Source organism: Hirundo rustica, chromosome 5 (assembly GCF_015227805.2).
Source record: "Hirundo rustica isolate bHirRus1 chromosome 5, bHirRus1.pri.v3, whole genome shotgun sequence".
Classification (NCBI taxonomy): domain Eukaryota; kingdom Metazoa; phylum Chordata; class Aves; order Passeriformes; family Hirundinidae; genus Hirundo; species Hirundo rustica.
The window spans coordinates 36,032,485-36,085,223 of NC_053454.1; the positions used below are offsets into that span (position 1 = coordinate 36,032,485).

Below are 52,739 nucleotides of genomic sequence, written 5' to 3' on the forward strand. Positions count from 1 at the left end.
CAGCCTTTTTATTCAGCATTGTAATCGATATCATAATTTAAGATGCAGTTTGTTAAGCTAAGCAATAATTAATGATTCCATCCTGCACCTGCTGGTGGATCAGTTTCTGCATTAAGCTCTCCGAAAGAGAAATCCAAAAGCCACACAGTTCATCCTTCACAAAGCAAACCCTACTGTAACAGAATTGTGTTGACATGAGGAACCACAATGACTTTGAAGTACTGTGGTGTGGAGTCTGGTCATTCCTAAGTTACCCAACACAGGTAAAGTGTTGGAAAGGTTTTCACTTTCTTACTCTGATTCCCAAGCAAAGGCCACCTGTGACAAAATGCATCTTAAAACAATACATACACTTCCTCCAGACATTTTGACTGGATTAATGCCACCAGTGGCTGGCCGGCACAGCTTTTTCTCTGGCTGGCAGGGAGTTCAGGTAAAAGCCCAATTCTTGCCTTGCACCACCATTAGGACTTCCATATCCTGAAGCACTAAGTCTTTGTTTTACCCTCTTTCATACAAAGCATTTTAAAAATTGAGTAAACTCACTGCTTTTTGTGAAAATTCTCCTATCCAGCAGCCCCTACCTAACTAGTTAATCAACATTCACATGATTTCTAAGAGAAGCAAGGAAAGCATGTTTTGACTTCATAACCAATGACAGATTATGATTTACAATTTCATCTGCTCCATGGCAGATGCAGTTTGGAAATTACACCAAAATTCCACATGATCCTCAGAGAGCATTGTGATGGACACACTATAAATCCCAGTTTTACAGATCCCACATATGTCTAATAACCTTACCTAGCCAGGCTTCAGTTTTCTTCATCAGAAGGGGAGGTTTGCTTCAGAGACATGAACAATTAATGTGAAAGACATGTCAGACAGATAATTATTTTTTATTCCTAAATAATTTATATATATATGTATGTATGTATGTATGTATGTATAAATAGCACGTTCTCATTAGTGGATTATCTGAGCCTCATCATTCAACATTCTCTGCTCAGGTACCTGATGCCTGGTTTTAAAATCTCACTTCCTAAGTACAGCTGACTGCTGGCATGTTCACTGTATCCACTCTCAAATGGCTGGCTCACTGTTTGGAATTCATAGGGAGCAGCCCTGTCTGTCTTTGTAGGAATTTTGGCTGAGTACGACTGAGTACATGAAAATCAGGGAAGCCAGAAGAAAAGAATGATCTGTTACCTGAGTTTCTTTCACCATTTGAAATCCATTGAAAGAGAGGCATCTTTGTAGCACAAGCTGCTGGCAACTCCTCTCTCCAGAGTGTATCATCAGTCCCAAGCTTGCAGTCTTTTATTCTTTTAATTTTAATTGGTAGCTCCTGCCTAGAAACCAGTTGGGAATTGAATTGCTTGTGTGTTCCCCATGCTCCAGAGCAATTGCCTGTATATTCCATGTGCCTCCAAGCAGTTGCTAGCCTGCTCCTCATTCTTCCTAGTAAATGCCAGTAATCTGTGCACTGGCGTGTAAAACTTACAGTACTTGATTACGTCACGAAGGAGCACAGCACAAACTGTGGTATATGTTTCTATTTCCACTTTACCTTGGGGATATGCACTCTGTCCCAGCCTTCAACCTCAGCATCATGAGAACAGCTCATCTGGGGGTCAGGGAAGAGAAGCATCTTTAGAGGATGAGGGTTTGCACAGTCTTATGGATGGCCCCAAGGAATCTCCCAAAATTCTTCCCTCAGCTATTTCTACATCTCACCTGTCCATTCTGCTAATGCTGACATTAAGACAGCTTTGCACCCCTATCATCCTTACAGCAGGATTAACATCTCACAGAGGGTTTGCTGCTGCAGGGTCACTATTTCCCCATGAAGCTGAACAGGGCTCACGCTCTGCCTGGAAGGGAATACTGTAGCACTACTGCCCTATCACCTGTTCCCCTTGTGCCAGGTAAAGGCAGGAGTAGGCTAGGCTGGGTGGCAGGGATGAACAGAAGCCATTAATTAAATAGCTCTCCTGTCCCTATTAGAGACACTTGTTTATGGACCCCATTTCAAGATGAGTGGTTTCTTCTGCATAAAGTGGGATAAGCTAGCACAAGAGCATGTATAGGAAGGAAGAATAGCAAATTTGACTCTTTCATAATGTGTTCTTGCTACCAGCACAATTCCCAAGCAAATGAAAAAAAGATACCAGTGACTCACTTCCTCCAAGATTAGACCATGAGTGAAGAAAATGATACTCTCCAAATCACCAATCTGTGCAGCACTCCTGTCAAAGCTCCCATTACCCATCACTCTGGGTCTAGCCTCCAGGCCAGGCAAACCATGCAGAATCAAAAGCGTTCTAGTGTTTGATTACCAGGAGCTGCAGTTTTTCACAAAATTGAAGCTAAAATAAGACTGCATTAAGTGCCTGTTCAGAGACTGACCACAACATAGGAGTCTCTGTGCATCAGACACTTTTGCAGCCCAAATCAGAAAAGTTATCCAGAGATCTTCAGTCTTTTATCTGGGTTGAGGGGGTACTTTTGTCTTCTCCTCACTTCTTTACATCTTCTCTTCATGCTACATTTTCCTGTGACTACTCCAACAGCTCATGCATTCAGTGGATAAGGCAAAAGCTACAGCTGTCATCCATCTGGAACTCTGCAAGGCCTTTGACAGTCCCTCACAATATCCTCCTCTCTAAATTGGAGAGATACAGATTTGATGGATGGACTATTCCATGGATAAGGAATTAGCTGAAGGGTCACACTCAAAGAGTTGCAGTAAACAACTTGGTGTCCAGATGGAGAATGGTGAAAAGCTGTGTCCCTCAGGGGTTCTGTACTGGGACCAGTACTGTTTAATATCCTCACCAATGACACAGAAAAAGGGACTGAGTGCAACTTCAGCAAATTTGCATGGGACACCAAGCTATGTGGTGCAGCTGAAACACCCAAGGGATGAGATAGCATCCAGAGGGACCTGGACAAGCTTGAGAAAAGGGCCCATAGGAATCTCATACAATTTAACAAAGCCTAGCGTAAGATCCTGCATGTGGCTTTGAGTGATGCCAAAAACAAATATAGACTGGGCAGGGAATGGATTGAGCGCAACTGTGAGGAGAAAGACTTGAGAGTGCTGGCTGATGATAATCTCGACATGGGAATGAGTGCTGGCAGCCCAGGAAGGCAACCATATCCTGGGCTGCACGAAAAGGAGAATGGCTACCAGGTCAAGAGGGCTGATTCTCCCCATTTACTCTCTCTCGTGAGACCCCAGATGAAGTGTTGCATCCAGCTGAGTACAGGAAAGATACATCCCTGATGTTGTGAGTCTGGAGTAGGGTCATCAAAATGATCAGAGGGCTGGAGCACCTCCCCTATGAATACATGCTGAGAGATTTGGGGTTGTTCAGCTTGGAAAAGAAAAGGCTCTGGTAAGACCTTATATCTCACAGTGCATGAAAGGGTCTTACAAGAAAGATGGGGACAGACTTTTTAATAGAGCCTGTAGTGATAGGACCAAGGAGAATGGGTTTAAAACAAAAAAAAAGATAGATTCAGACTAGATATATTGGAAGTTTTTTTTACTGTCAGGGTGGTGAAACACTGGAACAGGTTGCTCAGAGAAGCTGTAGATCGCCCATCTATGGAAACATTCAAGATCAAGTTATACAGGGCTCTGAGCAACTTGATATAGTTGAAGATGCACCTGCTTATTATGGGAAGGTTGATCTATATGGCCTTCAAACATCCCTTCCAACCCAGACCATTCTACGATTCACTTTTCTCATCTCTGATTCAGTTGCCTCCTGACCTATCCTAGGTTCCATGACATTAGCCTCCCCATAATGCAACCATTTTTTTTTTTTTTTTTTCTGAAGATAAGCCAGCCACACGCTGCCTTGCCTTATTCATTTTAGGAACTGCCTATTACAAATCTTCTTCCATCCTCCTGACACTCAGAGCTTTCCTACATTAGTGCACTCAGCTCTCTGCAGAGTTATTCTCCCTCAAAAGTGAGCTCCATAACATTGTTGGTCATATTTTCCTTTATCAAGCAGCTCCAAAGAGGAATCTGTTTTTAAACAAAAGTACTATCACAAGAATATCCTACTCAGACAGTAAATCTCAACTCTTAATGCAATCTGAAGCTTCTAGAGCCATTCATTAACTGTTATTTCCAGTACAAGTGCAAATGCTTTCCCTTTAAACGGTTTGGCTGTGGACTTGGTTAGGTTCAATACTGAATAAAGATGGTAATTCTTCACTCTATATTGAATTACACAGTAGTCTCTTGAATAGGCTGGCACGGGTTGTGTGAATTACCACTACTTCAACTCCCAGAATCCTTCCTTTTAGAGAGTGGGGAGCTATTTCACCCTGCTTTGCAGAGCTTGCTACCTCTCTGCCTTCACCAAGATGAGGCTCCTTTCATTTCCTGCTGCTTCATCCTCTTTTGCTCACAGAATAGCATCTGGCATTTCTCTAGGTCTGCTGCTGTAATGTTCCTGCTGCTCCTCCCCATGACATAAGTACAAGGCTTGCTGAGAAGAAGAGATGGTACAAAAACAGACTTACTTTTTTTCACCCATCTGCCTACCCAAGGAAAGACTAAGACTGAATTTTCTGTTAGGCCTAATTTCAGAGTGACTAGGACAGCTCCTGCAATAAATTACAGGCTTCCTCTTCATTTTTTTGTGGTGTACTGCACACTAATTTGAATTTAGTATCCTTTTTTTAGCCATCCTTTTTAAAGGAAAACAACTTATTTATCAGCTTCTTACTCCCATTTCTTCCTTCCTGATCCCCAAATTCCCGTTCAAGTACACCACAGGAGACTTAAAATGTAAAGCAAGGCACCTTCACAAGAGGTCTTGAGGAGGACCATTATGGTTCAAAATATCATTCTGGCAGTAATGTTCTTCAGTAGCCATCCAACTGCTTTCCATCACTGGGAGTGCTTAGATGTATCTCAAGGAGAATCTGACCTCTGAAAGAGGCATACTGCTCATTTCTGTGTGAAACATACACTACACTCTATAAGCAAAGAAGGCAGACTAAACTTTGAACCACCAGCATTTCATACCTGGAGATTCCAAACAGTGAGGGAGTTAACTTGGCATTGCCAGCCAAGCTGCCCTTAAATGAGGGAACACTGAACTCTGAAACCTTTCTCCTAAGAGCCACAGCTGAATCTCCCAGTTTCTAACATACTGACAGAATTGTCTACTCTTTTCTCTTTCAGACATTTAAAAGGAAGTGTGTTTTCTCTTCCATGAAATTTGGGAAAGGAGGGATATGTCTCTTCTTGCTAGCAGAAAAAGCAAGGGCTGTCAAGACACTTAAATCTGATCATCTTCAGTGCACTAGCAGGGCAAGGTTTTGTTGGGTGGCTGCAGTATAAAAACCACATCAAAAGGAGCCATTTAAACCCATGTAAATCATGTTCACTGACGTATAACCGCATCCATCACTCCTAAACGATATGCCAATTCAAAAAGTGGGGCACCAGATCCTTCCACTGTGCTCAAAATGAAAACTAACTCACCGTCCTCGCATCTTCAGGGAGTTCTATGCCTCTCAGTTTAGCACAGGTCACGGAACGTGACTCTTCAGTATTAAGCAGAGCCCAGCACAGGACGGAGGCAGCAGTGTTTGCAGTGTTGTTCAGACACTCCTCACTTGACAGTGCCCTTCATTTATAGTTAACGAGGATGTGACAGCCTATTCTCCTGGCGTACCATCCAAGCACACGCAAAATTCCGCATGTGCCTCACACTGCAATCCTATTTTTATCAGAATAGACATGTGCACTGAGGCTTTAACCAACAGCTGAGACAGGGTTTTAGTGTGAGATTTTCAAACCTGTCTCAGGTATTTAGAAGCACAAATTGCACTGAAAGACTAATTGAACTGTGCCTCTAAATCCCTCAGGTGCTACTGAAAATCTCTCCCTTAATAACTTGGAATCTCCTAAAGAGTAAACCTCATTGAACTTAGATGGGTATGCAGATCCCAGGGTTAAGATTTTGAAAAACGCTCTGTACTGGCTTAACTCCCATTGACTTCAGTGGGAACAGAATTAAGTTGACATTGAGCCTTTTTGAAAATTCCCCTCCAGGTGTGTTTTCTCCCTTTGAATTTGAATAATCTGTTAACTGCTGAGATTGCTTTTTGATGTATCAGTAGGAAAAGTTTTACAGGAGTTTTTTACCTTAATTTTTGGTGAAATAAGACTCGAAAAACTGAACTGTCACAAAAACTTTATCTGCTAAACCTACAGAATGTTTATTTTCTGTATGTGTTCGGCTATTATTATTATTATTATTATTTTGTCCTTCAGCAGCAACACAGGAGCTGAAACCACAGACTTTATTGTGGAAGGTGCTGTGCATGGTCTGTTGAAATATTTCTACGATACACAGGCAAGCTGTCTTACTTACTACTAATAGCCAGACTCCAGAGAAACCAAAGAATCATAATGAATATCCCCAGCAGGGGTAATTATACAGCGGCATTTCAGTTACTATTTCACCTCCTTGCAGATATTATCAGGAAATGGGGATTTCCTTCAACTCCCCTGAATGTTTTAGTTTAGCTTTTAAATTAGCCCTGCTTACAAGAATGTTTAAAGGTTTTTTTTCTGTTAATGTTGATGTGTCCCTCACTACAGTCTCACAGGCTGCACAAAACACAAACTTTCAGGGGTACAAACTGTGTTTGCTTTCAATTTGAACAATACATTATGGCACAAACTTTGCTTCTGCAATGGAGTTTTCAAAAATACAAATACATTAAATAGACAGTAAGGAGCCCTCTATTTTGCAATACCATCACTGGGAATAAACTCTCTATGGCCCAGATACCTTATAAGAAAAAATAGCTGTGCTGATGCTGCTTGCAAACAGCCACTCCTTTGTTCCCACCAAAGATACAACAGCAAAATCCCGTACGAGAAGTCATCTGATATGTCAGCTCATTAAATTAGTCAGAATGGGTGAATGAGGAAGCGGAATATACCATTGTAAATGTATGTTAATTAACAAATGCTATAAGAGAGTCATTTAAATGTATGAAAATGAATATTAATGAGATGAAAACACCTAATCACTGTGCATCTAATGGTATTATCCAGAGCATCCAACAGAAAATGCCTACTTGTCATGCATCTAAGGCAACAGTGCAAACCTTCAGACACAAAGATTCAGTGTACGTAGAGATCATATTATGACTTTAATTAAAGACCTTGCAAAATGTCTGCACTGAAACTTGAATTTGGAAGGATTTTTAAAGTTTTGTTGTTTTTTTTTTTTTAAGTCAAATTTCACCAATTTCTTAAATCATTGTTGCACTTCAGAACCACATGTTTCTTTGTAGTGCTTCTGAAACATTTTTCTGAAGTGCTTCAAGCCTTTGCCTGCACATCTCCATTTTGCAAGAATATAATTAGTAATGGGGGGCTGTACACAGGCCTGCAAGGAAGTTCTGAGGAATTTTACATGAAATTGCATGAAGCCAAAAGCTGTCTGGATGAAATTCTTCCCTTTGCAGACAGCTACCAAAGGTGAATCTTGAGTTAAAAATAGTGTGAAATCCCAGAATTAAAGATGCTTCATAATAAATATGCATTAGGAAGCTGAAATAAAATTATACAGGCCACTTGAATTCTATTGTTTCCTAATTACTCAGTGGTTTGCTTTATAAACTCAATGCCCTTTTAATGTAAGTTTTTCAGTGTGAGGGTTTTTTGGGCTGGGGTTTTTTAGAGTAATTGCAGATAGAAAGTCAATTTCTTTATCCCAGGTAGGACAGAAGGAGTTTTTCTTTATAGACAAAATTCTAAAGTGGCACAGCTACGCACATATTCCCTGTCCAAGATTCTAATGCATATGCCTGGAACACATACAGAAAAGGGGATATTTTAATGACTATTCTCTGCATGGCATTTCCAGTCCCAAGAAGACTAATATCATTCACACATACAGTCAATGAAGTCTTAATCCTACCATCAAAGCAATTAATGAAAATACAGCACATCAACTTAGTATTTGAGCCAGAATTGATTCTTAGGAGATAGCACTCTCTTCTCTCAAAATGGAGTTATTAATACATATATAAGTAGCAATGTGACAAGCACTTCAGATATACCTTGACATGCATATTTACTGTCACTCAAAATGACCCACAATCCATCATATTTTACAAAATATTATATCTTATCCATGCTTCTAATTTTCTTATGAGACTATTGTACGGAACTGTAAGGAAAATGTCCATGAAACGGAGATACAAAAATCTGGTGGATTTAAGCTTTTTATTCTATCAGAGAAAGAAATTAGTTTGTATGACTTACTTATAATAAATCCATGCTGCCATCTATTTACCACCCAAATTGCTGTGGTTGCTTCTGAACTGATTGCTGTACTAATAACTCTAGCAATGTGCTTGATACTGAATTCAAATTAAATGCACCGATTTCAAATCATCAGATTGTCTCCTGTTCCCATTGGCAGGTAACTGCTGTTCACCTCAAGAAACTGAAAAATTCAGGGAACAGCATCAGTGTATTTTACATTACTGCATGTGCTAAGTTTCTCAGAGAGATTTCCCAGCCTCATACACAGAAATCATCAAAGCACTTTTGCTACTACAATTAGCAGTGGGCAGAACAAAACTGCCAGCGGTATTTTGTACTGCCTGGAATACAGTTGAATTTCTAACAGAAAAAAAAGTTTCCCAGCAGTTAAAGTTCACCAGGGGGTTGAGTTAACAACCCTTGATTTACAGTTTCTACAGGGAGGAGAGTCACCTTATAGTGTCATGGTTAAACGGAGGAGGTGTTTCAGCATCTGGTATGTGATACTAACTAACAGTCCACACTCTCTGTCTATGCAGATGACTTCAGTAAAAGGCACCAGTGCTTCAGGTAGGCTAGCTAAAGTTAAAAATATTAACAGTAATGTACTTGCTTTCAAGTAGCTACACTTTTTTTGTTATTTTTTCTCTCATGTCTGCTTGAATCTATAGCAATAAATTGTATCAATATAAGCTGGTGCATTTCTTACTTGTGACCTTTTTGCAAGCAACTAGGGTAACTGTACAGTGAGGGCAAGGCCTTTTAAAAACTAAGAGCAAAATCCTTGCATTTACTGGAAAGTAAAACTGTACGCTGTATGGAACAGAGACAGATGCCCTCAAAGTGAAAAGCAACAATACCAGCACTGTCAAAACTAAAATTTTGGGTCCAGAGAAATTACTCACTTCAGGCACAGGAAGCAGTCCTACACAGTGGTTAGCATCTTGACCTGAATGGAAGCCAGTCACAAGCTGTGGTAGCACACATTTTACAGAAGACACTTGGTCCCTCATTCCCCCGCAGACAGCAAAAAACATAAATCATATCCTCTGTAGAAAAATACAATGTAAATTCAATCTGAACAAAGCCAGAAATATATTTGTAAATGTCCACTTCACGTGAAAAAATAAAATTATCCCTTTTCAGAGGGTTTACACAGTCAATATTAAACTACTGAGCAGAAGATATTGATAGCCAGTAATGCAGATGAGATTGCTGTTAATTGTTGACATCTCCTGAGCTACACTTCCTATATCCCTGCACAGATGATGAATAAAATTATTTACCTATTCCAGTAATGAGAGCTAGGCATTTTGATATCCACATACACAGTAACTCAGACCTCCTCTGAGACCCCTACCTGTAATTAGGAACAGATGTCGGATCTTGTTTCTGAATTGATAAAAACAAATTTCAGCCCTCCGATGATATATGGCCTAGCGGCACAGTAACGGGAAGAATACCTCTGCAGAAGAATTCCCCTTCAGGCACTGGATCTAATCAGCTCCCCTCTGGCTCGAGAACCCTACTACTTTAGATCCAGTGCTTTTCCATCACTGTTTTGGGACACCCACTGAAACACAGGTGACACAGCAAGTGCATAACAGGAAAGTGACAAGCAGTGTTCATATTGCTTCACTTCTGACAAAGAAAACCACAAATCTGTAGCCTTCAAAACCACAGCAATTCTCTAACACTTATCCATGATGGATCAGTTAAAATTAAGAATACACCACATTATGTGCTTTCAGCAACAATTCTCACATCTCAGCATGTGCAGCTGGGCTACATTCGTCAAATTATTTCATGGGGGAAACTCAAGATGACATTCAGCACAACGTACTGTACACTCCAAATGTCACACTACTGCAGGAGAACATGCCCACCACCAAGGCTTCATGGACTGAAAGTAGCTGCCATTTCTTACTTTGCATCAGCTGGCTGAAATAACCCAATGGGAATAGGTACCTGCCCATTCTCCTGCTTCCACACACAAGTACCAAGAGCTCTGTATTGGCCCAGCAGAGGAGTGAATGCTCTAAAGGCAATTTGCTGTCTCTACATGTTGCAGGCTGACCCTTCCCCAGTCAGATGCATCACCTGGGCTACTCCAGGTCTGCTTGTGCTAGCCCCACTGGATAGTCTGACAAAAACAAGACACTGAGGGCCTGTGGCAGGCCCAACCATTCACAGCACTAGGCCTGAAGAAGTTCAAATAAGCTGCTGCGCTCATTTTCATTGAGTGACAAGTAAAGCTGCCTTTCTTCATGTTCCTTTCCTGACCACTATATGTCCCTCACTTCATTTACCCTCAACCAGCTTATAATTCCCAATGGCTACTGGCATAGGTGACTAAAATTATGCCTTGAAAAAACCCAGAAGAGCTGCAGCTCCTTTGGTCTGTAGAACAGAGACAGAAATCTGTATTTACTGAGGTCACCTCAGTACAAGAAAGCTTCACCAGTTTCATTTAAATCTGACTGAAACAATTCAAGTTAAACTGATGTGAATGCCTTCATACATCTTTATTTAAAGATGTTAAATGGGAGTTTACTTGATTTCAAACCTAATCCAAATCTAAAAGAAGTGACCAGATGAAATAAGACTGTCCATGCCACATTTTCCATTGGTTTAACTAGGCAGGCTTACCAGTAATCTTTGTACAACTCCCTCTTGTATACATGGTCTGAAAATACATTCACCCTCCAGCATTACCCTGCTTCATGCCAGGAGAATTTACAGCTGGAAGAGGCTCAGGGGAACCTCAGTGCCTAGAAATAAACAAATTGTGGGGGAGAATCAGAGCTGCTGCGCTCACCAGCCCTCCATGGACATTGCCTAAATTACCATAATTAATATAGGGGAATATTTCTGCGCTCTTCAGTAGTTTATAAATGTTACAAAAAAAGTAATGTTTTATATGTCCCCTGATGGGTTTTAAATGTTCATAAATTATGTGCAAGGAGGTATTTTACATCTCTCTATTTAACAGTGAGCTGACAGCTGCAATTATAGGGCAGTCTCTGACCCCAACAATTAGGAACCTGAGGAGTAAATGGAGTAACTTTCTTCCAGAATAGTGCATTGGGATGCTGACTCAGCATTTCAACAATCAGACACAGAACCAAGGTGAGATATTTCTGACACCCTGGAATATTCCTTTTGCTGCAGTATGCACTTGCCAGTCACTGGAACCTGCTTACTCTGTCACCAGAGACCCAGTGACACTCTTCCAGTGGTAGCAACAGCTCATCATCTTACAGCCACAGGAGAAAGAATGGAGCAAGCAGTCAATTTGCTATATTGCTCCTCTGCTGTGGCCTAGAAAAAGAGCAGGAAGATTTGGCACATCCAGGACAGCAGAAGAAGATGGGGGTATTGCATGTGACACTGTACGCTCTTTTACTCTCTTTTTGGCCAAAACGCTATTACTACTGAAACTGCAGCATTCTTTCTGGTATGAGGTTTCTGTGCTTGCATAGCTACCTACACCAGCATGAAGAACTGAGGAACACCCCTACCCTTTTTAAAAGGTAGCAAAGTGACTGCTCAGGAATGTGTGCTCCAGCAGAAAGCCCCACTAATTCTCAGTAAGCCCTAGTTACTACCCTTCCCTTCTGCTCTGCCCAGCCCTCAGCCACCGAAATGTAAGGCAGCTTGAAGCAATATTTCAGCTACCTATGTTTCAGGTTAAAACTTTTGTTGCAAAGTAACAGCAGAGGAAGAAGAGTCTTTGTTTTTTGCCAAGGCCCTAAATCTGCTTACAATGTTGTATTCCTGCACACCTGTGTATTTTCACCTTCTTCTCTCTTTTACCCAAAAATAACCTTTGGTCTTGATCCCTAAGCTGGCTCTGTTCACTGTTGTTAGTGTGCACATTCATTATCCCTGTTAACCACTGAGGTACTGCCTAAGGCAGCACACAGCTGTTTTGAGGCACTTTAGTCCATGCTGTATGCGCTGTTTCACTCCACAGGAACTGCACCCCACTGACAACAAAAGGCAACTCTGACACTGAATGAAACCAAGCAGAACTGTGAGTAGCATCTTGCATTTCCACTACATCCTCAAAAAGGCTGAAGAATGGGGTTTACAATTCTATTAAAATTCAACGGTGAAGTATTTTGCCATTGACAACCTCTTGCTTTCTTTTATTTTAAAAGGGCAGAAGCTGAAAGCATAATATACTTGATTTATTAGGAAAACTGATTTTTTAAATTATTATTCACCTTTTTTTTTTTCCTTACATGAGGGGTTTTATCTAATTTCTTTCCTCCTCCACTTTCTAGTGTTAGATTGGAACAGAGTTTGCTCAGCTATTAGAATTATAGGGGTTTTTTTTTTTCAATTAGGGGTCCACAAGTGCACCTCTGCAAAATTAGAAGAAATTTTGGGCAGAAAGAACAAACTTTATTTTCAGATTTGGACGGAATTAGATTAACATTTTCAGAGCATCTATGCTGTATCCAATTACAGACAAACACAGTTTAACATCATTAATTCATATATTCCTTCTGTCTTGCATATAGGTTTCTTAGCTGTGTCTTAGGCATTACGATCTCGTTAAAGTCAGGGTCTTTACCACAGAATTTCATGGACTAAGTTTTAGCTGTTCTTCAGTTCCTTTCTGTGTTTGGTTATGCATTTCTTCTGGTTTGCATTAACTCATATATAAATGGCTATGACCACCCTTTCATTCTTTAGAACTTTACTGTTATTGATTATGGATGGGTTTCCAGAGCTTTTGAACAACAGGGACCACGTGTTACTACAGAGCTTGTCTTAGGCATCATGTTCATCTCACTCTGGATGGCATATGTCAAGCACATTCATATTAAGTCAAACAACATTGCTTTGGCTACTACGGACATTATTTATGATGAAGCATGACAGTATATTATTATATTTGTCTGTCTAGATATTATAATTGCCTGTTAATTAAATTTAGGTAATAAAATGGGTAAAAGGAGCACTACCATATGGCTAGTGACATCTCCACGGAACAATGGCTATAGGCACTGAAACTTAGCTTGAGAATGAACAGCCACAAGTGTGTGATAAAATCTTCTAGAGTCAGAGACACCAGAACCCAGGCAGAGCCAGGTACTGAAAGCTGTGGCACCAGGAGAGACACCTGCCTGACCCTAGTGCCCCTCAAAACCAAATCCTACAGGTGCTGGAGGTTACCTCCTCAAAGGACCCCTCACTCAGCCCAATCTCTGAGAAGCAGCACATACAGTACCTGCTACTTCTATACCTCTAACTCAAGGTGGGGGAAAACAATACTGTGCATGCCTCCTTGAAGGACTGCCAATCCCTTCAGCCAGGAGATGAGGTAATACAGTAAGGAAGGCCAACAGCAGTTCAAAAGAGAGAGCTGGATCTTCTTAGCCCTAATTATTGTGCAACCCCATCTAACCAGCTGCTATTCTGCTGTCAGCTACAGCCAATAGTCAAGACCAAAGAACAGAGACTACACATCCTATCTCAGTTGCAATGTATTTTTTATGTTACAGCACTTCAGCGACATTCACAGGGTATGTCCTAAAAGTGTCTCACTCCTGAGCAATCAAATTAAAATAATTCAGCAATGGATCGTTTGCTGAACTATAAACATTGCACATGTCTTGTATTTGAAAGAGTGGGATTTTTCTATAGGGAATATTTACTTGCCATGGACTTGACTGATTTTGCAAGTTCTCTGTTTATTAATAAAACACAATTCCTTCACATTTACAAAATATAGTAACAATGCTTACCCTCTTATGAGCTCCTGTGAGGCGTAATCCACTAATTCTTCTTAAGTGCCCAGAGTTCCGCCAAAGAATGCGATCTGAAAATAAAATTGTCATTAGTAGATGGGGGGGAATTATTATATTCATCTCCACTGTCCATTACACAAATGACTGATTCTGTGTACGAGAGCAAATCTCACCATATTTTAGTATACCTCAGTGGTACCACGAACCACATTATTCTTACTGGTATTTCTGCTTTTATACTCTTCTCTCTAAAAAAACACCTAAGAATTTCATTCAAAAATAGAAGCCTCACTAGGCAAAGTAAATTTGTGCACTTGTCAAATGCACAAAAATGAAATAAATCCATAATATTAAAGATGTAGCAAGTGAATTTACACATTCACAAAGCAGTATCAGGCACTGCTAGACACATGCTGAAGGTGATATGAATTGTTGCTTGGACACAACTTATTTCTTCTCACTGGCTTGCAGGAGAATCCACAGCAACTAAGATCACTAGACACATCACTTACATGCCTAACATTAGAAGGAACATTTATAGTCCTCAGATGCAACAGAAATTACAGATTTTAAACCTACTTCAAACTAGACAGAGTACCTTCAGACAAGTTGAGTACCTCCATGGAAATATTTTCCCAAAATTTTGCTCACCCTTGAAGGTGAGTACATTATAAATCAGGAGAGCTAAGCTGGATTTCCAGGTCTGTCACGAGACTTCAGTATGACCCTGAGCCAATATCAGATAAAGGATTTTCTTGGCATCCCAACCATAGGTAGGGAGCTTGCACCACCTGGAAGCACCCAACCTGCAGCTTTGAAAAACTTCTTTCAGTCCCTCTCTGTCCTTGTAAAATAGAGGTCATGTTTCTGTCTCTCATATCATGTATAATCAGGGTGCTTAGTACACTGGGACACTAATCTCAGCCCTTATGAACTAAGGGAGAACAAGCACAGTGATGACACCTCAACAGTCACAACTATGTATCCACACGCTGCTCACAGAGACGGAGAAAAGCCTCCCCAAAATACACAATTTGAAGTGCCAGTCCATTGAACAGGCTTGCACGCTTAAAAAATGTCCCTCTGGGCCTCCATGCTTCTTGTGCCTCAGTAATTTCAACACACATATTCACTACAAGGAAATCAGGAGTGGAAAGAGGGGACACCTGCTCAACAGTTTTTGTGAGAAACTCGGCTCAGAACAGGTTTCTAATCCAAGAAGTGCATTCTATTTTTTATTACATGCTTTATGCATTCCTAGACCTCACCTAGATTAGAATTGGATGAGCCAAAGCAAACACACATGTGCACATACACACAGAGTGCTAGGTGCATTTTTCTGTTAGAGAGTTTTCTTTCCCAGTCTTTCTGCATCTGTAAGCAGGAAGGCTTAAAAACCTTGCAAAGAAAGTCGGTTCCCATGAGAATACCTGCCTCACTGTCCGCAGATTAAAAAAAGCAATCTCTACCTACTGTGCATGGGAATCCCAGTATTTTGGCATGGTTTTAACATCAGCATCATTAGAAACATTGATTTCTTTTAATTGTCACCTTGTATCCTACACTGCCAAATGCAGTCAGAATGTCAATTCTTTATCAATGTGAGCTGTTGACATGGAAACAGATCTGCTGAAATGGAAGCAATAAGAAAAGATGTGTTACTCCTCCAAGTTATACTTAGAAGTGGTAAACCTGTGTGTGCCAAAACATATTTAAATACTCAATAAACTACACAGAAGAAACAAACTATTTGGGGTGACAGTCATTTTAGCTGTTTACATCACAGACTGCATTTAGAAAATCTCCAGTGTTACTATGGTAACAGCTTTTGCTTAAACGTAGTTGTGGACGCACTTAAGGTATGATCTAAATTAACTGAAGATGGAGGAACAAAACTGGGCAGCAACTGCTGAGGGAGTGACTGCCTGCTTCCCGTCAGCCTGTCCTATCTGCTGCAGGCATTGGCAAGGGTATAGCTAGAGTATGATGCAGCATAGACACCTTGGCTCATCCTCGTCCGTGCTCTCAGAGAGCACCTGAAGCAGCTGACAGACTGCACCAGGTAGGTTTTAGAGATAACAAAGGAAAACAGAGCTGCTTATCATCTCCACGCAGTTTGCAGCGCATCCCAGAACTGCTCGTTCCCTCCCTCTGGTCACCAGATAGGTAATGGGAAGAGGAGGCAGGCAAATAAAGGAACCTCTAAGAAGGGCTGGAGGGCTCTTTGTGTGTCTGGCATAGTTTGTGGCTTTTCTCTTTGAGATCTCTCCCAGGGAAGGGAGTGGAGCTGCAGAAAGGCAAGTGCGAAGCACAAGCCTTCTGCCAAAATCTGTGACTTGGAACGGACACTGCCTCACAATTAACTTCACACAGCTGAGAAACTGTCCTAAAAGATGCAGTGCAGACCTTTGACCAGCACTACATTTCCACTAGAAAGATTAAATCTCTCTGCTGCTAAAGCTAGTTTCATAGTCATAGGGAACAAGGCCAGAGGGGCAACTGTGATCTGCTGTTCTTAATAGGGATTAAAGGAACCTATGGTCTCCTGCACACCTGCCTCCAACCTGAAAGCGAACAACTGTGAGACGGAGATCACTCGGGAGAAAATTGAAGGAGAGGCTCCTCTGCCCTCTTGCCAGATGCCAGGGCAAGGGGCAACAGAAGGAAAAGACACATTCGAAACAACTTCTCTGAACAGGATCATGGAGGCATTGGAGCCAGACAATGTTCAAAGCTCATGGATCCCAGCAATGCTGCGAGGCAGTGCAGCTATGAACTTGTCTAGAGCAACCCACCCCAGCTCCCACTTCAACTGTGGTATCAAGGCATGCATATTTTTTTTTTTTTTCTTCCCTTTTCCACTTTTCACATTTCTGCGTGATTTTGAACCTCCCAAAAGCTTGTGTATCAATTAATGAGAGAAGGAAGGACACACATCATTAATTACACACCAGCCTGTGAAACATGGACACAGGATACGGCATAACATTCTAAAAATAGCAGGAAGGCCTGCTTTGTTTAGCTCAAATTTTATTTGAATTCCCATAATAAAGCAGATGATATTAAACAATGAAGCACCACTGTTTAGCCTCGATGGGTGCTCCAGACAGATCTGCTAAAACTTAACTCACACAACAAAATGCAAGGGAATGTAAGTTCATGTGAGCGTGAGGCAAAATAGTGCTTTAGACTTCTGCAGCATTTATCAACCTAAATTACTCTACATACATATACTAACTTAAATGTTTCCATCTGTATTGTTACCTTACTCCATCTGTATTGTTATCTTGTATTTTGGTGAGATTCATGAGGTGTTAGGTTAGATGCTGGGCCAAATTGCTGATATAGCTCCATGCAGTCAGATGAGGAGACAGGTTGCTGGCTGTCATAGTTGTTCACAGAATTCTGCTTTTCTTAAACAGGGAAGAGGGAACAGAACTGGGAAAGAAAAGGACCTGTACTGCATGTCTCCAGGTACAACTGCTCTAAATCGCTTTGGCTTCTGAGTGGGTTAGCATAATATTTCTAGATCACTGAGGCATGGATATTGTTGGCATATAAACTCCTTGGAATGAGGGGCATCCTCTGTCTGAATCTGTTTGCAGGGGAACAGGAACAGAGTGATGAAGGACGCATAAAAGCATCTTGCTTATACACAGTTTTCAAACAGGAAGCAGAAATTTGCAGATGAGAAGAATGTTACAGGAAAGAAAAAAAAAAAAAAGCCCACAAAAACAAAACAAACCCAAACCGCTTCTCCCAAACAGCTTCTCCCAGAAAAAATACATTTTCTCACATTCATCCACAAAGCCTCCTACCTTCTTCTTCATCCTCTGGAGTGGATTGTGGCTGCCAGAAATACATATTGCAGAAGGACAGAGAAAAAGTTACAGTGGAACTATTAGCACACACTCCTACACTCCTGAAACCTGCCCCAAGGGGCAACTTGGCTTTTAACTAGAACACATAAGACCATCGTACTCAAAGCCTCATCTGAAAACATAAATTATGGTCTTATCCCATACTAGCAGCAATAGAAACAGCAACCTTCTATCTATATCTCCATCTTCAACATTAGAAACCAAAGATACTGTTTTTCTAATGTCCCTTATACATCTGAGGAGCAGATGATCTTGAAAGCCACAGTCTTTTGATCATACATAAATTGGATGCTTTTGACAATGTGTCACCCAGAATTTTTATGTCAGTCCAAGGAAAACATAATCTAAAATAGAGGATAATTTTGATTTCCCTCCTGACTCAGCAGAGAAGATAATTATAAATGGAAAATGAGTGTTCTTGAGGGTAAATATACCTGCAGTAATCCTACTGCCAACTGAATTAAGGTTTGCCTGCTGCAGTAAGGTGTATGCTAACTTGGCTGGAGGAAAGCTAAGACTGGTCAGTTCTCAGAAGTCACTGGTGATCCTTTCTATGCTATAATTTAGTATTTCAGAGTATAAAAACCAGGGGGAAGGGGAAGGGGTTTTCATTCCTTTGCCTTTGGTTATAACTGACAGCAAGAAACAAATCTAGTAGCACCACAAGAAACTGAGGCAAGCCAGTTCTTTTCACAGAATGGTTGTGGTTGGAAAGCGACTGAAGATCATGAAATGCAACACCCCTGCTAAAGCAGGTTCATCTAGAACTCACCTCCACATCAAATCCCAGTGATTCCTCCTACTGACTGGTAACATGGAGCAGCTTATTTTCTCAGGGGCTCTTCAGCCTTAACATGACTTCCACCTCTGGAACTGGAAGAATTCCTTACATCAAGCAAGCACAGACAAGCTATCATTCAGCAGTGATAGCTCAACACTGATTGAAAGTCTCATTCATCAGAGGAGAGAATTGCAGGGTTTCTTTTTAAATTAACAAAGAGAAAAAAAAAAAAAATATTTGTCCAGACCCAGTTGCTTTTCATTCCTCCAGCAGCTGCTAGTTTGAGAGAATTTTAAACGGTTGGCCTTTATGAAATGAATTGGCAATCACAGCCCCGTGCCTCACACATGGCAGACTGGTAACAGGATAAAGCCTTTTACCTCAAAGGCTGCGGTTCAAATTCAAAATAATCCTTAACTTCATAAACACCATCACTACATGATGGGCATTTGATTGTTAGACAATGAATCAGGTGTTTTTCCTAGCAGAAAATTGTTCATGCCACAGACAACATACTAATTTCTGTAAGTAATTTGCAGCACTCTTGGCAGAGGCAGTAAAGAGACCTGCAGAAAATTGCCCATTTGTTCATCCCTTGGGGGTTGTCATCTCAAGGCAGGGGGTCAGGCCCTTCAGTCATTGTGGTGATTCTTGTAGCTCTTTCCCACCCTGGGTACGTTTTGTGGATAAGCAGAGTTCACCCCCCAGAGCTGCCAATCTACACTTTTATTACAGCTAAATTACTTTTGTTTCAAATGCTGGAGGCAACTTTGAATGCCGGCTCTAATTAGATTGTAATTGTTTGGAGATCTAAGCAATTGTGGCAGATTTGGGTGGAGACTTGGGTGGCTTTTAATATTTGTGCAAATAGGTTTCACAAGCACAAAACCTGCAGCTGCTTGTAACACTGGGCATTTTCTTTTAAAATTTATACTACCAACCATCTAAGCCAGGCAGGAGAAATTACGAATTTCAGTGTGCAGAGTGATCCGCAAAATCCTTGTCCAAGAGGACAGCTTCACAGGTCAGGCAGTTTTCATGAGTCCAGGATGTTTTGGTACAAACAAAAGAAGGTGAGTCTAATTAGGAACAAATATTTTTGTACAAACAGAACAAGGTACACTGATCTAATAAAGAACCCATGGCAGAAAAGAAATATATAACCGTATTTTCAGAACTATAAAAAGCCACAAACTAAAAAGAAAATAAATTTCAAATATACATAGGAGTAAATCCCAACATTTAGCACTAGAAGCCTTGTCTTTCCCTTAAGAGAAAAATACTCATGAACAGTCCAGAAACTCCATCCCCTGTTGCTGAACACCATTATTGCTCTTCCTTTGGGAAACCATAGACCCCCTCAACACTTCGACCCCCTCTAAAATAACACAGTCCAGAGATCTGCAGGGAAATCCTAAGGATCTGAGAGTGAAAATTTAAAGGCCAAGGAGCTTCTGCTAGGAGACCCTGTGCTTTCACGTAATCTCCTGAGGTCTACCTGTCATAATGACAACATTACCTCTTCATGCAGCTCCAGGGAGTGCTGTGCAAATATTGGATTATCTGGTTCAATGGCCAAACAAAAAACAATCATGGGCAGAAAAAAATTCTGTTGAATCTACCTGAAATAAAAGCTAAAGGGGTGGTTTGGCTAAGGGAAAGAAAAAGCACACACACAAAAAATTACAACAGAGGAGAAAATGTTTGCCTTTAAAATAGTAAATATTTACTGCTCTCTATTATTTACTCTGCTCCTTATTTTTTACCTGAAAAGGAAAAAAATGCTGACAGTTATTATTTTTTATTATTTAGTTTCCTTTTATCCTTTGATTTGGGGGAGATTTTTTGGGGGTAAGAAACATCACCAAATTTCATGTCATACCAAAGTAAGTCTGCCCTCCCTGAGAGAAAACTTACTACTTAAAATACTTTGCTGAGGTCTAGCTATGAGAACTGTAGAGGATGAACTACAGAGATCTAGTGACCACAGTTTTGCCTAAGAAGAATCAAGTTTTCAAGTAAGAAAACTCATCAGTTCCATCAGGATGAATCAAAAATGTGATGGATGGAATTTTTTTTCCCCACAGAGGACCAAATACCATCCTTTGAAGGACAGACAAGCAGCCTCACTTACCATAAGTAAGTGACCCCTTTGTTTAGTGCTCCTCTAAGCCCCTGCTGCAGTCTCTGTGTGAAATGAAAGGTCTAGATGGATTCCACTGGTGGCAGTAAAGTCCACGAGATACCACAGGCACATTTCCACAAGTTGCAGAAGCTTGTTGCTTGTGTGGCTGGCAGAGAGCTCACCTGGAAACCCCTCGGGGGTCTCAGTTATCCTACAGCTCTGTGAGGACTGGTGGGGTTGGTAGCTGGCTCCTTCACTTCCACAAAATCAGCTAAATTGGATTCAAGTGCTTCTGCAGCCAAACTGACTTTACTAAATACCAAGAGATACCTTCTACTACATACACCAAAATTAGAATTAAATTTGTTCTGGAGGACAAAAGAGAAAAAAAAACAAAAAATGTTCGTAAGTCCTTAGACTTCTGCATTCAGCACATATATACTAGAATTGTCACCAGTAAAAAGGAACAATAACAGTCACTAGAGAAAGCAAATATGTAAGCGGATATATACCAAAATTGAAGCAAAACTTGCTCAGAATGACAGTAGTGGGAAAGATTCAGAAGTGCCCAGGTCAATCCCAAATCAATACAGTCCAGCCCCCCAGCCTTTATTAAGCCACTGTTGAATATAGCAAGGTCAATGCAAAGAAAAGGTATTTAAATACAGAGAACAGTCAGAAAAAATCTGTAAAGCAAACCTCCTTAAGGTGTATGATAAACAATCCTCTTTAGGTGGCCACCAGAAGAAAAGCAGAAGCATTTGAGAATGGAATACTCTTGAATGACAAGTTTACCTCAAGCCCAAATGCAGAAACAGAGGAGCAGACTAGTGTAGTTTCTCTTCATGCCTGTTCCAGGCTCATGTAAAGGTCAAAGATCCATTGTCCCAGTTCAGTACACAGCTATTTGCTGGCATCAGGGAGCAGGTTAAAGTGAATGGATGGGAGAAACCTTCATCAACCCCAGTAACACACAACAAGAGCCCAGGCAGTGGAAGAGCTGCCCAGTCCTCCTGGAAACGGCACTACTATCTGTTGTAAAGGCCTGAAAAGAGTCCTTACATTACACTATGGCACAAGCAATCAGCAGAGGGTGTAATGTATGGCACCAGTGTTTACAGGACCCACCTAGAGATATAAACCTGCCTCAAAAGCACAGAACTGCCAAAGAGTATGTCCATTAATCTTACTTCAATAGCTTATTGCACACACGAAGAGACATGCAAAGGCAGGTTCCTGTAAAGCCAATCCATGTCTATAGGACATCTGGCAGTGCATCTAATATTTTATCTCTACATCTAAGGATCAGATTGTGGGGACTCTGCCTCTAAGACATCATTAAAACCTGTGCATACATTCACGCCTTACACAGGCTCAGGGGATCTCACTGCCTCCTCAGCCGTGTTCCGCTAGAAACCAGCAGTTGCAAGAGGAAGAACATCTGCTCCTCAGAAACTCCGCGTATTACAGCTGAAAGGAAGGTGCCTGGCTTATTCACCACCACTTCATTATTTTCATTTCTCTGACAGTCAGCTATATCTGTTCACAGAAACGCACAATGGTTTTGTGCCACAACTCCTCTTTCAGCAGAGTTAACTCTAGATTTACATCTGTTTAAAATGAATGTGGAAGCAACCATAGCATCCAAACCTTTAAAGCTGAGGATGAACAATTCATATTTCTACTTCTGGCAAACCTGCAGAAGCACACCATCCCTAATAAGATGAGTTTGTGTGCTCACAGGGAGAGAAAAAAAATGAGTGCCTACGTGAACACAGAGACAGATAGCAGTGATCTAATAATGCCAGCCTGAGAGCAGGGCTTGGAGCCAGCAGGCAAACCCTGGTATCTTTGCCCCATTGTCCCAGACACATACACAAGTTGCAATGACTCTAGCACTTGAGGTTCAGGGACCCTGCACAGCCCAGGAGCAAAATCAGTGCGTACCCTTTGTTCAGAGAGTGCATAGAGCAAAAGAACTCTACCTCAGACAGAACCCGGGTAGATACTATGGGAGGGAAAAGACAGCACCCGGCACATTTTCCTGCTGACCAGCAGCCATGTGGAACAACCCACCTCTTCTCCTGAACCATACCAATACTGCCAATACAACCCAGAAAGTCGCCGGTATTGTTACTGACCCAGACATACATGGGCTTGGAGCCGGACCCAGTCGTACCAATTCTTCCCTCAAGTATCACCCGGCCTCAAGCAGCATCTGCAGTAAAACACCGCCTTGACCACGGCACAGGAACACACCCGACCTTGCGTTTACTTAAGGCAGCTCCGGCGGTGCCACGAGCGCGGCCTCCGGCGCACCGCGGGCAGAGGCACCCAGGGATCCCCATCCCGCCCTCCGGAGAACCGCGGCGAGCCGAGGCATCCCTCGCCCCTGCGGGAATGACGCCAGAGCTCGCACGCGGCAGCGCCGAGGCTACGTGCGCCAATTACCGCCACAAAGGAGCTTTTACCGCTCCATTATTAACCCGGGGGCGGCGGGCGCCGCTGCCGCTCCCTCACGCCGAGGGACAACATGGCGGCCGCACCCCCCGCGGCGGGAGGCGGGCCGGGGGCGGCGCGGCGCGGCCCGCCCGGCGGCAACACCTGCCCGGCTGCGGCGGCAGCTCTCCCGCAGAGCCGGCGGCAGCGCCCGCCCAGGAATTACGAGTCGGCGGGGGGATGTCGGAGGATTATGGAGGAGCCGCGCGTCGGCTCCAATTAGGATCAACGCGCCCGCCGCCCCCGCGCCGCCGCCGCAACGGCGGGGCCGCAGCGCCCCCTGCCGCCGCCTGGCGCTCCCGCGGGGACAATCGCGGGGAGGGAGGGGGCGGGCTCGCTTCGGGGTTTGGCGATTTTCACATGGGAACCTCAGGGTACGCCTGGCCCCCCTCACGGAATGGTTGGGTGGGAAGGCAGCTTAGCGACCATCTGTGCTCCCGCTATGGGCAAAGGACGCCTTTCACTAGATCAAGTTGGTGAAAGCCACATCCAGCCGGGCCTCGAACGTTTCTGGGATGGGGCACCCGCAGCCTCTCTGGGCAACCTGTTCCAGTGCCTCACCCGCAGAGTAAAGCATTTCATAACTACACCTAACCTAAACCTATCCTCTTTCTGAGTAAAACTGTTGCCCTTTGCCCTGTCACTGCTGGTCTTGGTAATAAGTCTTTCTCCAGCCTTCTTACAAATCCCCTCATATACTGAAAAGAGCTGAAAAGGTGTCCCACAGCCTTGTTCAACACCAAGAGGTTCACACAGGGCCACTCCTCCAACCTGTCCAGGTCCTTCCCTTAGACAAATCCACTGCACCCTCTGCTTGCTCTGATCCACAAACCTGCCAAGGCAGCACTGGCCACCACTGTCTGTAGCAATAATAAAGATACTAAAAAACTCCAGTCCCAATACGGATCCCTGAGTTCCCTTGTAACCAATCTCCACTTGAACATTGAGCCATTGACTGCAAAATTACTGGGATGGGGCCATCCAGCCAATTCTTTGTCCAACGAATCGTGCATTCACCAAATTAATCTCTTTCCAATTTAACAACAAGGATGTGGGCAAGGTCCCGGCCTGCTTGCCTGTTGCTGATGGATGAGGATGGTGCTTGTGTGCAGAAATGATTGGCTTTGGAAAATATGAGGTTGTTAACCCAAAAGCTTCAGCTGGAGCACTTGACACGCTGGCCTGGGCCACCACTGACCAGGGCACATCTGGCTGTGTGGGCACAGGCTGGCCAGCCCCCAGCAGCATCCACGCTCGCTCACTCTGTGTCTGCCTGCATGAGGAGAATATGTTCCCCTCAAATTACTCAGCAAGTAATGAGCAGCAGCAGCAGCCGCTACAGCAATATAAATCCATGAGGAAGGATTTTTTTCCCTCCCTTATCCGAGATAAAAATCTCAGAACAGCAGAGGCTACACCATTGACTAGGCTATTAAAATGATATTTATGAGGTCATCACTTATTTTAACTGCCAGCTACATTAAATCTATCATGAAAAAAAAAGACTCAGGGAATTTTATAATTATCATTTACATTTTCTTAAACCTATTTAACGAATCAAATTTTCAATCCCTCCACCCAAAAATACATCAGAAGGAGCAGAAAAACAAAGAATGAGGCAGCAAATGGGCAGCTGAATAATCTCCCATGCAGGACTGCAATAGCTTTTCTCTGTTTATCCAAAGTCAGTCCCTCCTGTGCACAAGAATGGCTCTTTAATTGGGGCTAAGGAGCAGGGGATGCCTTGTGCAGCTCTAGTGCACCATGAGCAGTACTTTATAGTGCCCCCAGCACTCAGAAATCCAAAGGAGGAGACTGTGATACAGGGAAGGGAGGAATAGATGCGCAAGCAGTCAACAGAGTTGTTTTGCAATGAAATACAATGCTTTGCACAGTGAAAACATCTTCATTTCTGCAGGAGGGTTGTTGGCAAGGTAAGAGCAGCATTCTGACACCTGCCCCAGGCCAGCTCATGGCAAATGGGCAGAGGTGAGAAAGTTTCACTAAGGATCCTTCTGGGAGAGAGTCAGGACAGGACTTTTCCTGGATCACTTTAGGTCTAGTGGAAAAGATATGTGCTTAAGGAGGCTCTGCAGGCTCAGGGCAACACACAGGCTCTGCCAGAGAGGTGATGGTTTTCCATACAGCAACCTCTGAACACGTGCTTGCAACATTCCCCAAGTGTAGATGCTGCTTCCTAGCAGCACACCCAATGCAGTGCCTGGCCACCTCACCCTGGCAATATCTGGCACAGATATTACAGCTCTGTGCTTCCACACAGGCTAAGGGCGGTGGAAGGTTGTTGAGGCACACATGTGCAGCCCCATAGGAGGGCACCAGCACAGCAAGATTTACAGCCAAGGTTTTGGCCAATGCTTTAGTCTACACCAGATCACTGACTATGTGCAGCTTTGTTTGGAAGCTGATAGGCTGGGGCTTGGGAACCTCAGCCTAGGGAAAGCAAAGGGAAGGCAAGGAAACAGCGATCAGAGTAGGAATTAAAGACAATCCATCCATCCATCAACCATCCATCCACCCACCCCAGGGACCACGTGTTTTGTCCTGGTTTCCACTGTCCCTCCTTTATCCATAAATACTCTCAGCGCAATGCCTTGGGCAATCTCTCTCAGACTTTGCAAGGGTGAGTCACAAAATAACAAAGTAAAGTGCAACAAGTTAAAACAAACACAAGGTGTATCTTGCCTCACTGAGGATCTGTTACACCTTTGGATCTTTCCCCTCAACTCATCTGTACAAGGTAGGCATACTGAACTGCTCATTGGTTCTTGATAAGAAATTCATATTAATTCAGAAGGTCTGCAGAACTCGAAGTTTGCTATGCCACACGCTTGATCATACTTTAAAATTTAAATTGAAAGGAAACAACTATCTCCCAACTATGCAAATCAGCTATTTAGAGTGCCAGAATGATCATGGTATTTAGTCAATGTTCTCAGTGTCAGAGCTTTCTTTTTTTTTTTTTTTTTTTTTTTTTTTTTTTTTTTTTTTCTTTCTTTCTTTTCGGAAATCACTCAGATTATTTCTTGTACTTTTAAAAAAATATTTTGTTATCCTTTTAGTTTCAGAAGAGCTTCCTGACTATGTTGTGTAGGTAGCAGCATGCTGGAGAGCAAGAAGTTTTGATTTCAGTATTACTAAATCAGTTTGGTGTTTGTGGTAAAAACACGTAACTTCCATGTGTCCGTTTACAAGTAAGCATCCAAATATTCTGAGCAGAGTTTGATGCCTGTGTGGCAGCAGGGCTCTACAGGTCAAATGTGTCCTGCAGGGACAAGGCATGGAAATTATGTGTTCAGCATGTGGTAGATTGTGTCATCAGTACAGAGTGGTGGTGGAGTTCTGTCATTAAGAAAAATATATCATTTACAATAGGTGAACCTATTTCAGTTATCAGACAGGAGAGAAAACAAAACAAAACCCAAAAAAAGCCCTTATTTCATTCATTCCTGCTTCTGCTGAAGTACACATTTGCCACAGGACAAACTTGGCTGTTTTAAAGGCATACTAAATCCTTGCAAAGGAGGATTTCATTCTGGAGAGAGGAAAATTGAGCAATACAGCTGTACGAGTCATAGAGCAAAGCATATAATGACTCATTATTTATCAACAAAGACACAGCCATGAGCAGGATGTGATGGTCTGGGATGGGCTGATGTCACAGCACAGAGTGGGAAGGCAAGACAATGAGACTATTATGACTATCTTTAACTGCATACTACAATCAGATACTTTATTACTATTATTAGTCACTGTAATTCTGTAATTCTACAAACCCACTCCATCCATGTACAAAGTTGTGAAAAATTTATATAGTAGATCATTAATTTTTCTTACAAATTCCTTCTAATTTAGTTTTTCTAAGAGATGCCTAAACTGGGCAGAGAAGTTTTGGAAGAAAAGCTCTGAAACCCATGGGAACAAAAAAATACCTTACAACCAGCACAATTCATTCTAAAGAATGAATCAGCCTCCTGGAGAAAGCAGTAGTTCAAAACATAGGACTAAATGAAAAAACTTCCTCATGTTCTTTTTATTTGCTTCTCTTGCTTTGCATAGTTTGGGCTTAGACTTTCAACCTCTTCTTTGCAATCACAGCAGCTGGAAACTTACTTTTTTACAATGGAAAATTAGAATCCAAGTTTAATCACACAAATGCCAGAGCTAAAGCTCCAAGGAAAGTTCTTTCCCCTTCAGCCTGTGATACGGCAGTGCTAAAGGTATAACCAGATAGTTCTGAGGCTTACAGGGACAGTCCATAAGAGGTAAGCATTCAATAAGCAACCTTTGGCAATACTAATGGGTTCCATAGGAGAAAATTTTCATCCCTCTAAGAAGAGCAAGCTGAGAAGTACGATTTTTTTTAATTTTTTATTTTTATTTTTTTTAAATCATGTACTATAAAAATGAGGCAGGCTGTAAAAGCAGGCAGGTGGAGTACACACATCTTGTAAGGCTTAGCCCTTAAAGAAAGAGACAAAGGGCTCTCCAGGACCACCCTTTGGGGAAGGGCCATACTCAGCATTCCGCTTATGCACCAAACTTGGCGCACAGAGGTCCTAACACAGCTCCTCTCCTGCCTTTCCTGGGGGTCAACAAACCAACGATGTCAGTATCTGGCCAAGTTCCCTCTGGGCCAAATCTTGGATCATTCCCTAGAGAGCAGTGACATCACAGGGAAGGATGGGTCCTCCCAGTCTGTCAGGGACCTGACTGTTAAAAGCCTGTGGGTGTTTGTCATCCAAGTGAGTGAGGTACAGTCTATCTGATGAAGAACATTATTAGTTGTAAGTAATTTGTGCTGCCCACTGCAAAAATCTAAATGAGGTTATTACAATTTGCTTTTTCAATTAATTTCTCCACAGTTTTTTTAGATTGCTGCTGTTATCTCTCATATTCATTTCTATAAGCTGTTTCCAGTAAGATGGCTGATATACTTGGGGAAGTTAAAACCCAGTAACTCTTGAGAGGAAGTGGACACAGAAGGTCAATCAAATCCCACTGTGCAATAATCATGGTTGAAACGGAACAAAATCTTAGATGCTTTTTACCCAGTGAGCTAGAAATCAGCAGCCACAGAAGCTTTAAAGCACAGCTTGTCAAAACAGCAAGTTTCTCCTTCATACATTACCCCCATGACCCCCAATAGAAAAGTAAATCACAAGCCTAACCTTGGGAGAGCAGTCTAAAGTCAATGGTCAGTGCAGGGCATCAGGGAGGGAACATCTAATTATTCTCTTGCCCTTTCCTTCTGCAAGCCCACACACCTTTTCATTCTTTCTTTTCCTTGGGTATTATTTTCTGGAGCAACAAAACTGTAAAACTGAAGCCATTTTCATTGACTTCTGGAGCCATATATTACATCTACTCCAAGATTTTCAATTAATCAGCACTTCTCTTCATCACCCCCCCCCCCCTTTAACTCTACTTTAGTAAATCACTGGCAACACAATCTGTTTTACCACGCCTTCTCCCAAACTTCCCTGCCCCATCCAATTTCATACTGGCACCATTCGTTCTGAGCAGACACTTAGGGCATTACATGGGGGAAGAGGGGACAGAGAATTTTTCCATTGCCAGGTGTTTTGAGTCTGCTTGATTTCAGCACAAGGAATGCTTTATGTCAGGGGTACCTGGTGACACTTTCTGTGCAGCCAGCCTGTACAAGCCAAATGAGGCATTAGTAGTGCACCAAAGCAGGTCTGTCCTACTCCCTCAGGAAGCACTTGGTCCTGTTGGCAGGGTGGGCATCCCAGAACTGGGGGCAGCACAGGGATTGTCTGGCTCTGGTTTCAGCAAATTTTGTTTCATGAAGTGCCTGGACTGTTTTACAGCACACGTTTCCACCCCTCATATCCTGTCCTGGCACCAGTAATGTGCCCCAGCCAGCACTGAAAGCAGCAGGTTTTCTCCCCCCTGCACAATTAACACATGGTGGCACAGCACACATCCCCAGATAACAGCACTCCCAGCCTCTGCGAGTGCCACAATCTGCTGTGAGGGCACAAACTGCTGCCTGTGTCTGCCCTGCAGGAAAGCAGCAGGCACACAAAATGAGGTTTTTCCTCCTTTTCAATTTAACAGTCTCTTGGTACTACTCAGGTAATTATACCAGTGTGTCTCTTTGTAAGCTTTTTTTATTGTCCCTAGTATTCCCCCTGGCAAAGAACTAAGGAAAACATCAATTTTCTAAAAGCACTCTGACTTAAGCTGGCCACTAGTGATGTAATGTGGCCATCTCTGAGGTCCAGAGTGATCAACTATAACCAAAAGGAGGTATTTTCTTGTTTCCAGAACATTTTCTTTAGCACTGCTAAGAAAGGTCTGTAGAATAAAAAATGAACACTGAACCGCTTTTCTTTTCTTTTTTTTTTTTTTCCTCCATGAGTACAAGAAAATATTTTTGAGGATCTATTGGTATACCTATACCTATAAAGGTATTTTGGTAAAATGCTTACCCAGCAAAACTCAATGTCTGCTATCTGGCCTCTACCAGTGGAAAAATGGATATTCTCAGCCTCAATGCTTCCAGCAGTAGCTTTGGATTGGTGATGAGGACAGTATTTTCATCCCAACAAGTCATTCTAGTATTTATCTGCAAATGATGGACAAAAGGGTTTTTTAGTGAAAGAAGCCCAGCAAAAGAGCGTTATTTAAGATGAATGATGGCCAGTAAGATAACAATACAGGGGTTTTTTTACTCATCTCTTAATAGATGTTTGTAAATTTCAAGAACCAGTCCTTCCAGTACAGGTATTAATGCTAAAGAATAAAATGTATCAAAGGGCTTAAGCTATTTGATTGCCAAAATATCTAATTTCACTCTTCTGAATGAAGCTTTTCTTTCAGTTTTTAAACAAGCCAGACATCAAGCTGGTCAAGGTTAATATAGTTTCATAAAAATTTTAAACTCTAACAGCTTAATGTGACCAGAAACAGTATTATGTAGCACCAGTACATTCTTATTTTTATTTTCCCTTTTAATAAGCAGATTTGTCCTGTTCTTATAGAGTGCAAATAATTCTGGTGAAGTGAAATGAGCCTAGTTCTTTTAACAGTACAGGCACATATTTGCAGTCTCTTTAGTGTTCCCTCTGACTTTCAGAACTATTCCTCTGAACTCATCCCGTTCATTAAAACACTTTCCAAAAAGCCCAGGTAACTCCCACGCCTCATCCTGGGGCATATAGACTGGGCACTCTGAGGGTTACTGACATGTTTGTAAATGGCCCCTTGGGTATATTCACCATCAAATCATTTTGGAAGACCCAGGACCAGCTGGGAGATGTGAATTCCCCCCTTCTCAAAACTGCTGTGAATGAATCTTACGGTGTAGGAATTGGGTACTAACCCAGTTGTAAATGAGGATTTACAGTGACTTTGTAGTTCCCACAAATCCTTACACAGTCTTGGGAGCGCCTATGGCTGGTGTAGCTGCTGCCCTGGAATCTGCAGGTGAAAAACTACACCCAGATTCTGCAATCCATCCCACTGCTCCTCTGATATCCAACTGCCTCCCCACAGCCACCCTCCCTTACACAAATGGCACCAGTCTCACCTACAGCAACTGAGAAACGGCATCGCCTGCTCCTCCAGCCTTCCTGTTGAAACAAAGGTCTGCCTCACACAGGGCTCTCATTTTAACTCTTGGCTCCCCCGCCCTGGCAAGTCTCCGGAGTGCTGCTCTTTGGTCTGGTTTACAATTAAATACATTGTCACTCTCTGCCTAGCGGCAGGAGACCATATCCTTCAGTCCCAGTTAATTCTAAGGGCACACAGGTACACGCAGAAGTTGCTGTGACAACCACACAGCTTAAAAGTCCTTCTCTCCCCTTTCTGGGACACCTTAACAAGAAGTTAACCTCCTTCACGCCTACTCAAGAAATTTTTTCTTTGCTAGTCTCCCAAGCTTAACACCACATGGTTTGTTTTCACGGTAACAGAATACACAGGAAGTCAGCCCATCCCATTCGTGCCAGTAAAGGGGCTCAGGCCCTTCAGCTTTTACTTTAAGGGGCATCCTCATTCTGAGCCATGCTCATCCAAGGCATGTACCACCTAGCCTCTCCCAAAGGTTTTTCCAGATGGTGGAGCTCCCTATGAGAGTGTACCATCTTAGCCATCACATGCAAGAAGTTTTCAGTCACTGTGCACAGCATCATTCAGTACAGAAGGGCCTGGATGAGGCTGTGTCCACACTGCACAGCAGGGCTGTGCTGCTGTACTTCGACTTTCCTCTAGGACACATAAAGCTCCACCCTATCAAAGTTACATTGCACCTGAAATATCTCCTGTGGCAGCTCTCAGGGCTGGATTGTGCTGTGCAACCATGCACCAGTCTTCCTGGTGTTTTACCCCATAAACAAATTTGGGGTTGACCTGCATTTAAAAGCAACAAACAAGCAAACAAACAAAATAGCAAGGAAGAATCACTATTTAGGCTTGTTAAAGGCTCAGTAGTATTTCCTCCTCTTAGCCGATCCTTAGATTTTTTTAAAAAAGAAACCTCTGGTAGGTATAATGGCTTTAAATGCTCTATTACCCCTTTATATTCTTTCTCACCAAGTTCTTGTGGAAAATACGTCTTTAGGCACTCCAAACGCTTTTCAGCCAACAGTCGGAAAACAGCCTTTGCTGAGCTGCATTTTCTAGAGCATTTGCATAAAAATACAGTTCAATTCTCACTATATGCTGCAAAAATCTGACTCTTTTATTTCCATTAAGTTGGAAACTGTCCATGTTGCCATATGTAGCCATTTTATCTTTCCTCGTTCCTTTCTTATAAAGCACAGTTCTTGATGCCAGCTTGCTTTATGTTTTTCTCATTCACAGGGAAGTGAAAAAAACAGCATGATTCCTGAAGAGACAGCAGCAGAACAATAACTTTGCTTACAATCCAGAAGGCAAAAATTCACCAAATCTAACCATTTAAGGCACCCCACTACAAAACCAAAGTTCAAACACTGTGTTTTCCTAGTGACTGCTGGTTTGCAAGTGGGCTCTTAAAATATAAGTGATAGAAGTTTCCCAATGTCTCACAAAGTGGGATTTTTAAAATAAATACTTGATATTCAGTCATTTAACAAAACAGACCTTCCTATTTCTGATTTTATGTGATACACTGTACTTAAAGTTTGTGTGACAGCGGTGCACTTCTGGCAGCAAAGCGGAATATCTGCAAACATTTTCAATATGGTATAAAGTTGGTTCCCTTGCTGTTTAGGCTGATTTCATTCATACAGACACAGATCATAGCATCAGCTTTAGCAAAGTTACAGGAAAGATAAATTCAGTCCTTTTAGTTTGTGTTTACAGTCATACATCTTTTATAGTTCCACAGGCAGAGAGATTTCTGTTTAAAGCAATATTTTTCCGGAGAAGACTACAGCACCATCACATGATTTCAAGGTGATTATATAGAAATGAAATAGATAATTCAGAAGGCAGCCCCTTGTGCTCATCACGATGAGTGGGTGGCAACGATATAGGCAGTGTTTGCAAAAATGTTGAGCTTGCAAGAAGAGTTCTTTTTACTAATTGCACTGATTTTGGTCTGAATGCCAATTTTGTGTCCAGCTTTACCAACAACAGACTGTACCAGCTCCTCAAATAGTCCCATTTTCCATGGTTTTGCACATCTAACAGCACCCACTGCTACTCAGGAATCATTAAGTCTAGTCCCAGGTTAGCCCTTGCACCTTGTTTGTGCTAAAAAAATAAATTATTTAAGCCTTAAAAACACCTGACCTCTTATTTCTTCACTTTGACCACACTGCAACATTAGAGAACAGAGCTCAGACGAAAACACTTTCATCTGTCTCATTTCACTGTAACACCATTTCTCTATCTCACAGAGCTAGGGTTGGGGGGTTGGAGGGGGGGAAAGTGGGAGTTGGGTTTTTTTCTGTTGGAATTTTGTTATTTTGTTTTGGTTTTGTCTTTAGGGAGGCAGAGGGATGCCTCCTGAACACAACCAAGTGCAGCTGGAAAAAGCAGGGGGCTCAGTTCAGCACTGTGCACATGTCCAGGTGTGGGGTGACACTGATTCCAGCAGCATCATGCAGAGAAGTCTGCTTGGCTTTGGACAAGTCTCTGCCAAATGACTGTGGTGTCCCTTGCTCGTCTTCAGGTGAGCTCCCAGCTCCCTGCTGCTGCCCTGGGCAAGCCACCAGCAGGCACGGGCTGGGAGGTGAGCTCCAGGCTGCCAGTATCCCCTTGTGCTGGGATGGGGCACAGCCGAGCAGACAGAGAGGGCATCGCCGCTTCGGAGGAGTGGAATGCTTGGATGGGGAAGGAGGGAAAATGTTATTTCCTGAATGAATCACCTCGAGTTAAAGCTTCTGGGTTGTGTACAGCAGCTGAGACTGGTGCTGTCACTCAGTGAGTAATAAAGGAGATGCCAGCTCCTATCCGAACTCATTTTTTATTCTGGCATTCAGGGAACTCACTCATCTCGGCAACTCTTTGCAGCTCTTACTTGTCACACATGCTGGGTAAGGGCTGCCTGTCCCAGAGAGGCAGACACCTTCCCACCAAATGGGGAAGCAAAGCCAAGCCCAGAGGACAGAAGTTTAGCCATGGTGTTTGTTTTGGGATTTCCCATCTCAAGTGCCTGTTCAGGTCACACCCTGCTCAGCAAACCCTTCCCTCCTAGACGTTCACTCAGGCACAGACTCACACACAGGAGGCAGTGGGGAATGACACACTTCACCCATGCCAACTCTAAACTCTCATTTGCAAGGAAACTTGCCATTTGCCCTCTCAGGCAATAAACCGCCATTATGTTTTGGGGGGTTTTCTTGCTGCTGTTCAGCAGCCACCTACTTTCAGGTAGGCAAGAGCCAGCCCTGCTTTTTAACACTTCTCATTGTGTCATATAAGAACCAGCAATCTCACCCAGAACCTGTCCAGCTTCAGCAAATGATGCTTGGATCCAGTGGCACAGTGTGAACAGGAAGCTGCAACCAGTGCCATTTGGCTCTGCTCATTTTGGCATACTGGAGTCCTGTGGGCAATGTTCCCGCTGCTGGTACATTTTTAATTTTTCATATGAAAATATAAGTGCAATAGCATCCAAACTGCAAAGCTTCCCAAGGAGGCACATTGCCAGTGCTCCTCGTTGGCCAAATTGGGCAGAGGAGCGGGAACATCCCTGCAGCAGCAAAGGCGCTGAGACAGGCAGGGGCTGGATGAGGTGGATTTCCCTGAACAATAACAGGTGAAAATGGAGACCTGTCAAAAAGAAAAAAGAAACAAACAAACAACGCCCCATCCCCCACCAATCAACCAAAAACACTCCAAACAAAAACAGGATCAAGGATAAAGTATATAAGGGAAGCTGTATGGCAGTGAGAAGAATTTTGCTGAAATTCTGTCTCACTAATGCCATCGTCTTAGTTATCCTTTCTGCTTCTTTCAACACCTATCAGTCATCACATCCTCTTGCTGCCTTCAGATCTTCAGCTGCCCATCTTCCAGCAAACTCTCACATGGTAAACTACTGGGAACAATTCCATCCCAGTAAAACAGAGCTGCTAATCTAAGTAAGAGTCAGCACCTAAATTAATATTTCAGGACTAGGGCCCTGGCATATGAAGCTTTCCAGGCAGCAGCTGCCGTAAAACTGTTCAGCATCTAAAGAGACCTATACAAGTTGTTTAAGCAATGCTAAAACCAACCAACAATAACCCACTGGATTTGTGCCTGGTTGCACAATGCCAGGGCTGGAGCCCTTTGCCCTGCCCAACCTCCACCCCACTGCAGCCCTTGGGCTTGGGAAATACCAACCCTTCCCAGTTTTTAATTGATAGAGCTTTTGAACTTTGCCTTTATCGGCAAACACCTTGGCTGGGGGTTTTATTTAAATGTGTTAATTACTTGTGTGTTGTAATTGCAGAACAACTACAAGCTCATCTTGGATTTCTGCCACACTGATGCTCATGGCCTCTATTTAGCAGGCTTACCTGCATGCTGCCTCCCTCCTAGAAACTGAGTGGGTAACATGAACTTCAGCACGAGGGAGTTGAAAAAACTCAAAAAGTGATCAGAAAGCATTTTAAAGAGTACTTCGAATCTGCATTTTCAAGAGAATGAGCAAGATCCACAGCTGTACTACACCAACAGAATGAAAGTGGTATTAAAAAAGGTTAAGTTATGCCAGACAGATCATTGATCCTGGATCAATGCAATAAATAAATGCAATATAAAAATAGAGAAATCATTCACAGAGAGAGCGACAGTGAGAAGTTGAAGCTCATCCTGGGTGCTCACGTGTTTGTGGCCAACAGAAGGGCACCCCACTGCCTTGAGAGGGCTGTCTCACATGCTGAGAAACAGTCCATGATTTCCATAATGGTAAAAGGACAAAGTCGTTCCTGGATGAGGCTTGAAGTGACTCTGCAGCCTCAGAGACAACAAGCAGCTAAACCAGATTTTGCCACAGGGCTAAATAACAAAGATCAGTGTTTAGCAAGTAACTTAGGTAACAATCATCCATTTTTTTTCCACATGATAGAACTGAACTCAGAAGAGTGAAGAAATGTACATTGAGTAATTTCCCCAACTGCAGTGTGCTGACTTTGTCAGCCATGATCTAAGTCCCTGAAATCTCCATGCAGAGTGTTTCAAGCTTGTTCCCCTGACAGCCAGAAGCATGAGCACACAAGGGACGCCATGGGCGAGGAAGGGTGAAAGAGGCAGGTGAATGATGCTGCTCTGCTGGTGGGTTGAGCCTGCAGCTCCCCGTGCTGCTGCCACAGCTCCAGCCTGCACCACAGGTGCCCACCTCTTCTCCTCCACACCATCCTGGCCTACCAGGCTTACATCTCATCTTCAGCACTTAAGGGTGGGAGAAGCTCCTTCCTTCACCTCAGGATGAGCTCTGGACTCCTTTGCTTGCGTGTCATGCTCCCATCACTTAAGTGTGGGCTGGGCAATGGTGTGGCAGCTTGAGGAAGCACAGGTTTACTATTAAAGGCACTGGGGTGAGAGGCTGTTTCTTCTTGTTTTGTTATCCTTCCTTCAGATAAGGATATTTTTAAAGTTTGGGAAAGGATTCAAGTCACATGAGGAAAAAAAACCCCAACCACTTCTAGGCATATTTATAAAACAAGTAGTCTTTTTTTTCTTGTTTTGAGGGTTTGTTTTGTTGTCTTTTTTTTTTTTTTTTCTTTAAAAGTAAACTAATAAAAAGACTCATCCTAGTGGCTAGTAATTTTCAGGTTAGATATGAGGTAGAATTAGAAGCAATGATACAACTTTTTGGAGGGCATACAGAAACAGAAGTGCTGCTCATTTCAGCTGCTGCACGGTTGTGCATTTGTGGCAGGCTGTGGTCTCACAGACCACACGCAGACCTAACAGCCTGTATTTTTTGGTATGTAACTGTAGATCATACTCTAACGCCCTGCCTTCCTCTCCAGAGCTGTTAAATGGAGCCAAGAGGATTTTTCTGCCACAGACTGGATTAATCAGTAACTGGGCAAGATGCACTTGGGATAAAGACTAAAATTCCCACTTGTTTTTTATGTTGGTCCCCCCAGCAGCCTTCAATGCACAAAATGCTTTTCTGGGAGCCTTCCTGATAAGCAGGTTTTCTGCCCCAGCCACAAAGCACATCAGACAGCAAAGAAGGACCTACAGTCCCTGGCGGGAGGCCAAATGATGGCCCAGCCACCCTTATTCAGATTATTTCAACAAACCAGCCAATCATCCCTTTTTGTGGATTTGCCCCCACCTGAAGCAGTTGCACAGGACAAGTCCAGCCTGTGGCTTGGGAGGTGCCCTCAGCCACAGCACTGTGCCGGGCTCCTGACACCCTAAATGCACTGTCAAGGCTTAAAGTAACCTTTGACTGTCTTTGATGAATGTTACACATATTCTCAGGCAATGAATCCCTGCTGTGACAAAAAATACAAAACAAGGGAAATAAAATTGCATAGGTTGTTGTTTCAGCTCGGGATAATGACTCCAGCAGCATCTGCAGGCTGACACACCGCTTAGATTAATGTCATTTTCAAGAATGTGGCTTGATTCTTCTTTTTAACATTTGTCTTTACCAACAAGCCCCTCACCTTAGCACCGAATAATTGACTCTGCCTTGAAGATACTAGAGTTTGTCACAATGCTTTAAATATTGGGCTGCAGCTCTCCCAAAGCCAAGGGAATCAGCCAAGGAGACAACAAACCTCAGCTGCCTGTGCCATGCTGGGTTCGGGTGTGGTGGACCACCAGATACCCTGGTGAGGACAAGCAGCTCCTCACCACTGCTCCCAGACTTGACTGCTCAGGCTTCCCAAAACATACCAAAGCTCAAGGGTTTCCCCTGGATCAGCTTGGTGAAAGGATAAATGAGAAGCACTGCTTGTCATCCAATCCCCCACAATGCTAGGCTAGGCAGCTCTTCATTACTTTCTTTCTTTCTAAAACTTTTTTGTATTTTAACTAATAATTTAAACACACTTTTTGTTCACTGATAAAAGTGATCAAGTGCAATCACTATATAACAGAGCCTCATGTTCATTTCCAACCACACACCAACCACCTTCCTGTGCAGAAAGAACCCACACCAATCATCTTGACTACAAACTACCTTACCACTTTCTCCAAAGAGATATTTTTCAGTGGTATTTTAAGCACCAAAAAGGAAAAAAGGAGAGGAAACTCTTTAAAGTCAGCAACAGAAAGGTAAGATCTGTTCAGATAAAGACAAACGTGACAGCACAATTTTCTTTCGTCTTCTTTCTATCAAATCTAAAAAAATATTTTTAATTGATTCTTGAGGCAGTTTTTGAAGTTCAATAAATGCTTCAGAAATCAGTTGGGAGTCCACAAATGTTAATAGTATTTATCTCATTTCAATAAAAATGGCCTCATTAACATGCCAGCTGCTAAAATGTGTGATACCAACTGTGTCCTTCTGCCAGCCTGCAGGGAAGCATTCCTACTTACTACTCAGTTTTGCTTTAAGAAACCATTTAGAAAACATACCCATTTTACTGCATTCAGATAATAATTACTTCACTACTGCCCTACCCCCAAAAATGGCTCTAAAAGTCCCTGGCAGCTCTTCCAACAAGCTGAGCTCAGGCTGGCTTTCCTAGAGAATATTTTTTTTCCACAGGCAAGTAAAACCTCATTTGCTTTCCCATCCATCAGCACAGAAGGAGCCAGGTGAGCAATGCGCCTGTCTGAGGCGAGAAGTTTTTTATTATGGCTCTGCTAGGTGGAAATAAATAATCTTTGCTCAGCTCTGCTGCTGTCAAGCCGCAGCCATTGGCTGCAGCTTCCTGGACTGTGTGTAACCACCCATCCTCCTGCTCCAAAATTTGAAAGTCACACTGCAGTTAGCACGAGATCGAGTTGCCTTCACCCATCTACGCAAACTAAGGATGACCTACATTTTGGCTTTAGAAACTTCTTTTCAACTTGTGTTTATGAATTGTGGATAGATTTCTGAGACTTTTGGAATGAAAGTCATTAGGAGCTTTCAGGAGTGGGGTGATGCCTGTGTTTGAATGGGCACAGCATCCAACCCAGGTTTGGGGCAGGAATAACATTTGGAAGCTCATTTTGAAACTTAATTTGCTGCTTTAGGCTCCTGCTGCCAAGCCATGGCACGCTGAGGGCTTGAGACACTGATGTGGTGCTTTGAGGACACACTAATAGTAGCAGCATTAATGATGTGCCAAATTAAACCATGTCATTAGGCCACTGTACAAGTATTTCCAGAGAACACAGAGGACACTATTCAATAAAGTACTCATCAAGACAAAGACATTGGCAAAACCCAACTCAGAAATGTCACCAACAAGTGGTAACACCAAAAGGTTCCACATCTAATATGTATCTCCAGCATAAAGTTGCATCAATAATTCAAGATCCCAGGACAGGAAAAACAACATGCTGGCCTTTAAGAGTCAGAGTTTGATTCTCAGATGATGTGAGTGCCTCTTCTTCATGCTTACATTTGTAGCTGTGCTTCCAGCTGGTGCTGTACCTGCCAGCAAGCTGTTCACACAGTTAAATGGCACTGGATGTGCCAAGCAATAGTCATTTTACCCACACTGGTTTGAACAGCAACACACATGCCAGCCTGCCTGCAAAAGCCTGTCCCCTCTCCATGGCAGACAAAAGCAGTGTGTGACTGGCTGTGCCACAGGTGTCGCCTAGTGCAAGCCCAGAGGGAAGGCCAGCAACCACGCCAGAAAACCCTTTTCTCACTGCTTTATAGCATCACAAATGCCTTACCATGACCATTCTATCCCATAAGAGCCAGCATAGAGGCTGTGAAATCCTCGTCATGCTCAGACACACCTTTGATGGGGAATCACAGAGGGAACTCAGCCCCCCATGGCTGAAGAACAGCTGTGCAGGATGCAATCCTAAAAAGCAGGCCTGAGTCTGCAAAAGGCAGAGCAATGATAAGCAAAATTAAGCGGCAACAAAGAACTGCTGAAGCAGCAGGTCCTACATGTGGCTACCCAGAAGCTGGGTCCACAAGTCCTTGTCATCCTGCATCTTCTATGCTGGATGCTGGCCCAGCAGGATGCCGCTCAGACACTTCAGTGCAAGGATCTGAGTCCATATTACCATGGAAGTGGATTTAATCTAAAACATAAGTCACCAAATGAGCTGATTTGGCTCTCCTACCTCCTGCTGCAATGGGAAAAAGGGAAAACTGAAAGCAGGACTCTGTTTGGAGCAGCACAACCCATTTGACTATTTCCTGAGCCCCTTGTGCAAGTAGAAGCAGTGTCATACACCTGCCTTCACCCTCTTTTTTACCTACTCCTTCCCAAATGCCATCTAGGACTGTTAAAAAGCTAATGGATTTTCCACTACTCACATTAGCATCATGCTGGGTCAGAGGCACAAGAAAAACCTCCCATTCCAGCACCCTCAGACCCACCACAGTTTCAGGCTCCGACAAACACCAGAGAGACATCCTACCTGCATCCCAGATGTGCCCCACACTCTGAGAAATGTTGCCAGTGAAAGACAAAGTAAGTGCTTCAGCTCGGTGCACTGCCAAAATTTAGGCAAAGTACAGTGCTCTGGAGCTCGGGGGGGACTGGAAAGGGAAACGTGTCCTGCAACCACGGGGAGTACACAGCCAGCAAATCCCATCTGTGACTCTGTGAGGCCCTGATTGCTCGGTGCCGTTCAGAGGAGTTCTGACTGCTGTCTCCCCTTGTGCTGCAACAAACCTCACAGTCCTGTGGCAGGCAGGGTGACACCCTAGTGTCTGTCACTGCCCTGGGCAGCCTGTGCAAGGGAGATGGAGGCATGAGCCCCTCCCACAGTGATCAGAGCTTCCGAAAAGGCTCCACTGCCTGTCAGTAATCAGTCTCAGGACATCCCAAGTTCACGTATAAAGCATAATTACAAAGAAAATGAGACAGACCACAGGCAGAAAGAGCCAAAGGGAGGCTGAACAGGTTATAAATACCCAGTTCTTCTGAATTCACTGTGAGATGCTGAGCACAAAGCCTCGCAAAGATCCTCCCATGCCACACAAGGAATCAGGGTAAAATCATGGGGCAAAACCACGGGGGCTACTCAACACAAAGGTTAAAACACCAACAGTTTCAGAAGGTGATTGGAAATATTCAGAGGAGGCCAGCCTGCCCAAGGACCATGGGGTGTGATTGCTTCTGTGGTGTCCTTGAGGACATCTTTGATGACCAGAGCATGGCCACAGGTCCATGTGCAAACACTGGGACCTCTTCCATAATGCTGGGCAGTGGCAGCCCATGAAGGCAGGGCAGAGGACACTGGAGAGACCCCTCTGCCTCTGGCCACCCTACCAGAGGTAAAAGGTGCCCTCCTGGATGCCATGGCAGTGTGTGGAGCACATCAGGCTGTCTGCTACATAGTCCAAACAGGGATTTCTGCCACCAAGGACAACTTTGAAGAGCTACAAACATTTTGCTCAACAACTGAGTACATTTTTTTTAGACTTCACTTGCCAGGCTCTGTGAAAAAGCATCTCAATAGCTGCAGTACTTTCAAATTTCTCAGCTAAGCTTCTTTTAAAGTGCAATTATGGGGGGTTTTTGGCATTACAGACTCAAAAGTGCAGGGAGCAACTTGGTGTTCTCCAGACCTACATGTTCACGGACTGTTCCCTATAAACCATCGCTCTCTCTCCATCCGTGGTGCAAGCTGCCCTCCCAGGGCACCCACCGCAGACCCCTGAGTCCCGGCTGGGGCAGGCAGCCCAGCCCACCCCCATTCCCGCTTGGTTTCATTCTGGGTCACCCGTATTTCGCCGGAGAGGTCAGAGTGTGGCAGCACAGCCGCGGCTGAGGCCCTTCCCGGAGGGAGCAAGGGAGCACACCGAGCTTTTGAAGCGGTGATAAGAGAGCACACCGCAATTAGGGCAGTTTGTAGTGTCTCGGGAAAATTTGCATTTTAAATTACGTTTTGGCATAATTGTGGTTCCTTTTTCTTTTCACTCTGACTTCTGCAACTTTTATTATTTCCTAAGGATGATTTGAAATGCTGTATAAGAAACTATATTATATCAATTTTTTTTTCTCCCCTCAAAATACTCCTTTGAGGTTAACCATTAGGGTGTGAGGGGGAGGCAGGAAAGTCATCTCAGATGAGGGGGAGCAAAATAAGCATCACCCTTTGAAAGGAGCTGTGGGTTCTGACTCGTAATCCCAAGCTCAGCAGAAAGCAAGAGGGTCTTGAGCAAAGATTTCAGCCCAGCCACTCCCTGGCCAGGCAGACACCCTGACCCCACCACAGGGAAAAACCCCCATTACCGGCCCCTTCACTCCAGAGGTTCACGGCTCGGCCCTGAGTGCTAAATCTAATTATCCCAAGGTCCCATTATGCAAAGATACCTTGACAGCTCTGCTGTCAGGATAGATTAACCCACGGCCACAGACCTCTGCATCCCCTCCGTGCTGCTGCTGATTGTGCGAAAAGTCAAACAGTACCAGTGGGGCCGATGTGGTGCTCCTCTGTTTCCCATCCCTTCCTCACAGCTCCTTGCCACTCAGCAAATGCTCAGTGCTGCCCTGGAACTGGGAGCAGGACGCGTGGCCCCTGACAGGGTTATAATCATGCTGAGCCCCCACAACGAGCTGTCCCTGCCATGGGAAAGATGTGTGAGCTGAGAATCGCCTCAGCTCCCTCAATACACACATACAAAAAAAAACAAAAAAAAAAAAAAAAAAAAAAAAAAAAAAAAAAAAAAAACAAAACAAACACCTAGATCTATCCAGCATGGTCTGAAGGGCAAAGAAAAGCCAGTCAAGATTCCCTTCAATCCATAATAAAACAACAGTGCTGCTATTGTCAAGCATCTGAATGGAGATGTGAAGGTTAGACGAGCCTGTGCTATATTTAATGCTGTCAAATACTGTTTGAACACAAAGTGTGGTTTGTGTTATGGCTGCACTCTCTGCCTGCAAGGCTGTCCTGCAGTTTGAAACAACCTCCAGCATGTAATGGGCTCATTTTTTCATAATTGCAGAATTCTAGTCAAGAAAATGGTGGGGAATTTCTATTTGAATGTCACCTCCAATATGCCATGCTAATTTTCCTTTTTTAAGACCCTCATCTGGATGCTAATTCCAGGTGATTATGTTGGTATATGAAGGCAATGCAAGCAGGTCTCAGTAAAAGGCCACCAATTCATATCCCATCAGGACAGTGGTCATGGGTTTATTGGCACAGCAGTCCCAATTTTGATCTGAGTTAAGCTGATATTAATTAAAACTAAAAAAAAAAAAAAAAAATTGATGGCCGGTGGGGGGAAGGTCCATGGCTGCTATTAATCTGCACATCTCCTCCAAAAGCCGTGTTTCTGCAGAGACTGACCCTGACATGTCCATCCCAGCCAGTGAGGCCACACAGGACATCCCAGGGGCTGTTGTTGAGGCAGCGGTGAATGCTGCTTTCAGCCTTGTTTGCAGAGCTTTTCTTTGTAAGCTACTTTAGCTGTTTTATACACACTGTGTTTCTGATAGAGGGGGAAGAAAAATGGGGTTTTCCTCTCTCTTCTCCCACCCTCCAGCCCATGCAGCAGTTTCACTATGCCTAGATTTTGCCGCTACAAAAAAACTCCACTTCTGGGGTTTGGTTTTTTGGGTGAGGGGGTTTTTGGGAAGAGAGGAGTTTTTTCAGTCTTTTAAGGCAAGGGAAAGAAACAACTCAATAAATCACTACTCTATTTCATTGCATTGGATTAAGACAATATCCTTAGGATACCACTATTAATTAATGATCCAATTCTTATAGCTTTTCTACAGTAGGATAAAAGTTGGCAGAACAGAGAAGCTCCAGATGGAGGAAAACTTCTGCACCAGATAAAGCTTTGAAGAGTGACAAGCCCCTGCCACTCATGTTTAGGGCCACAGACGTAAGCTGCTTGTTATGCTGCAAAGCAGCTAAAAATACCCTAAATACAAACATTTTTCTCCTCAAAACCACCTGTTACATCAGAGGCATTCAGAACATTCTGATTTGTGTGTAGGAAGCACCTTGTTTTTCCTAACGAAAGAAAAAGTTTAGAGCAGTAAAAAATAAGAGGGAAAAGGATGAACTGCAGCCACATCCTAGCTTCAAATGTATCCCATTAAAATTTCACAGAATAAAAAATTACATAGCACCAGCAGATCACCTGCAAGCTCACACTGGGTGAAATTTTCAACTGATTGACTCACCTATTTTCATTTTTTCCTGCAAAAGCTGCAACTTATTCTCACTTCTAAGCTTTTTGGAGAAAGCAGCTCATGTGGGTTTGATGCCAAGTGCACTGCAATATTAACAGCCCCAATCCAGAAGCCATAGGCACGAGTGCAGAGCTCTTTACAAGAGCTCCAGTTCATGGGCAGGAGACCTCTAAGCCAGCACCTGAAAGGTGTCTGGAGCCAGTAAAATTGGCTGCAAAACCTTTCCAAAAGAACTATTTCCGGCAGATTGAAATGAGGGCAGTAAAATGCAATACAGACTGTGACCAGCAATCCATTCTCATAAGAGCTGTACCAGCTGTGCCACCACTCTGGCCCTTGATTCAGTGTCACAGGGACACGCAGGGCTCGTCCTGCTCCTTTGAGGTGTTTAAACATTTTGGACTTTTCCTGCGTAAGGGCAGCCCTGGGTGAGCCAAGATCTCAACTTACACAGTCAGGTCTAGAATTCACATGCACTGACCCCCCAACACTGACTCAAACCCAAACCCCCCATGACATCTCCTGTTCCCAGCTCCCGTGATCCTGGTTTACTTAGGCTATGGTAATCACTTAAACCCTCTCCTCAAAGTTACATAATCTTCTGTGGTCTTGGAGTAGCCTTTTTTTAACTGATGAAGATTAAGTATTTCATTTTGCCTCTTAAAATCTGTGCTCTGTATCATCTCATGGTTTTAAAATGCCTGGTAGGATTAAACTCAAGACTTTTCTCCATTAGGACCACTAAAGCTTTTTCAATTTGAAATTGTATTTTTTTGATAAGACAAGAGGATACCATATAAATCACTGGAGTCTGTTATTTTTAAACAGTGCCCCCCACCCCATCTTCAGAAAGGAAAGGATAATTTGAATTTTAGATTTTAAACACTGATCTCACTTGAGACTCCCTCTATCCCAGATAGTGATGTTATACTTGCTGTCTAATTAGAAGGGATGGATTAAGCAATAGATTTATCGCCTACCTTGGAAATTACCATAACCATTATTATAATAGTAACATCTACATCCTGCAGAATCCAAAAGTGCTTAACCAGATAAAGAAATCCTGTTTCCATTGCACAAATGTAACAGCACTGGCACCTGGAACACTTTCAGGATTTAAAAAAAAAAAAAAAATTCAAGCCAGGATTCAATCTAGTGTGTATTTGTGCCAGGTGTAAAGTACATCTGAGAGGTCCTCACTCTTGTGAGTTTTCAGTATAATTCATAGGTTTAAAAATAAATGCGTAGAGAAGAAACAATAGCAACCCAACCTCCACAAAGCAAAAGGAAATTAAAAAATAACCTTACTTGAAATAGCTTTAGATAATTTAGGTGCCTAAACTCACAACCAGACTCTGAAATTTCTGCTTTAGATATTGCGGAAGTCTGTTGTCTCTTTAGAAAATGCAGTACTCCTCAAGGATCTTCTGGAGAGACAGAAGTATTTCAGCCATGGTAGAGATCATGGTTAGATACTAGAAAAAGGTTCTTCACCCAGAGGGTGGTTGGGCACCAAAACAGGCTCCCCAGGGTGGTCACAACATGGAGCCTGTTTAAGAAGTGTTTGAACAACACACTTAGGCCCATGGTGTGACTCTTGGGGATGTTCCTGTGCAGAGCCAGGAGCTGGAATCAACGATCCCAGTGGGTCACTTCAGCTTATTCCATGATGTTGGTATCCTGCGAACAGCGAAACCCAATGAGGGTAACAAAAGTAATAGCAGATAAATACTCACGCGCCCAAAGGTGCCAGATATAAAGCAGAGAGAAGCCAGTGCTGGCAGCTACTGTGACAAGGAGAGGGCTCAGCAAGGGTTTTTCACTAACTTCATCATTCCTTATCCTTCAGGCCACAAAACAGCTGCAGAACCTTTGCCTGCTGGTTTTCTTTTCAAAGCCTGCATTCCCATCATTTCCTAAGATCATTTCAGAGACTCCTTAAGGCAGCAACTATAAAACCACATGCCTTTAGAGCAACAAACCTCGATAACACCAAGCAAGAAGACAGCACAGGCAGGGTGAAGTTAACAGGGCAAGTCCAGGCTGCCTTCACGAGGCTGAGACGACTCTCCACCAGAAGAGCACTGCCTAAAAACGACTGGCTGCACCTGGAAGGTGGGTGCTCAACAGGTGTCTGTTGTAAAGAACAGGGAGAACCTAAATGTTGCACTTAATCCTCTTAATTCAGAGGAACATGACAGGAAAGGTGGCTTTTAGCCGAGCATGTAAATCAGGGCAGTTTGCAGTTGTAGCTGGTTTTATAGAATCATGTGCTAAAATCAGTAATTCTTCCTGGCCAGGAGGAAGATTATCATCTGTTGTAAATTGTCATACTTCAAAATAGCACATTAATTGCTGTGATAATTTACACCAGCTGAGAATCTCCCCTGGGGACTGTGTTTATTACTCAGCTTTGTGTCTCAGACAATAGCGGCCCCTATCAGGGATGGGGTCCTGTGGTACTTTCATCATACTCATAATAATGGAAAGAGATATAAACCTTCTGTCTTTCCATTCTGGGTAACTAATGCATCAACTGAATTGGATTTAATTGCATAACATTGGAAGTGAACCCTGGAAGCACTGATGGAAATCACCTTTGGGGGTTTTCTTCCCTTTCCTCCCCCCAGTTACATTTTACTAAATGATCATTCACATATTTATAACACTGCAGAAAACACACACTTATGTTTCAGTGCATCAATAGCCAAGCTACATTTTTCCTTTACAAAACCAATTTTAAAATGTGTGTAGGGAACAGATGAGGAGGGTGCATGGGGGTTAAACTGTTCAACACATGAATTGACCCAAATAAATAGTGAAAACATTTTTGGCTTGCTTCCTCGAGATATGACCTGTCAGTTGTGCTCAACTTGATAAGGTCTTTTAAAGCTAAAAGTAGATGAGTGGGTAGGGCTGGCAACATCCTGCAAAGTTAGTTTGGCTTTTCTGTTAAAAGCAGAGCCCTGTGAAATATTCTTTATTAATGCAGTAAATGTTTTACAGAAAAAAAAAAAATTGCAACCCAAATAACCAACCTACAGTGATACCCCAAGAGAAACGCACTGGTGGGGGTTGCTGGGCTGCCTCTCCATGCATCCTTCCCTCTGGGTCCCACATCTAGCCTTGCTGTAGCCTGGGGCAGAGGCAGTTCAAGGAGAGCTGCTGGCAGGCTGACAACTCCCACAGACCCCTTTCACGTCCCAGACACCAAAGCAGGGGCTGCCCCTCGCTTTTTGATACACAAAGTCCAACGTAGGTGTTTTCTGTAGCCAGTTCACCGCGGCCAAGCTGGAGAACACCGGAAGATTTGCAGGAGCTCTTTCGTTCACAGCGTGGCCCCTTTCCCCCTCTCCTAATGCAAACAGGCTCTTAACGATCTAAACGGCTGCTCGGGAATGTTTGGAGCAAATGCATTCCCAGCGGCTGGCAGAGCTGTCACTGCCTGCCAGGCAGCTGTGGGGAGCAGGGAAAGAAGCCAGGTGGGGCTCCCGAGGATAGCCAGCACCTCTAGCTTTTAAAGATCTCCAGCTTTTCTGGAGAGATGGAGCTGCTTTTCCTATAACCCGTGCAGGCTGGACTTGGTCAGCCGGCATGCTGCAACCTGCAACCTTGCATGCTGCCAACCAGCCCCCTCCAGAGACAGACGTTCCGCCTGCGGCATGCGCTCCCATTTCTGCCACGCTCCCGGGTATCAAGAGCAAAGCTGCTGCCTAGCAAAGTGGTGTTACTCGGCTTCAGCACAATATTTGGACACAGCCCTAACCCAGCACCATTACCAATCTAAACTCTGATGCCCGTATTTGGAATAAAACTTTGTTGCGTGAAATTTGAAAAAAATTCAGAGGAAGTCTGAGGTATGCTATAAAATACCTGATATCAAGATAATCTCCTTCCAAATTCAGAAAGACAGTAGCAGCCAGAATTTGGTTCACCCTCAGCTTCCTTCACTACCATGGTAAAAAGCCTTCCCCACCTCACCCCAGCACCTAGAAGGTTTGTTCTTGCTGCAGGCTGGGGGAGAGGACTCCACAGGGCAGTGTTCACTATTCCCATCTCTGTAAAAAAACAACATCTCACTTGGAAAACACACTGCATAGGACTTTTGCCTTTAAAAAATTCAAGGCAAACAAATTAGCCAGCACCCCTATGTGTATAATTGTCTCCAGAGACACCAACTACCCCAGAATGACGGATGTAAAGTGACTTCTAAAATGGGAATGAATATTCATGGGAAGCATCACTATATTCACCCACTTGCTATAGAGCAAGCCATTCCATAAACCCTGATCTCATTCCTCTGATGATGATCTGTCACTTTGCACTGCAGGTGACAAGGACTAAGTTGCCCTGTGCCTTTCTTTCCAGGAAGAATCAGGTAATTATTAGAAGTTTCACCCACAGTTTTCAATGCAGCCCAGCCTGACAAGAAAACTGGAAATACTGGTGACAGTCCAAAGTTTAAAACTTCTAATTTCCAGTACCATCTGCACCAGCTGGTATGAACAACTTCCCCAATAAACAGGCGGAGTTGCTCAGAAATAACATTTTGGGGCATGGGAACAGGGAAAACAGTAAGGCATGAAATAGATTTCACTCCCAGGAGCCACGCCATGGGGTAAAGACAGCACTTCACCCAAAAATACGCCTGCTAGGGATCCCCTGTCTCTCTCCCACCAGCAGAGACTCTTCTTGTTAATCCAAGTGACAAGAATGGGCAGTTTCATCTCTTTTCCCTCAGTGCATCACTACCAGCACCCGTGGTGCTGTGGAATGGCAGATCCCGGATCCCAATGGAGTGGGTACCACCAGTTTTTACTGCTGGAGCAAGGAGGGTTGAGGCTGATGAGTGATGCAAAGGGCAGCAAAAGCATCACCACCTTCCCTGCCCATTTCCAGCTGAGCATGAGGCTGTGGGAGCAGCCATTCTCTCAGGTTTGTACATGCCTAATAACTAGTGGGCTGTGGCACTCAGCAAATTGTTAGTCTCAGGCTTTTTATTCCTGCTTGTTGAAGCACAAACGTCATTCTCTGTGAAAACAGGTGATTTTGCTCTCAACCTGTTGGTTCAGGTTTGTACTCCCAGCACTGCCTTAGCAAAAAAGCTAGGAGGGAAGGAGGGAAGTGGCTATTAAGCTGCAGAGGCCTTTGATCTGGTCTATTATGTTTTACAAGGCTTTAGAGGTGGACAAAAGTTAGGACATGCACCTCTCCTCCACCACTGCCTTGGAAGGCAAAGCAGCAATAAATGCAGCTGGACAAGCTCCCCCACCCCATTCTATGGCCTCCTTAGGATTTTTTAGATATACCACAGTCAGCCTGGGGACACACAGTGGGAATTAGCCCTGGGAGGGCAGGGCCAGATGATAACTCTACTCCACCCTGCCATGCAGCATTTCTGGCAAGACACTCTCACCCCCTTCCATAGAGGAAGCTTTTGGGGGCTGCAAGGGAAGGAAGAGCAGGATGAAGAAGCAGGGCTGCCAACAAGCCTCCCCCTGACTGGGGGTGGCTTCTTTGCTTGGGTGGACTTTGCCACCACATGACTTGTCTTGAAGCTTGGTTAAAAGACAGCATGTCTGACCTTGCCCAGATGCAGCCCATTTAGCTCATGGGACTGATGACACACTTTAATACAAATTGAAATGGTTCAGTTAGGTATTCTTAATGCATGACAGGGTTTCCTTCTGTGTGCACTCCTACAACACGAATCTCTTCAAGAAAACTTACTTTCTATTTAGCAGAAAGTTAAAGTATTTTTAAGACACTGCATGGCTGAGAAAAAAGTAACAGAAAAGTGCCTTCAAAACAGCCTTGACTACTAGGAGAGCTATTTGTGCACTTTAGAAAACATGACCTCCAGTGGGCCAGAAAAAAATAATATGGTGCATTTTGCATGCGATTTGCATTGCAGCAAAGTGGTCAGAGAATGTGGCTCTTTTCCTTCCCTTTTGTTTGAAACATCTACAAAAGCAGCTGCTATTTTTCTCACGCATCGGTTGTGGTGTGCTCAGCCCACGGGATTGTTTCAGAGCTGCAGAGGATCCCACCAGGGCCTATGGGAAACCAAAGTTCCACAGCTCTGTGAGTCAGCACCAGAATAACCTGCCTGATGCACACAGCATCGCATATTAGAGGCTGCTCCTGAAAGTGTGGGGCTAAGGGATGAGGTTCTCTGCTGCAGAGCACCAAAAAGTCACAATGAGCTTGGAGTTTATTATAGTGTCCTCATCCAAAAAAAAAACCAAAAAAACCAACCAAAAAACCACCAACAAACTCTACTCTTCTGTACAGGAAAGACAAGGCAAGACCTCTATTCACAGAGTTTAAGAGAGTTTCGTAGCATGCAAAAATAACCCACCTATGGTTTTGTTATAAACACCTGCAAAAACAGATCAGATCAGTCTGATAAAACGCTTAAATAATACCCCAGGTTAATTTTAGTGCAATTACAATTTCCTTCAGTAGCTCATTAATGGAGATGTCAGTGATACTTCACTGCATGGCATGTCTTACAACAGCTCCTGGTGTCCCTCAGTGCCCCTTCTCACACCAGTCTTTGCAGCAGCAGCAGCAAGTTTGCATTGAAACCTCCATTCCCCTGCTTTGGATTCCACAAAATAACAAGGAGAGCATCTGAAAAAGGCCTGATCTCTCTTTTCCTTGACAGCCTCCTGCTAACATTATTGAGCATGACTCTCACTCGGACTGTAAACTAAACCAATAAGATGTGAGGTTTACCAGGGGCAAAGCATGTCTTACAAACAATAAAAACCCCAGCCAGCTGTCAATTAAACTGAGTAATAAAAAAAAAAAAAAATAAATCCCTTTCAGACATTAAGCATATTAGTCTTGCCTCATTAAAAAGTCTTACTGACCTTGGGAAAGGGAAAACATCCTGTGGCTGTACCTGCCCTGGCTGATTTCCCTGGCAGGGAAACCCTCTTCATGTCTTTAAGCTGCCCATCCCCAGAAAGGCAGCACAGGTGCCTGTCTGCAGTCAACCCTGCTTCCTGTGCACTGTGGTGCCTTGATGAGAGTGTCCCCTGCCCATCCACTCTTTCTCTGTGGCCTCGTTTTCCCATGCTGGAGAAAACCAGAGCAGCACCCAGCTTGACATCTCTACCCATGCCCAGCACTCAGCTCAACGCTCCCAGTGGAAAACTCCTGCTCCAGTGTTGGTCTGAAGTAACGCATTTGTTTTCTTCCTATTTAATAATAAGGCAAAGGACATATTCCCTGATTGAAGGGCACTGATGCTGAAAGCCTTGTCATACATCCTGGGAAGGAGAGCTGAACTCTGCCCATTTTCCATCCATCCATTTTCCATTGCATCCATCAGAGCCAACTCTGTTGCCTTAGAGGTGGGCATGAGAGGTACTGCCTCTTTGTTTCTGCTTGGTGTCAGTGAAAAGAAAATTCTCATGCAAAAAAGAACATTTCCCCATGTACAAATAAAGACTTGGCTGAAGTTTCTGGGTAAGGTACCTCCTTGGAAGTCGTTCCAGCGGATGTTAAACATTTGTTAAACATTTCAATCTGCTGGGAAGTCTGACCATCAACTTATCCTTCTAAATTCTCTAGGAGGCATTGGTTTTCCAACACTGAAAAATGGGAATTTGTGGGAATATTCAAACCAAAAAATATTGCAGACATGCACACACGGGGAAAAAGGGGTGGTAGGTAATGCACAGGCTTGCTCTTGCCAATTAGTATGAGCGGTTTAGGAGTACTCACAAACTCTTCATGAAAATGGCCTTTCAGGCAGGCTGACATCACCCAGATGTTTTTAATCACAATGACTCTGGGACTAATTACTCTGCTTATCTGTCACTGCCCTCCAGCACTGGTTCCTGTTGATTAAATCTGCCTCAGTAACAGAGTACAACTTTGGCTGGAGACATTCAGTTTCCTGGTGGTTGGGTGTTAAGGCTTCACTACATTCTCACGTAAGTTAAGAGAAACAAGGGAGAGCAGATCCATAGCATGCTACCTTCTTTGCCCTGACAAGGGTTCAGAGTGTGCTCCTGTCCCTCTCTCCACAAAAGTAGCCCTATGTGTCCTCAAAACCCCCCAGGCCAGAAGCCAGTGGCCACAGTTTCCAGAGGAGACCAAGACCCATAGCTTCATGTTGAAGGGCAAGAAGATCGTCTTTGAACTCAAGGTCCTCTGCCCTTAGTGATAGAAATATTTCATCCCACAAGTGCAAGCCCTTCTCCCTTGCACAGATGGAAGCCTCGCAGGAATACATGAGATTCCATAGTCTGAGACCAAGCATGTCAAGCCACTCAAACCAGTGAAGCTGTCACTGTTGGACTCCGCAGGGCAAGAGAAAGTTTAGGGACTGAGGCCCCGGCTCCAAACTGGAACAAAACAGCTGTGCCAACACAGCCTGGTGAGGAAGCAAAAGCAACACGAATCACTGGCAGCCCAGTGTCCCAGCAGCAGCCAACATGCAGTAGTTTTTCTTCTAAACCCTGAGCAATTCTCCAAGTTTCAGAGAACTTTAAAAAGCCCTTATGAGTGTGGAGCAGGATTTGGGCTTGTTAAATTAAGTGCAATTTATTTTTTCTAAATCTCTGGGAGGACTTCACATCAAAGCCTGGTCTTGAGAGATATTTTCAGTCATTAATAATCATTGGCTTCACTTGGGAGGTGTA

General features: G+C 43.5%; 1 long non-coding RNA gene across 2 annotated transcripts; it reads right to left on the reverse strand.

The window, feature by feature from the left end:
- Positions 1-8,272: 8,272 nt before the first annotated feature.
- On the reverse strand, positions 8,273-45,972 carry LOC131378555 (uncharacterized). Of its 2 annotated transcripts, XR_009207847.1 has the most exons (6): positions 30,948-30,979; positions 29,848-29,984; positions 14,083-14,156; positions 10,973-11,094; positions 9,229-9,372; positions 8,273-8,504 (listed from the first exon to the last, which is right to left on the reverse strand). It is a non-coding gene; the product is annotated as an uncharacterized LOC131378555 (long non-coding RNA). The 2 variants fall into 2 exon arrangements; XR_009207848.1 differs by lacking the exons at positions 29,848-29,984; positions 30,948-30,979 and adding an exon at positions 45,816-45,972.
- Positions 45,973-52,739: the final 6,767 nt, after the last annotated feature.